Below are 72,089 nucleotides of genomic sequence, written 5' to 3' on the forward strand. Positions count from 1 at the left end.
ACCCTGTTCGTTCCATTCTAGGCCATGGGTCCCGATGTGGAGTTCTTTGGCTGATCTTCTCGGTCCTACCTTGGCATTAAAATTACTGACAATGATCTTGTAGAAGGTGTGGTCTTCTTTATAGAACTTCTCCAGCTCCATGTAGAATGTCTCAATTTCTCCTTCATCATAATTGGATGTTGGTGCGTAGACAATGAAGATAAAATGGCCGGCAGTGAGCCACATCTATTCAAGTGTAATCATCCGATTTGGGTTGTTAGGCATTCGAATGAATCAATGCTCATGGCCACGTTCATTTTGACAAGGACACTGACACCTCTGACTCTTTTTTTGTCTCATTTCCAGGGAACAGTTCTTCTCCAGTGTCGAAAACAGCCTGATGTGATTGATGCCTTCTTCTCTTGGTCAGACCAATGATGTCATACTTGATCTTTTGCACTTGTACCATCAATGGATGCATCCTATGCCAGCATATGTACACTGAAAGTACAGACAGTCATTTTTGTCTTTCTTTGTTTTGGCAACCTAGATCGGCCTTGGGATTTTATCAGCCTCTCCTTCCTCATCCTTCTTAATGCTGCCATATTGGTGACTCTTTCAGGGTCAAGGGAATGAGACCCATTGTGTTTACAGGTATTGACTATGCCACGAGCTTGCCAGGCTCTGCTGTTCAGGCGGGATACTCTTGTTAGCTTGCCATGCTCTCTGAGAGGAATAGAGGCTTTTAGGCGGCTTCTAGGTTGAATTTAAACATACCCCCATGACATACTACATTGCAGGGACCTTTTATATTTATAATATTGCCCTTGCAGGTATTCCCATGGTTCAAACCATATTTTAATCCTATCAAATATGGTGCAGCAGTCCTGGAAGATGGTATTAAGTGTCTTATGATGTATCCGGAAAGCGTCCTGGAGCATGATGGCAGCTGGGTAATGTAGGTAGTGGAGGTAGTGGAGGCCTGCTGGTTAAGGTATTTATCTGGTACCAGTAGGGTGGTTCTTTTTTGTGTAATCCTTGGGTCACTGGCAGTTGTGGAAGCAGACAGCGCAGGGTAGCTTGGGCCTCCTGGTTTTAATCCCTTGGTCACCTGTGGTTGGTGGGAGCAGGCGGAGGATCCCTGTTCCTGGGTCCATTAGGCCTGGAGTTCAAGGTCTCAGAATTCAGCTTACCTGGTTCTGTGGGGCTTCACTTGTGCGTGACTCTTGGCCCAATCTTCCAGAAAGCATCCTGGAGCATGGTGGCAGCTGGGTAGTGGAGGTAGTGAAGCAGTTGATAAGGTACATTTTGTGTTATTTTTATTTATTTTATTTTTTAAAAAATTTTTATTAGTGAATCACCATGGGGTACAGCTACAGGCTTACAACCTTATGTGTTTGCATTTCAGTCATGCAATTATCAATTACACATCCCTCCATCAGTGACCATTTTCCAACACCAATGGTCTCAGAATTCCTCTCACCACCCCCACCCAGACCCCTCCACCTTACCCCCACCTCTGTGGCAGGACATTCTGTTTTGTTCCCTCTCTCTTTTTTGGTCTTGTGGTTTGCAATAGAGGTATTAAGTTGCCATCATGTTCAGTCTATAGTCTACCTTCAGCCCGCATCTCCCATCTCGATCGGGTCCTCCTAACACCCTTTATTTGGTGGTTCCTTCTCTATCTGAGCTGTCTTTCCCCCCCCAGCATGTGAAGTTGGCTTCTAAGCTGTGGATTAATCCTTCTGGTACTTATCTCTACTATTTTTGGGTGTTAGTCTCCCATCCTGTTATGATAAAGTACATTTTAGAGAAAGATGGAGGTTATGGCTTTGGCTAGAATAATCCAGATGTACATGAGTGGGCATTCTGCTACTACATTTCAATATATCAAATTACTTATTGTTGCTAAATACCTTTCCAGTGAGTATCTTCCCAAATACCCTACAATACCTCACCAATTCGTGCCATCTGAAGCTCTTCATCTAACATTTGCCTAGAATTTTCTATACCTAAGTAAGCTTCCTTGAAATTTGAAACTCTAGTCAAACATATTTTATGTGAACTTTTCTATGTGTGCCCAGAGTACTTTCACCCATATCTTTACTATGAAATATATCTTTACTATTGCATTTAATTTCCATACCTATTAATTTCTTTTTCCATACATATGATAATTTGAGTTGTAAAAAGCCAGAAATTTATGCTCTTTATTTTTATCTGCTTTTAAATCTAAAATATTATTTGGAATTTAAGTTACCCAATGTTTTGTTGAATAAATCACTTACTGATTGGTGTAATTTATGTAGCAGTCTTGCTTTTCATATATTCAGTGTCTCTTAGTCTGGACAATCTTTCTGGCTCCATGGCAACAAAGTGCTAAGTAATTTCAAAGACTATTATTCACTGGCATAGCGTTCACTGGAGAAAGGGTCCCCAAAAGCTTGCAGAGAAAACGCAGTGGGAAATGGCTTACTAAATTCCATGTTGCTTATTTTAATAAAAAGCTCAAAGAAATTTTTCTAGAAAGAAACTATCAGACCTAAAACAATCATCTATTGAGTTCACATGAACTTTCTTCTACTGAATTTTAACTATTTGTAAGATTAAAACTTTCACAATCAAGTAAGGTTGAATTTAAACATACTCCCATGACATACTACATTGCAGGGACCTTGGGAAAGTTCCCCAACTTCTCCAAGTTTCACTTATCTCATCTATGAATCACAATTATAAATATCTATTACAAAAAATTCCATTTTACATTTATAAAATTATAGTATTGGTCATTAACCACAGGTATTATTGTTACAGCATATTGCTCAAACAATAATTCATATAGTCACAGTATATACTTGTAAAGAGAGATTGTTATAAACCATGGAAGCATTGCTAAAGTGCACATCCTATTATTTAGATACATAAATACATCCATTTCTTAATTCTGTGTGAAAATTACATGGTGAGATGGGTAATACAAAGTCAAAGGGAAATGTATTTATCATTTATTGAATTCATGATTAGAAATTATCCATCCTCTGAGGACAAAGCCATATTGTTTCATTAATTCTTGTAATAGTGTTGATTGGTTAGTGGTTAGTCTTATGTTTTTTCTCTACTAATGCATTTACATACAATATTTCATAGTCATTTACTTTAAATATCAGACACCAAAAAGCAAAGGCTATAGGGCTGGCTGGCTGAGGAAATAGTGTAAATGACTGGCACCCATGATTTGCAGTGCAATAGTTTGATCACTCATTACCACATGCCCCCTCCCCATCACCACCTGGTGTATCCTTAGAGACCTTCCTGCATCACTCAGCATCTTCATGACTTAGCACTGAATCAGTTGCTTAACTGGCTAGGTATCTTGGGGATTGGCCACCAAACTTTGACAAATGTATTTTCAACATCAGAAATGTAGGAGAAATAGACCAGGCAATCTTTTCCCTATTGTGAAGTTTTCGGTCTATTATTTATTTATTATCACCTTATTATTATCACATTATCACATTATTATTTATTATCACATTATTATTTATTTATTATCACCTCATTTGTGGTGACACGTAAGGACTACAAGAATATTTCCATCTCCACAACATCTGAGCTGAGAGTTATCATGCCATGGTTAGAAACAGTTGTATGAGCTAACTTAATTATGGTTTAAGGTATCTATCTTTTCCTTCTCCCCAAACTAAGTAATTTTAAAGCACACACACTGAAATTAATTACAACAGAAACATAAAGACATCCTCCTTCCGAAGAGCGAATAATAAAATTTTCTCACAAAGAAAAAATTTTATGTAAAACTTAAGTAGCTTAAAAAAATCATAAATCAAGTAACTGCCATATGAAGGACTAATGACACTTTTGTTTTTCTACACATAAGTCATTAGCCTAAAACCTTTCTCCTGTGAAAATTGATTGGCATGTTTTGTCCTCCTAATATTTTTTCCAGCTTTCTTTAATCTGAAGCTGGGTTGTAAAATATATTTGCCAATGAGCAAATATTCTGAAGATTTTTTTATTTAATACCTATTTGTAGGGTAAGTTGCAAAATTTTAATAATGGCAGAGCTAGTATTTAAGGTTAAATAGGCCTTGTTTTAGGTTTTAAACCTCAAATTTATGCTGCATAAATTTAATAAACCTATTGTACCCAGGTCTTAATGCTGAGAATTATATTTGAATCTGAGAAATAAAAAGTATCCAAAAATGTAAGGTAAAGAAAAATCATATTTTATGCCTTTCATTTAGAAGAATCTAAATGTTTGCTGATTAGGGTATAAGAACACAAAAAAGAACAATAAAATCCCCATATGTGATTAACATCTACCTTTTGCCATTTATGTTAAATACTACTTGTCTTTCTTTGAATATTTATCATTCTTCAAGCAAAAACAATTATCTACAATGCAGTACAAATGGTCTAATTTGACCATTATCATTGGATAAATAAATACAGTACAGGCTGAATATTGTGCTAAGTTATGAAAACACACTGATGAAAAAAATATGATTCAGTCCTCAAAGAGTTTACTGTTCAGAATAGGAGACTGATCATAACAAAACTAATTAAAAATTATTATTACAGTTAGTTTAAGAAAAGAGTTGCATGGTGCTAAGGAGGCATTGGATTATATGCTCATGGGTGATCAAGCCAAAATTTGAAAGAAAAAAAGCTGACTGGTTGACAAGAGAATGGAGGAGTAGTTGAGGCAGCAAAAAATTGCAAAGAGGCAGGATAAGAGAAGCTATTTGCTAAGTGTGAGGTGCTGAAATGTGGTGTAGAGAAAACAGGGAACCTTGGATCATTAATGGAGAAACAGAGACACTGATTTGGAGTTGGAATATTGCTGAAACCCTTTCATCACAGTTTTCAAATATGTGTCAATATTTTTTTCAACCAATCTTCCAACCTCCCTCCCTTCCTTCCTTTTTTCTTTCTTTCTCTCCTTCCTTCTCTCTCTTCCTCTCTTTCTCTCTTTCTCCTCTCTGTAAAGGGATAGAACCCAAGTTTCATACATTCAAAACATGTGCTAAACAAATGAGCCATATTCCATCTAATCCAGTTTTTATTTCAAAAAGAGAATTGTAACTACAGTATACTCGAGGAATTGGAAAAGGTCAACACTAAAGCAGGTAGCTAGCAAAATGTCCATTTTAGCAATCTCTCCTAGGCATTAGGTCATGCTTTCTGGTACTAACATCTTGGTGGGAGTAGAGGGATACTATATTTAAAAGGTATTATTATTATGTATTTAGGAGGTGCTGGATTGCATGTGAAGAAAGTAAAGTATCAAAGTTAACTCATAGATTTGTGGCCTCAAAATTGAGTGACAATGTCCCTACAGGATAAAAAACAATAGATGAGTGCTGTTTAGGAATAAAGCCATTTATTTTGGTGTTAAGATCAAGACACAGAAGAGAGGTCAAGTGATCTAGACATTAGTTTCATGTCACAGTATTTCTTGAGGAAATGATACAATGCTCAGAATTAATGTTTTTACTTTTAAAAAATATTTGCATCATAAAATTATTCAATCATGTCATTTGATATAAAATGAAAACTAACATTTCTGAGCTGTTTTGATGACATTTGGGGGTGAATTTGATTCAAATCCCCATAGTTTTTTATGAAATCACTTAGTTGCCTTAAAGTAAAATTCTCTCCTTGGTGGTACACATTAAGTTTGGTTTATAAATAGCTTAACTGGTTTTGTTTAAATCATTTACCTAGGCAATGAATCGGCACTAACCAAGAGATGAAATATTTTTTATAAATTAAAAATATATTCAAATCGTGCTGAGACCACTCTCCACACACATGAAGGTACCGGCAGAGGAACAAAGGCATGAGGGTCCCAGGGCTGAGATCTCCAAGCCTGCTCGGATTGGGGCTGAGCATCCTCCACCCAGATTTTCCATCTTTCAGTAGGCAGGGATCACACCCACCATCCGACCCGCAGAATCATGTAATCCCATCAACGGCCAAGACCCAGAGACTATAAAACCCAGCTCACGCATTCTAGGCCGTGCAACATCTTATTATCTCATTATTACTTTGGACAACCTGGCAGGTTACCAAATGTTACCTGCCCACATGGTAGAGTCTGGCAAACTCCCCGTGGCGTACCCAATATGCCAAATACCAGTAACAATGATGGGTCTCATTCTCCTAATCCTGAAAGAGCCTTGAATATGGCATTTTTTAAAATATAAGGGCTGGGACGAATAGATGTTACTGGGGCCTGCTCGAGGCAATCAACGAACAACAGGATGAACGTGATCGTGAAAAATATATTATTCAAGTTGTTATTAAAGGATATTTTCTAATTTAGGAACCAATCATCAAACTTTGTATTCACTCTCACATATCAGAGAATTTTGGCAATTAAAGACTTAACACATAGTTACTATCAATATAAAACATTCACTGTATCACTGTACCACTATCATCCCGTTGTTCATCAATTTACTTGAGCAGGTGCCAGTAATGTCTCTATTTCTCCCAGCCCTGAGATTTTAGTAGTCTCTTCTTTCTCATCTTCTCCCAAAGATTGGAGGCTCTTTCACAGTCAGGGGAATAAGACCTCTTGTCGTTATTGGTTTTGGGAAATTGAATACACCACAGGGAGCTAGCCAGGCTTTGCCCAAGAAGGCGGAATACACTTGGTAGCTTGCCAGCCTCTCTGAGAGGCATAAATTTATATATTTCTCTCTATGATTAGTTGCCTACTGTCTGAACCCCATCAAATATGGTATGGTAACTATGAAAAATGGGTTGGAAGTGTTTTATAATGTGTTTCACTGCCGCAAAGTGACCCCATGGTCTGGAAAGTGGCCTGGAGTATGGCGGTGGTTGGCTAGGGCTAGTGGAGGTCAGCTTCCGGGCTGGGTCTCTTGGGGCAGGAAGGGCTCTCACCCGCCACACTCTGAGTGAAAACAGCCTGGCACGGAGTCCAGTGGCATGGTTATGGGGTCCTCATTTTATACTCCCATCTGAGAGGAGCAGCTGTGAGTTCTGGAGGATGACTGATGAGATTATCTGGTACTGGCAGGGTGTGGTTTATGGGTGTGACCCCTGTGTCACTGGAGACTGGGGGAAGCAGGCAGAGAATCTCTGTTCCCAGGATCCGGGAATATAAAACATTAGCCATATTTAATTAGTGATATTTTGTTTGTTTGTTTATTTATTTATTTATTGAATCGCCATGAGAACAGTCACAAAGCCTTTCAGTTCAAGTCTCAGTCAGTCATACAATGATCAAACTCCAGTCCCTTCACGAGTGCACATTTTCCACCACCAAGAACGCCAGTATACCCATCCTCCCACCCACCCCCACCTGTGTGGCAGATTTCCACCTCTCTCTCTCTCTCTCTCTCTCCCCATAGATCACATTCAATATTATGACAAAAGACCCAACATTGTTATTTGGAATTTTCCCCAACATTCAGACCTGCCACAAAGACATCTTTAGAAAATTTGTTTTCTATTGCTAATTATGAAGAGCATATGATGTCGTGTGGCCACAATAGCTGCCACACGAATTTGGATTTCTGATATTTTAGTAATAAACATAGAGGGATTGCTGTCAGAAGCCCCTGGGTTCCAAGATTGGTATGTGTGCCTTCTGGTACGTCAGAAGCTGGAGGAGGCGTTTGAGGGTGGCAACCCGGAGCATTGTCATGACGGGGAGCAGGGCCGATTCCACCCCCATCCCATCAAGCCCCACGTGCCTCGTCAATGCAGTCTCATACCTGGCTGTTCATTAGGCTCTAAAAGATGCAGGCCACCATGTCGCCGCCTTAAAGGGGGACAGGTGGAGGGACAGACACCCTTCCCCTCTCAGGGCGGCATAGCACCATAGTTAAATACACAGTCCAGATGTATTTCGGTTGGGCATTATCTTTTGCTCAGATTTTCCCACCAGCACTCAAGCCTGATTTTCAGGACAAATGCTAGATCATTTACTTTCCATTGATTACTTTGCATATAAAGTTCGGAATATAGTCCTGGTACCTGCATGCCAGAGCCATGCTTGTAGAAGCTCATGGTCACTGGGATTCCCTCTGAAGAAGGCAGGGAGACAGCACCTACCTCATCTGGGATCTTTGGTGATATCGGCTCTGGATGGGGCCCAGAGAATTCTCCGGGAGCTGTGGGACCCTCCAGCCAGTTTTTTTTCTTCGCTGCTGTGTGCTGTCAATGATATTTTATTTTAGTTGTTGTTCATGTTATTTGTGAGGGTCCATATGAAACACTGCTCATGAGCTCCTAGAGCCCTACTAGCAATTCTTGGCCTAATGACCATCAATTCATCAATGGGAGGCCCAGAGGACACTGTGCTGCTCCGATCCTACAGTGTTTGGGTTACTCAAGCTACACCACCAGTGCTCAGGAACTTCTAGGACCACACTCAATACTGCCTAAAGGCCTCAAGATCTGCACTTTGCCATGTTTGGGTGTCCATATATTGCCAAATTTCTAGCCAAAGTCAGGTGCATGCTAGTCATATACTCTAACAGGTCATATGCCCTAATAGGTATATGACTAACAATCTGCCAGTGTCTATTAGTGACTTTTTCAAGTGACTGAACTTAATTTTACCATTTCAGGCAGTAATTTTTCAATAAGTACCACATAAAAGAGGGATGAGACAAGAGAAAGACCAATGCTTGGGGTCATCAGGGTTATATCCAGTGATGCTTGGCAGAGCCATGTGGTGCTGAGGATCAAATTCAGAACCCTCTGGGCACCTAACCAATAATGTGGGAATATCTATTATGATACTTCCAGTCTCCTTTAAGCATAAAATTATAAATGTAGATACTATATCACATTGATTGCTTAAGGCATTCATTATTATATTTAGTTGACATTAACTTGGAATTTGAAAATTCTGTCTCTCTTTGATATACTATTTTAGATTATGCTCTACCATTTTCTCTATCATTTAAATGGAACACAATTTGGCTAGGAAAAAAAGTGGCAGGGAAAAGTCTCTTAGACGTTACTGTTAACAAAAGAAAGAATAATTTAGAAAGATCTATAAAATATTGTTGAATAATTTGGATTATCTGTATTTTTGCTATGCTTAAGAAACTCAAAGTCTAGTTTCAGACTTTTAGATTGACTGTAGAAAATTATGTCCTTTTAAAATTCTAATTATTATTCATGTAATAGAATGACCTTTCACAAAGTTCTAGAGTGAAAAAGAATTTGTACTCTGAAATTATACAGGGGCTAAAGACACTCTTTTACTCTACTAACTTTAAGTCAGTCTATGGCAACCCATGTGATCCCTTGACCACCATTAGGAGTGATCCCTGAGTACAGAGCCAGGATTATGCACTGAGCACAGAGCCAAGAGTAAGCACAACCAAGCATAGCACAAACATAGAAAAAATACTCCCACCATTTTATCTATTAATTACACATTTTCTTAGGTCTCATTCTGTATACTTTTTATTTATCAGTACAGAAATCTTTATAGACTTGTAGGCTGACAGATCCCCACTGCAAATTCAAATAACCTTCAAGAAGTATTGGTAGGTAAGAAAAATAAGAGAAAGTAAGAAAATGTGTAAGAGGCCATAAACCACGTGTTATTTTAAGGAAACTCCAACTATTTTCACTAATCATCATCAAATGCTATAAAAGGCAATTCAGTGTGCTTCATCTGCAATTCTGTCAATCTTCTAGCAGAATGTTACAGCTCTCAATCATTTATTTAATATTTAATTATTTATTTAATATTTTATTAAATCAGTTCACATTTTCAGCTAATGTTTCTTCACACATAGGATGAGACAGCTGTGCATGAGATTCAGATGCTAAGATGGTGAAAAAGACATGGATTCTTAACTCAAACAGGAACAGGCAAAGAATAAAGACTCAGTAATACTGCGGGTGGATTGCAGGCAAAAGGTGCAGCCAAAAGAGCTTTCCTGTTGTGGAGAGTAGAGCAGGGCCTGAGTTACAAAAGAGAAGTTTACTTCACACACATTTTAAACTGGGGATAATGTGATGAGATTCTCATTTATAACAGATTAGTCAGGCAGCCATGTGGAAAAGGACAGAAGCTGAGAAAGAGGAAGGGAGCAAAGCCAGGAGAAAAATAACCTAGTGGAATCACAACTCGCGTAATGAGAAGGGAAATACTAATTTTTGCTGGAAACATCTCAACAGAATAAGCCATTTAATATGTTAATCTAGTCTAAGGAAGAGACAGGATCTGTATCTTAAGGTGTTGGCAGGTGCGGACATTCATTTCTCCTTATAAGCCCAACCTCATGGAGGCCTATGCAGGGAATGAAGAGCAAAATAGAGAAATACAGAGGCTGATATAAGTGACAAAGCATTTGTGCATCATCATATCTTTACAACTGCAAGGTCATTTCCTGGATAAATGAGCTTAGTCACCCTGGCAGAAGCTGCCCCAGGCAGGCAACAAAGAGAGCTCACCAAACACACGTATGGAATTTACCATCAAAATCAATGGGAAACACCTGTAACATAATAAGCTACCTGAATTCCAAATCAATCCTTTCTAAGGGAGGAAGTAGCTCTTTGGGATAAATACTTTTGTGTGGATTCACATGCTGAAGAAAATAAGCTTTTCTGCCAGCTCAAGAGATGTGCTCTTTCCAGACAGCTGTGGGCTACAATAAGGAAATATCAAGGCTTTCAAAACAACAAATCTCTATATTCATTTTGTACTAACAGTCTCGAAAGATATGCTGAATAGGGCAGTACAGCCTAGAAAGTTTTCACGCACACATCTCATTTCCCTTTATTTGTTTTTATCTTCAAATATGCTGAGCTATTAGTGATGGTAATGGTGGCAGTGGTAATAATCTGTGTGACAAACATCCCAGTATTGTAATACAAAATTCACTTAGGGATTTCAGAAAGCATGGGGCATAAAAAAAGAATGCAAACTTGAAGTTGAATAAAACTTCAAGAAAAGTCAAGTATTGCTCCTGTGCTTTTGTTGGATAACACTGCTCCTGCAGGGATCTTAGGGTTTATTGAGCCACTCCCACAACAGTGCGACTGAGGTACGCCTAATACCATCAGGCACTAATAATCCTAAATTGCTTTTCTGTTTTCTGGAACTAGACTCTAGGAAGGAGATGAAGACTAGATGCCAAGGACTACATGTTGAGGACAGAAGGTCCTCATTCTAGAAGCCAGTGTAATTTTTACAGGTTCCTTTGCCTCTTGAGTAAATTGAGTCATTAACTGCTTAAAGTTGGCTTAAAAGTTAAATGCAACACTAGCAATAAGGGCAAGGACAAGAAACTCATTAGATGCTACTTCCTGCAACATTTTTTAGATTTTATTTTGTACTTATTCCCAGCTCTATAAGTAGGAGACCGTATTCAGTGCCAGGGATCAAACTCAGGCAGGCTATGTGCAAGACAATCTCTTTATCCACTGAAATATCTCCCTGACCCTTGTAGATTTTAAATAACAGAACTAATATACCTTTTTACAGAATTGCAACTTTCACATGTCATGTCATTTTTAACCTTTATAGGGCTGGAGCGTTAGCACAGTGGGTAGGGCTTTTGCCTTGCACGCGGCCAACCTGGGTTTGATCCTCCTCCACTCTAGGAGAGTCCGGCAAGCTATCAAGAGTGTCTTGCCCGCTCAACAGAGCCTGACAAGATTCCTGTGGCATATTCAAAATGCCAAAAACAGTAACAAGTCTCACAATGGAGATGTTACTGGTGCCCACTCGAGCAAATCCAGGAACGATAGGAGGACAGTGCTAAAGTACTACAGCTAAATTTTTACATACTTATCACTACCAATATACACACATCTACACATGTAAATAATCAATGTTCCAAGGAAAAATCTCACTTTTTTCTTTCACTCTCACTTTTCTACCTGAAAGCTCTTTAATCGATCGTCACTAGTAACTCTTACTCATTCTTTAAAGAAAAACTCAGATTTCACTTTTTCTTCCAGTGAAACTTCCCACACCTGGCTGAATTCCTCCTCACTGCAGACTCTAAGCTCCCCAAAATTCATTAAATTGATATTACTCTTACAACATCATTAATAGAACACACCTAGGTAACATAGTGAGATAAACCACATCAGGGAAAAAACCTTAACCCAATCAGAAACCAACTTATATCTCATGCAATGCCTATCAGTTAGCTACCAGAAGGGATTTACTCAATCCGCACAACTCATTCATGAAAGTGGGTGGCCCAAAACCCATGGGGTTGGCAGAATTGTGACAGCCAATTCCAAGTGTTTTGGTAAGTCACAAATCAGTGGTGTGAGGTCTGAGATGCTACCACAGTCACAGAGAAGTAAAGAATTACAGAGGCATTAACCACAGACCAAGCAGGAAAAGGACCAGGACTTTGGGAAGCCAAAGTCTTCCCAAAGACTTGTCCAAGCCAGTCTCTAGGACCCTTGGGGACGCCTTCAAAGGAGAGAAAGATTCAAAGTCTACTTATCAAAGCAGGGTGCAAAAGGACCAGACACTGAACCCAAGGGTTTTTTTTTTTCCAGGCAAAACATTCAGACTGAATCATCTGTCCCCACTCCTTAGAAACCGAGGAAAGTTTGTCTTTGGAACAAGCTGCTACGGTTTGCAAATATCTGTCACTGACCTTGGAATAGGCTGTTGGGGGTAATGAAGTTACATGTATGTGGGAAATGGGCCAAGTTAGAAGGGGAGGGGGAATTTCTCACCAGGCTGTCCCTGCACACCAAGGACCATGAGTGAAAGGACCCCCTCACAGACTGGCCTCTCTTTACCCAAATTCGGGCAGTCCTAAAAAACAAAACAGAACATCAGGACTAGAGCCACTGAGCTGTCTACTGGGGAAAAAAACAAAAAACTAAACAAATGTAAAATGAATCTCTCCGGAGGGGTCTGGCCTACAGGCAACTCATGGAAGTCAATATTCACCACAACACAAAGAAGGCCAGTAGGTGCAGCACAAAGGACTTCAGAACCAAGACCCCCCCCCCCCCCCCCCCGACCTGCGGCTGTGGGTCAAGCTTGACCTGTTTCTGGCCAGAAGCCACACCAAACCCTCTATGCCCTCTGAGCGCACCAGAGGCAGAAGGACCAGCTGCAGCTTCAAAACTAACCTGGGTCCTGCTTCAAAAGGCGATTGTCAAAAATTTTGACCTCTTGCAATTTAATTTGTAAGATAATGGCAATAATACTCCTAACACCGCTCAACACTAGCCAGAGTTATTAGGCAAGATATGAAAGGAGTTCATATTGGAAAAGAATAAGTAAAACTATAGATATTTATAGATGACATGGATAATATAAACTCTAAAGATCACCAAAAATTATTCTGAGTATAGTAAAGAGGAGGATACAGAATCAATACACATAAAACAATATGTTTTATTTCTATGCACATTGAATTAGAAGAAAGACTTTAAGAAACAATTTTTATAATCCAATTAAAATATTTTTTATTTTAGATGTAATAACAGAATTTTATTTTTAAGAAAGGTAATTAGAAGAAGAAATTTTTTCAAAGAGGACATCAAAATGAACAATGGGCACATAAAAATATGCTCAACATTGCAAATCATCAGAAAATACAAAATCACAATGTACTATCACTTTATAAAAAAAAAATAAATCTCTTGGAGTAGCACTGTAGCACTGTCCTCCTGTTGTTCATTGATTTGCTTGAACGGGCACCAGTAACGTCTCCATTGTGAGACTTGTTGCTGTTTTTGGCATATCGAACATGCCATGGGGAGCTTGCCAAGCCCTGCCATGCAGGCGGGATACTCTCGGTAGCTTGCCGGGTTCTCCGAGAGGGACGGAGGAATTAAACCCAGGTCAGCCACAAGCAAGGCAAATGCCCTACCTGCTGTGATATCACCCCAGCCCATCTTGGAGTAAACTAAGAAAAAGATGAAAGGCCTGTACATTTAAAAATATAAGACATTGGAAAATAGAGAAAAGGTAAAAAAAGAAATGAAAGGATATATATGTTCATAGACTAGAACAAATATTTTAAATGATTATATTCCCTAAAGAAATTTATATATTCAACACAACAACTATCAAAATTTTAATGGGATTTTGAAGAAAGAAGAGAAAAAAATCCTAAAATTCATACAGAACCATAGAATACCCCAAATATTATATATTCTGAGAAAAAGAAAATAGAGGCATTTTATTCTTAACTTATAATTATATTATAAAGTAACTTTAATTAAAACAATATGATATTTGAACAAAAATAAACACAAAAACAAACTAAATATAACTGAGACCTCAGGAATAAGCCCACTGATATATGAACATTTAAATTCATGTATCACATTCCATATGGAATATAATATTGAGAATCCTTGTAAAGCAAAGCAAAATATGTGACTAGGTCAAGACCATATGATCCAGTATGACCACCTTTTATATAATTATCAAAATTATGAAAATACTAATTTAAAAACATATATGCACCCCTCTATGCAAGACATGGGAAAAATAAATACCCATCCAAAAATGAGTAGATAGTTTGCAGTTTATATATTCAATGAAATATTGCTCATCTATTTAAAAAAATGAAAACCTGCCTTTTGTAAAAACATGGATAGAATTAGATTTTTATGTTGTGAAATAAGTAATGAACTAATACAATACATCAAAAATAACTCAACTCTGGGGTCTGTAGAGATAGTACAGTGGATAGGGAATTTGCCTTGCACTCACCCAACCTGAGTTCAATCTCCAATGGCCATCTGGTTCCCTGAATATACTAGGAGTGATCCCTAATTGCAGAATGAGAAGAAAACCCTGAGAATAGCCCCAAAACCAATAAAATAAAATAACTCAATTCTTTAAAAAAGAATGTTGGTGCTGAAAGTAGATTACAGACTGAACATGATTGCCACTCAATGCCTCTTTTGCAAACCTTAGCACACAAAAGGGGAAAGAGAGAACAAAAGGGAATGCCCTGCCACAGAGGTGGGATGGGATGGGGATGGTGGGGGGGGGTGAGAGGGATACTAGGATCATTGGTGGTGGAGAATGGGCACTGGTGGAGGGATGGGTTCTCGATCATGTATAACTGAAACCCAAGCACAAAAACTTGTAAGTCTTCAACTGTACCTCATGGTGTTTCACTAATAAAAATTTTTTTAAAAAGAGGAATGTTGGTAGAGAAGTTTTTCTTTCCTGATAATATAAAAAGCAAAAACTTCACCTTCTTGTACTCAAAGTTGAACCCCATTACTCTTCCCCATAGCATTTGTCTGGACCCTACCTATAATACTTTTGAATGAAGTCTTGCTTTTTGAACAAGTATCAGAATAATTTTCTCTTTAACTTTGCACTATTCAGTTTGCAAAGAAACAGGAACAGGTGGAAAATATATTGTCTTTGCAGTCATGCAGAACTCAAAAGAGAACCAGAGGCAGCCAAAATGTGCAGATAGAAAAGTGTTAGAGGGCAGAGAGATGCCAATTTAACTAAATTAATTCACATTCTGCATGCACAGTGAGGCTCAGGATTTTTTTTATCCTCTTCTACCCTTATTATGCAATTGAGACAAATGGTAGAGTGCAACTTCAAATTTAAATGCCCAATATTCACTGAAGACCTACCAAATGCCTGGCACTAAGAAGAGTTTTTTGTTTGTTTGTTTTGTTTTGTTTTGTTTTGTTTTTTAATGTAAAACACAACCCTTATCATCAAGGAAACCATCAATCAACTAAATTCCACTTACTAAAAGATAATTAGTTAACCTCAAATTAGCTTGGTGAGTATTTACTCTGTGCTGAGAACCACACTTTAAGGCAATTCTTATATTAGAGAGACAGATGGGCCAGAGAGATAGTACAGCAGGCAGGGCAATTGTCTTGCATGAAGCTGACCCAACTTTGATCCCTGGCATCCCATATGGTTCCCCAAGCTCTCCAGGAGTGACTACTGAGTACAGAACCAGGAGTAAGTCTTGTGCACTGCACTGTGTGGGTGGTCCTAAAGTTAAAGAAAAGCAAGTTTGAAATGTAAGACAAGATCATGGTATAGAAGCTATTAAGATCTGCAATTTGACCATCACATGTCTAAACTTGAAATTTTGGGGAGTGATAACACCAAAGACATGGAAATAACTACATGAAGACTTCCTGTGCCTAAATTTCAATTTTGTTAATACTTCCTGGTTAGCACAGCGGGTAGGGCGTCTGCCTTGCACGCAGCCAACATGGCCAACCCAAGTTCGATTCCTCTGCCCCTCTTGGAGAGCCCGGCAAGCTACCGAGAGTATTCGATATGCCAGACACAGTAACAACAAAGTCTCCAATGGAGACGTTACTGGGCCCGCTCGAGCAAATCGATGATCAACGAGAGGGCCTTTACTTTACTTTACTTATACGTACTTTATTCTTTGTCACCAAACTAGTTCCATCACGTGATCACGTCCTGAAACTTAAATTTTCAGCGACCTATCTATCTTCCTGTATCAAATCCAAGAGCAAACTCTGTTATTCATATAGATGCACCTTTATCTTTTCAAATTACTGTTTCTGTGTTCTTGGAGTAGATGCCAAGAAGTGGTGTTGCTAGGTTTTCTATTTTGAGAAATCTCCATACAGTTCTAAAGGGAGGCTTAAACAGATATTTCCACTGAAAGTGGATGAGGGCTCCTTTTATACTACATCCCCACCAGTAGACTTTTTCTGGTCTTTTTTAAAAGAGATATTTTTTATAAAAAGAAAAACAATATATGTACAAAGACTTTAAACAGCAATCACCCATTCTTGCAGCAAGAGAACCTATTATTGCTTCCAGTAACTTGGTTTGGTGGTTTCAAATATCACTACAATTTCCAGAATTTTCAACTTTTAGACAAAACTATAGATGAAAGAAGCAGAAGAATTTCCAGCAATGACACAGAAACTAATTGAAGAAAAAGCTACATATTGGATAATATTTTCAATGGTGGTAACATATCTGCTATCAATGCCTGCCTTAAACTTACACACAAAAGACCCACCCTACTGGTACCAGATAAATACCTCACCAGCAGGCCTGCACTACCTCCACTGCCTCCACTACCCAGCCACCGCCACGCTCCAGGGCGCTTACCAGAAGCTCAGGCCAAGACTCACGCACGAGTGAAGCCCCACAAAACCAGGTAAGCGGAACTCTGAGACCTTGAACTCCAGGCTCAGACCTTGGACTCCAGGCTCAATGGACCTGGGAACAGAGATCCTCTGCCTGCTTCCACCAACCACTGGTGACCAAGGGATTAAAAGCAGGGGCCCCACCCTACCCTGCCCTATCTGCTCCACCAATCACCTGCAAGCCAGGGATTACACACAGAAGACCCACTCCACCGGTACTAGATAAATACCTCACCAGTAGACCTCCACTACCTCCACTACCCAGCCACCGCCATGCTCTAGGGCACTTTCAACCTTTTTATGAGCACTTATGATACATCATAAGAGACTTAATATCCATCTTCCAGGATTGCCACACCATATTTTATAGGATTCAAATATGGTTTGAATCATGGGGACACCTGTAAGGGCAATTAGAGGCCGCCCTAAAAGCCTCTATCCCTCTTGGAGAGCCTGGAAAGCTACCGAGAGTATCCTGCCCACACGGCAGAGCCTGGAAAGCTTTTCGTGGAGTATTCAATATGCCAAAGCCAGTAAATACAATGGGTCTCATTCCCCTGACCCTGAAAGAGGCACCAATACGGCAGCATTAAGAAGGATGAGGAAGGAGAGGCTAATACAATCTCAAGGCCAAACTAGGTTGCCAAAATGAAGAAAGACAAAAATGACTGTATGTACTTTCAATGCACGTACACTGGCATCAGATGCATCCATCAAAGACCTGATGGTACAAAGGTGAAAGATCAAGTACTAAATTATTGGTCTGACTGAGATAAGAAGGCATCAGTGACATCACACCGTTTTCGACACTGGAGAAGAACTGTTCCTTGAGACATGTGACAAAAGAGGCATTGGACATATTCAATCAATGGTCTTGCCTGACCCACCTCACTGTTGTCCCAACATTCCAAACGGGATCGGACCACCATCTCCTTCATGCAAAATTCTACTTCACAGAGCAGGGAGAAAGGGCTGCAAAGTTTAAGAAGAGAACGCCCGGAATGACCACCAACTGGGAGCTCTTTGGCACTGTTGCAGCAACATGGGAAAATGCCATCGTTGACAACACTGACAAGGAATACAATGGACTGATTCAGCACCTCCATGATTGTGCAAGGAACACCGAGATAGCCACAAAAAAAATGTCTGTCTTCAAAAACTCTTAAGCTCATTTGCCAACGTGACTTGGCACAAGCCTCAGGCAACTGCAAGCGAACGTCCAAGTTTGCAAAGCAGTGCAGAGAAGCGATCAAGGAAGACCTCAAAGAGAGAAGAGCAGCAGTACTGGGAGATACGGCAGGAGACAGAAAAAGCATTCGCAATGCCCGCCTGTCCTTCGCCAACTACAAGACCAAGATGACTGCATACTTATGCCTCAGAGACCTGGGCCCTACGAAAACAAGATGAGAACGCTATTCGAGTCTCCCAAAGAGGAATCAAAAGAGCTATGCTTGGAGTATCATGCTTCACTCAAATGAGAAAAAGAATCTGGATTTCTGACCTCCATCGACAGTCAAGAATCAGGGATGCTGTCTCATTTGCCAAGGTGTCAAAAATCAGATGGGCTGGACACATAATGAGATTTGGAGATGACTGCTGGACTAGAGCCATTACCAACTGGATTCCACGGGACGTCAAAAGATTGCATGGCCACCCACCTACGAGATGGTCAGACTTCTTTATCAAGACCCAAAACGATAGGTTTGAGGCTCTTCGTGTTCCTAGAATGAGCAGACGCCATTGGGCTACACTAGCACGTGACAAGGACAAATGAATACGTTACTGGTGCCCACTCTAGCAAATCAATGAGTAACAGAATGTCAACTGATCAAGTGACCAAATCTTAAAAGGCCTCCATCTCATAGGTGGAAATAAAAAAACAAACCACAACAAAAATCCAGGATGCAGGATTGAAGGTAATAAAAAATGGAGTGACTCTAGTGTTTAGTGCCAAAGCCCACAGGATAATAAACCAGTTACCCGCATCTGGTGTGGTCACTTTTCCACCTGGCTTCTAGTAACCCTCTTTGACTGTGCCTCAGGGACTAATAAGCAAGTGACCACTTCCACAAACATTAGGTCCTGTTTGACACAAAGTACAGTATTTACTAGAGCATTTAAACATTTTAATCACTGACTAAAAATAGAATTATTCTAACATTTTGCTAAATTTCCATGCTTTAAAAATAATGGTCAGTCAGAAGTTTTTTCAGAGTTGTGCCCTTATCATCATTTTTACCATAAACATGGTGGGTTTTTTGTAATTCTGCATATGAAGGCAATATTAAAATACATATTCAAATTCTAGCAGAACTGAGCATATCTCATGAGTACTCATTGATATTTCTAATTCAAACTCATAAATAAGAGTTTTACTTATTTAGTCTGATCCAAAGTTCATCTACAGCTCCTTTCTACTTTTGGATATACCATTCTCACTGATGTGGAGCTATTTCATTTCCATTTTGATTTGTATATCCCAGACAATACATAGACATACTTTTTCATATGCTTATTGGTCATCTGTATTGTTCCTTCAGAGAAGTGTTTGTTCATCTCATCTATTTTGTTTTTTTTCTTAATTTTTAAATTTTTTAATTGAATCACAGTGAGATACATAGTTACAAGTTGTTCATGATTAGGCTTCAATCATAGAATTTTCCAACACCTATCCCTTTACCAGAGTACATTTCCCACCACCGATGTCCTCAGTTTCCCTCACTTCCCTCCTCCTCCTCTGTGTCAGGTACTTCTTTTCTTCTCTCTCAGTCTCTCTGTCTCTGGCTGTCTGTCTGTCTCTCTCTCTCTCTCCCCTCTCTCTTTCTCTTTCTCTCTCTCTCTCTCTTTTGGAGGCTTCATACCCCACTGTGCTTAGGGCTTGAAGTAATTCTCTGCTTCATTGTATAAAATTATGCAATCAGATGTTTATACATTTATGCCTTTTATTGCATTTATATTTCTAAAATTTATTTAAAAGTTTATAAAATTAATGTGACTTATGATAAAATTTGATAAAACTGGGAAAAGGGGAAAATGGAGTATAAAATTCAATCAAGATACCCAGGAGACAATTGAACAAACAAATTATGTATTTGCACAGTCTGTGTATTGGCTACAAATGAGAGAAAAATGTGTCTCTAAATTTTCCAACTCTACAGAGAGAAGATTACCACCTCTTAAGTATGTTATATTCATAAAAGAAAATACTTTGGAGCACAAAATTGTGAGAAAAAATCCTCCTTTAAAATTTTACAAGTGACATGTTCAACACTTTCAGTAAGACAAAAATGTTTTATTAATGTAGTAAAAGGGTACCTGCCAATGTGCAACTAAAATAAAAAATTGTCCACTTTTTTATTGATATGTCTTAATGGAGGGATATATCCTGGAATATTCCCAAAATACTCGTAATTTTTATAACTGAATTTTTCATAGACTCACTCATATTACTTCGTTTAGAAGAATTTTATATATTTCATAGATATATGTTTATATGTATAAGAATATGGTACATATTCAGAAATTAACAGATAACAGATCATGTAGTTTTTTCATACTTAAAAATAGCAATGTTTGCCCCTTTTCTAACATGTTTTTTTTTCTAACATGTTTTGACTCCTCACAACAATTGTCTTTAATTGCTTTCATCTCCAAGAACTTATATGTAGCTATTTCTTTGGCAGCAGGGGAATTTGCCACTCTTAAGGGAGCTCAGGGGCTACTCCTGGCACTGTGGTCAAGGCCAGTCCTGGTGCTGCTTCAGGGACTCCAACAGGGTTCGCTGCGTGCAAGATGAGCACCTTAACTGCTGTTGTATCTCTCCAGACACAACATCTAGTTTAAGTTACTCTGTTTCTCAATAGATAATTATATTGACTTTGTCTAAAAAATAGATTTGGTACCTTTTTTGTTTTAATATTTAGTGTTCATTTAATATGGAAAATTATTCATGCAGAAACCATGCATTTTCTTTCTTACACTACTTTTGTTGTCCATGAAATACATTGATTCTTAATATGTTTTGTTTTGTTTTTGAGTCACACCCAGCAGTGTTTAAGTCTTACTCCTGACTCTGTGCTCAGGGACCACTCCTGCAGCGTCCAGGCACATATGGTGCCTGAGATCAAACCCTGGTAGACCACATGGAGGCAAGCACCCTGACATTCTCTGTCCCATAACATTGATTCTTTTTCCTTTATTTTAAATTGAATCACTATGAGTTACAAAGATGATCATAATTGAATTTCAGGCACATACTGTCCCAACATCAATCATTTTATTGGTGCCCACTACCCCCACCTCAGTAGCAACTTCCTACTGCAGACCCATTCTCCTGCTCATCATTTCTATTGCTACTGGGCATATAATATTTCCCTATAAATTTTCTTTATGTCTCACATATAAGAAAGATTATTCTGAGTCTTTAACAAACAGTACAGCGGGTAAGGCACTTGTCTTGCACACACTGATCTGAGTTTGATCATTGGCACCACATATGGTCCCCTGAGGCCAACAGGAATAATACCTGGGGACTGGAGAGATAGTACAGCAGGTAGGGCGTTTGCCTTGCACGCGGCTGACGCGGGTTCGATTTCCAGCATCCCATATGGTCCCCTGAGCACTGCCAGGGGTAATTCCTGAGTGCAGAGCCAGAAGTAAGCCCTGTGCATCGCCGGGTGTGACCCAAAAAGAATAAAAAAGGAATAATACCTGAATGCAAAGTCATGAAGGATTTGTGTGTGCCCCTCCCCCCCCCAAAAAAATGAATTAATTCACAAATAACTTTTGGATCCCAGCACAATTCTTGGGGATAAGGCAAGTCAATAAAACATTCTACTAGTAAAATACAAAATTGACTTCATAACTGATATTAACATAGACTGAGTCTATGTTCTCACTCTTGGGGCTCTCTCTTATAGAATACACTTTACCTTCATGTTTCAAATATCCACAATTATGTGAGACATCTTGGTCACAGTGGAGCTACAGTACTCTCTGAGGAAGGGTTTTCTAATATCAATACAGCCAAAAATCAAGCTGAAGGGCAGTCTCATTTTCTCACTTTTCTCATTTTCTGAAGGACAGAAACCAGGTACAAACCACCAATCTGTACATTTTTAAAATCAGTGCTGGTGAAGTTGGTTTCTGCCTGTGTTTTACAGACTCTGGCGTCCATCTATATCAATCTCTATTTAGTACATTTCTTTTCGGTTTAGCCCCAGTTCAGCACCGTGTCCTGTTCTTTCAAACATAAGCACCTGGTGGAAACAGAGAAACTATTAGAGTAGGTACATGATCCAATCCCTGACCTTCAGTCAGACATTCAGAACTACATGCCACATTATTTCCACCACTTTGTCTGCATCATTCAACATTTATAACAAAGAATACACAAAACAAAGTATTAATTACTTGCATCTTCTAACAAGGGACTTTAAAGTAAATTTTCAATTTCCAACTATTCCAAAACAGACTTATTCATTACAGTATCACTTGACATATTTTTCTACACTGAACTTTATGAAAAAGATGGATAGACTGATTCAATAAAACAATTATATGATTATTAACAAAATATCTAGCTTTCATCAGTACAGATCATGTATAGGGGTTGATTTATTCTCCCATTAATTTATCATACAATCAATATACAATGCAATCAAATTTTTTATTAATTATATAAGCATTTATATTGAGTTAATAAAATGCTTGCAAAATAAATTCAAAAGATGAGACTTGTTTTAACTTCAACAAACTCAGTCCTTGAATATATGTTATCATGGGTTGGAATATGATTAAATAGTCAAGTTTAATTTTATTCAGATTTTCAAGTCTCTTGTGGACAGCACTATAGACCTTATTTTATATTAAACAGTATATGAGCACAGTTTCTAAAAGGTTTTATAATTGTATAATGCCTAGCTTTCCATACTGGGTCTTGAGGAACTCAAATATAAATATTGATATGTCCATGAAAGCATCTCCAGATAGGATTAAAACTTGACTGTGCATGAGTAAAACTGATTGTCCCCAAAATGTGGAAGGATATTGTCTAATGAGTTGAAGGCCTCCATAGAACAAAAAGGTTGATCCTCTACTTAATGAGAACTTCTTTCACCTAAATTCACTCAAACCGGTACGTTAGTTGTTTTCTGCCTGTGGATTAAAATACAGCATCTCCCTAATGATATTGAGACTGAAGCTACGCCTTTGGGTCTCCTGAGTCATATCATATTTTGTCACTGTTAACTACAGGCACCTTTTCAACAGATTATCACTTAGGGTAACAGTTACAGAGTGACCTGTTGCTCTGTTGTAGAATCAAGTCTTTTGCATAACTTCTGGAGGAAACAATTCATACAACCACCCTTCTAAAGAAAACCCTACATAAAATACTTACCTAAAAGATTGAAAATTAAAAAAGAATTAATCTAAGTACTCATTCAGTAATTTGATTCAGTGCTTACATATTATTGGCATGATTGGTACTCATTCAGTACACATATTATTGATCACTTGATCACTTGACTTCCTGTTAATTGTCGATTTGCTCGAGCAGGGCGCCACTAACGTCTCCATTTGTCCCTGTTGTGTGCTAGTGTAGCCCAATGGCGTCTGTTTGCTCTAGGAACATGAAGAGTCTCAAACCGATCGTTCATGATCTTGAAGAAGAAGTCTGACCATCTGGTAGGTGGGCGGCCACAGGGTCTTTGACATCCCGTGGAATCCAGTCGGTAACAGCTCTAGTCCAGCGGTCGTCTCTAAATCTCATTACGTGACCAGCCCATCTGATTTTTGATACCTTGGCAAACGAGACAGCGTCCCTGATTCTTGATCATCGACAGAGGTTGGAACTCCGGATTCTTTCTCTCATTTGAGTGAAACGTGATATTCCAAGCATAGCTCTTTCAATTCCTCTTTGGGAGGCCCAAATAGTGTTCTCATCCTGTTTGCATAGAGCCCAGGTCTCTGAGGCATATGTTAATGCAGGAAGAACAGTGGAATCAAACAGATGTGCACAGAGCCGGAAGTTCTTAGTCCTCTTAGCTATTTCTTCGATGCTCTTGAAGGCGTTCCAAGCCGCTCTCTTCCTCCTGCACAGCTCAGGTGCCAGGTCATTTGTCATGTTGACTTCTCGACCTAGCTACACATAGCTGTTGCATTTGGAGATGGTCATTCCATTGAGAGCGAATGGGCCGTCAGCAACAAGGCTAAACATTGTCTTCGTAATATTCAGCTGGAGTCCTACCTTTCCATACTCACAGTCAAAGTTGGCCAGCATTTGTGCTGCTTGGCTAATGTTTGGTATTATTAAAACAATGCCATCAGCAAAGCAGAGGTGGTGTAGTTGCCGACCATCTATCTTCACTCCCATTCCTTCCCATTCCAGGTGTCGCATGATGTTCTAGAGTGTGGCACTGAAGAGGTTCGGTGAAATGGTATCACCCTGACGAACCCCTTCTTGACATCAGTGATTACTTCTTTGTAGAATGGTGAGATCCTGGTAGTGAATCCTCAATACAGCTCACGGAGGATCTTGATGTATTGAGCTTGAATGCCCTGATTGGCTAGGGCTTCAATGACCGCTTCCGTCTCAACCAGAATCAAAGGGCTTCTTTAAATCAATGAATGTTAGACAGAGCGGCATCTTGAACTCCCGAGAATTCTCAATGAGCTTGGTTATCGTGTGGATATGGTCGATGGTGCTGAATCCTTTGCAGAACCTGGCTTGCTCACATGGTTGTCCTTCACCTAGTGTTCTGCCAATCCTATTTAGGATGACTCGAGTGAACAACTTGTAGATGACAGACAATAAGCAGATCAGGTGATAGTTGCCAATGTCATGGATGTCTCCCTTCTTGTACAGTAGTACAGTCCTGCTGGTTTTCCATTGGGACGGAAACTTGCATTCAGACAGGTAGTGTGTGAAGAGCTGAGCCAGCATATTGATGAGTACTGATGGCAGGTTCTTCAGGTGTTCAGGTCTGACCTTGTCTGGGCCGGGTGCTGTTCGTTTCTTTACTGATGAAATGGCGTGTCAGATTTCGGAAGGGAGAACATTGGGAATGACATATCCATTCTGTGGAATTTATTATGTCGGCAAGTGGACATGGCTATCGAAGAGATTTGAGTAGAAGTCATGGATAATCATCTCCGTTGCCCTTCTGGAAGATGTGATGGATCCATCAGGACGTCAAAGGGCAGTCATCTTGGTCTTGTAGTTGGCAAAGAACAGGCGGACATTATGAATACTTTTCCCGGCTTCTGCCGCATCTACCAGCACTTCTGCTCTTCTCTCTTTGAGGTCTTCCTTGATCGCATCTCTGCACTGCTTTGTGAGCTCGGACATTCACTTGTGGTTGCCTGAGGCATGCGCCAAACCACGTTGGTGAATAAGCTCAAGAGTTTTCCAAGACAGGCATTTTCTTTTGTGGTTATCTCTCTCTCTCTCTTGGCATTCCTCGCACAATCATGGAGGTGCTGAACTAGTCGATCGACTGTATTCCTCGTCAATGTTGTCAACAATGGCATCTTCCCATGTTGCCGCAATAGTGCCAAAGAGCTCCCAGTTGGTGGTTATTCTGGGAGTTCTCTTTTTAAACTTTGCAGCCCTTTCTTTTCACTCTGTGAAGTACAATTTTGCATGAAGGAGATGGTGATCCGATCCCGTTTGGAATTTTGGGACAACAGTGACATTGGTCAGGCAAAACCATCGATTGAATATGATGTGGTCTATTTTGTTGTGAAATCATCCACCGGGAGACTCCCATGTCCAAAGTTTAGATTCGGCCTTCTGGAACTGTGAGTTACCATGTATGGTCTTGGTCGACATGATTAACTCAGACAGTCTCTCACCCTGTTCATTCCATTCTAGGCCATGGGTCCCGATGTGAAGTTCTTCAGCTGATCTTCTCGGTCCTATCTTGGCATTAAAATCACCCACAATGATCTTGTAGTAGGTGTTGTCTTCTTCTCCAGCTCCATGTAGAACTTCTCAATTTCTCCTTCATCATAATTAGATGTTGGTGCATAGACAAGGAAGACAGAAACTGCCAGCAGTGAGCCACATCTATTCAAATGTAAACGTCCGATTCGGGTTGTTAGGCATTCGAATGAATCAATGCTCATGGCCAAGTTTGTGTTGACAAGGACACGGACGCCTCCAACACCTCTTTTATCACATGTTCCGAGGAACAATTCTTCTCCAGTGTCGAAAATGGCATGATGAGATTGGTGCCTTCTTGTCTCAGTCAGACCAATGATGTCGTACTTGATCTTTCGCGCTTGTACCTTCAGGTCCTTGATGGATGCATCTGATACTAGCGTACGTGTATTGAAAGTACAGATGATCATTTTTGTATTCCTTCGTTGTGGCAGCCTAGTTTTTGCCTTGAGATTTTATCGGTCTCTCCTTTCTCATCCTTCTCAATGCTGCTATGTTGGTGAAGCCTTCAGGGGAATGAGACCCATTGTAATTACTGGTTTTGGCATATCGAATACACAACGGATAGCTTGCAAGGCACTGCCATGCGGGCAGAATACTCTTGGTAGCTTGCCAGGCTTTCCAAGAGGGATAGACGCTTTTGGGGTGACCTCTAATCACCCTTGTAGGTATTACCATATTTGAACCCTATCAAATATGGTATGGCAATTCCAGAAGATGTGTATTTAACACATATTATTAGTACTCATTTTTTACTTCAGACCTTAATATAAATTATTGGGGTGCATCAAATTCCTTACTTCATATTAATCTTTTTAAATCTGCAAGAAACATCCCAGGTCTTCATTTTAAATAAAATAGATCACATAACCATTCATATGCTTGTCTGGTTTATGGCTAATCCTAGTTTAATCCCAAGAACTGTCTTCCAAGCACCCAGTAGTGACTGCTGAGCACTTCAAGGAATAGGTCAAAGACAAAGACAAAATAGTTTGTTTTAGCAGTCAAATAGCTCCACTTTTACTGGACTTAGGGTCAGCTTTATGAATTAATAACTCATGCATTTTTATAAGGCCCTGGGCTGAGAAGGGACACACATTTGGTTTGCTGATCAAATTCCTAATTAATTTTTAACAAGAAACTCTGCTTTCAATTTGCTCCAGGCACTGAAAGTTTTATAATATGTCTTGCATATATATGTAAATGCAGCTAATATATAATATCTCTTGCTCTTAGAAGGTAGAATGGTTAGTTTTTCATTTTAGCTTTATCTGTTTATTCTTTTTTTCAATAATTATTCCTCGTTTATCCTTTTGCCAATGATTTTTTGGGGGGTTTTTGGGTCACATCCAGCAATGCTCAGGGATTACTCCTGGTTCTGCACTCAGGAATCACTCATGGCGGTACTCAGGGGACCATATGTGATGCCAGGATCCACTGCGTGCAAGGCAAATTCCCGACCCGCTCTCCTATCTCTCCATCCCCCCTTTGCCAATGATTTTATTTTGATTCAGGCACTGTGGTTTTCAAAACTGTTATTAGTAAGGTTCCATACATTTCAGTACCACAATTTCTTGAGTGTCCACTTAGCTCTACCATTGTCTACCATCCTTTTCCTGTTTAAGCTTCCTACTTTAGACCAATTCTCAGTTTTGTTGCATTTGGGAATTTTTAATTCCCACACTATTATTATTTATATCATACATATGAGAGATCTGTCACTGATTTTTAACTGGGCCCCGCTGCTGTGTGTAGAACCATCACGTGCAGCAAGAAGAATGACTCATATCACTGGAAGTCATTCAAGGTTAGCAGAGACTTTATTTTCTCCCATTTCACCTCTTATATAACAAAATGTAAATGTTCATGAATACTTTAATGAATCTTAATTTGGGTGAAAAGGAAGCCCTCATCCCACCACTGTTCTTCAGATTTGAACAGCTTTATTTAGTAATCTTATCATTGTATCTTTGCTGATGACATCGTTCTAATAACACCAAACATCAGCCAAGCGGCACAAATGCTGAACGACTTTGACCATGAATGTGGAAAGGTCGGACTACAGCTGAATCTTAGGAAGACAATGTTTATGAGAAACAGCCTTGTTCCTGACGCTCCATTCGCTCTCAACGGAACCACCATCTCCGAATGCAAACAGTTATATATACCTAGGTCGAGAAATCAACATGATGAATGACCTGGCACCTGAGTTGCGCAGGAGGAAGAGAGCGGCTTGGAATGCCTTCAAGAGCATTGAAGAAATTACTAAAAGGACAAAGAACCTCCAGCTACGAGCACATCTCTTTGATTCCACTATTCTTCCTGCATTAACATAATGCCTCAGAGACCTGGACCCTACGAAAACAAGATGAGAACGCTATTTGGGTCTCTCAAAGAGGAATCGAAAGAGCTATGCTTGGAATATCACGATTCACTCAAATGAGAGATAGAATCCGGAGTTCTGATCTTCGTCAACGCTCAAGAATCAGGGACGCTGTCTCATTTGCCAAGACATCAAAAATCAGATGGGCTGGACACGTAATGAGGTTTACAGACAACCGCTGGACTAGAGCCATTACTGATTGGATTCCACAGGACATCAAAAGATCACGTGGACGCCCACCTATAAGATGGTCAGACTTCTTCGTCAAGACCCTAAATGATCGGTTTGAGCCTCTGCATGTTCCTAGAATGAACAGATACCATTGGGCTACGCTAGCACGCAACCGGGATGAATGGAGACGTTACTGGCACCCGCTCGAATAAATCGATGAATAACGGGGATTAAGTGATTAAGTGATTAAGTGATCATTGTATCATAGTTAGCACTGCCCTTCCCCAGGACTTTGTAATGCAGTGTAGATCCCAGCACTATATGATCAAGCAGAGAGAAAGAAAAAATCAAAATTTCACTCAAGCTCTTATATTAGCTCCCACCTTCTCTCCAAAATAATCCAACCTCCAAAATAATTCAATGTTATCAATAGTGATGCCTCTTTATATTATATATGTTGAATAAATGAACACTATTCATTTAATCTTGAGATCTAGCTATTCACTTATTCACAATACCTTGATGTAATAAACAGATATTTGATTATTCATTTCTGTCCACAGTCCATTTTTGGATGGTAGATGGTAGATGATCCACTTTTGAATGGTAAGGTAGATGGTCATTTTACTGTCTGTTATACTTGTTACCATAGTATTGTATTATTTCTGCAGCAAACTTATTGTCACTAAATTTAAAAGTTAAGACTATGTTACTTAAATTTAAAAGTTAAGACTATGTATTTCTCTGTTATTTAATTCTGAGCAAGGTGTCAGGACACCAGATATAAAAAGTCAAAATCACTGATTTCCAAAAGATTGTTTCTAAGCCAAAACTATTACATAAAGAAATAAATTCAATGCAAAGTTTCATCATCTCAAAAAATAGAATAACAAAATAGAATAACAATTTTTTTCAGAAACCAATACTCAGTCTATTAAAGTCAAAAATCACATATTCTGTTAAATGACGTACTAGTCCCCAGACCAATAATGTTTATGATTTTATTTAAGTATGTTGAAATCAAAATGAAAGCACCACTTAGATAAATGTTAGGTCATTAATTCCAAACACACGAGCTTTTTGATGTAGTCACATTGACAAGTACTGGAAGGACACAGAATCTTTTATCTCCAAGTCTTTATCATTTTCACTTCAAAATACTTTATATAGATTACTACAAATAATTAGAATGAGATAAGACAAATATCCAGGTATCACAAATCACAAATCATCCTGTTAATCGTCGATTGCCTCAAGCAGGCCCCAGTAACGTCTCCTTCATCCTAACCCTGAGATTATATTCAAGGCTCTTTAGAAGAATGAGACCCATCATTGTTACTGGTATTTGGCATATTGGGTACGCCGCAGGGAGTTTGCCAGACACTGCCATGTGGGCAGGCTACATTTGATAGCCTGCCAGTTTGTCCAAAGTAGGAATGAGATAATAAGATGTCATAATAGGATGTCCCGCGGCCGCAAATGCGGCCTTGCAGTTCCGGGAGCTGGTTTTTATAGTCTCTGAATCTTGGCCGTTGATGGGATTACATGGCGCCAGGGGGCCAGTTGGTGGGTGTGACCCCCGCCTACTGGAATTTGGAGGATCTGGGTGGAGGATGCTCGGCCCAAATCCGAGTAGGCTTGGAGATCTCGGCCCCAGAACCCGCGTGACTTTGTCCCTCTGCCAGTACCTTCATGTGTGCAGAGAGTGGTCTCAGCCTGGTGGTGGCTGGTCCTGGAGGTCTTTGGCTGCCGGAGCCCTGGTCGGGGCGGGGAGGAAAGCTCAACCCGCTCCCCTCGCCACCGGGGCCCCTTGGAGGGGAGTGGGTTGAGCTTTCCTCCCCGCCCCGACCAGGGCTCCGGCAGCCAAAGACCTCCAGGACCAGTCACCACCATCCAGGTATACATATACATATTTATACAGCTTTAAAAGAAGACTTACTGATTAATCAAAAAGAAAATGTGAAAGTTCAATGACAAATTTCCAGTTCGCTTGAAGAAATGCAATATGCACTTATTCTCTGCGAATAACTATTTATAAATTTTCCCTGCAAGTGTTTGGAAGGAATTCTAAGCTTCCCACTCTATAAAAGTGCTGACTGCACACCTTTAAGTTTCAAAAAATGCTTATAGTTGCTGTGCCACTAAGGAATACAGAGTAGAAAAATCTAGTTGGTGCACTGAAGTCCAGGATCTGTCTGGAGTAAAGGCAATTTTAATACACTCTCACAAAAACTAACATGCCCTTTCTGGGAGAGATGGATAACCTAAGTTGGACCTATCGACAAAGTTCACCTATACAAATTGGCACATCACTGATCCACACTGCATTAGGAGAGACCAAATTTAAACTAAGATGGCACAACAGATAACCTAACTTTTTTCCTTTGGTATTTGATTCTATTCAAATGTTGCAAAAATGCATTTTTCCTGTGTGTGCCTCTCAAGTTATATTTTAGAAATGAAAGAAAGACAAAATATTGTGTGATGAAAACCTGAAAAAAAATCAACCAAAATATTTTTATGTAGTTCTAAATAAAATGATCCATTTTAAAAATAACAAAAGTGAAAGTACACATTGAAGAATTCGTCTGGGAGATGCCGCCTACAGACAGCCCCTCTGACTGCTTCTTATGCTCCTTAATGGTCATGATCCCAGAGTCACACAAACAAATATCGGAACCCAGCAGCTTTTGGCAGATATGCCTCCGGACTTTGTATTAGGCCACTGGCGATGAGCCACCCCGTGTGGGAAAAGGTGCCGTCCCTCCACCTACTCCCCCTGGCAGCCCAATGGCCACCATCTTTCAGAGCCCAGAAGACAGTCAGGTCGGGTCAGTAGTGTCGAGACACATAGGGCCTCACAGAATAACAGTGGAGCTGTTCCTTCTCCTCGCCCGCCCCGATGATACCTGAGATGCTGCCTATAGACAGCCCCTCTGGCTGCTTCTTAAGTTCCTTAACAGTCCTGATCCCAGAGACACACAAAAGAATCTCAGAACCAGCAGCTTTTGGCAGAGATCTCTCCATACTTAGTTATTAAAATTTCAGAATTCCAAGATCATGCAACCGTGACATCATATGCTATTCATAATCAGCAATACTGCACTGCACTGTCCTCCCATTGTTCATTGATTTGCCTAACCAGGTACCGGTAATATTTCTATTATGAGACTTGTTGTTACTGTTTTGGGCATATTGAACATGCCACGAGGAGCTTGCCTGGCTCTGCCATGGGGACGAGATACTCTCGGTAGCTTTCTAGGCTCTCTGAGAGGGACCAAGGGATCAAAACCGGGTCAGCCAGGTGCAAGGCAAATTCCCTACCCACTGTGCTATTCTGATCAGCCATAGAAAAGAAATTGTCTAGTGTTTCCTTTTCAGCAGATATGGGCATTGGGGGAAAATTCCAAATAATAATGGTATGACTAGTGTTGAAATATTGAATGTAATCAAAGGAGGGGCTCCTGCCCTGGCTCCTGGCTATCCTCACTGGGCACCTTGGAGGGGGACAGGTTGAGCTTTCCTCCCCACCCCAAGCATAACCCCAGCAGCTGAAGACCTCTGGAACCAGCCACAGCCATACTTAAGACCACTCTCCACATGCTCCAATAAGCCTCAGTCATGAAGGAACCAGCAGAGGAACCTAGGTGTGTGGGACCCGAGGCTGAGATCTCCAAGCCTGCTTGGATCAGGACTGGGCCTCCTCCACCAAGATCCCCCATCTTCTAGTAGGTAGATGTTACACCAACCAACTGCCCCCAGTGCCATGTAATCCCATCAATAGCCAAGACCCAGAGACTATAAAACCAAGTCTGGAAGCGTGCGGCCACATTAGCAACCGTGCAACTTCTTACTGTCTAGTTCTCACTCTCATACAACCCAGCAAGCTGCTGAAAGTAGCCTGCCTGCACAGCAGAGTCTGGCAAGCTCCCCGTGGCATATTCAATATGCCAAAACCCAGTAATATTGATGGGTCTTATTCCCCTGACCCTGAAAGAGCCTCCAATGTGGCACTTGATAAAATCTCAGGGCTAAGATGAATGGAAACATTACCAGTGCCTGATCAAGGAAATTGATAAACAACGAGATGACAGTGATACAGTGAATCAAAGTAAAGAGAGAGCAATGTGGAAATTATCTGCGACACAGGTGGCGTAGTGGGATGGGGGATATATCGGGGTTTTTTGATGGTGGAAAATGTGCATTGGTGAAGGGATAGGTGTCTGATCATTGTATGACCGAGACTTAAACCCGAATGTAATCAAAATGGAAAGAGAGTAATGTGGAAATTATCTGCCATACAGGTAGGGGTTGGGGGTGGGTTGAGAGGTTTTTGGTGGTGGAAAATGTGCACTGGTGAAGGGATGGGTGTTTGATCATTGTATGATCGAGACTTAAACCCAAAAGCTTTGTAACTGTATAATCAGTTGGTATAATGGTATAATCATTGATTATGCCATTATATATGTATCATTTAATCACAACTTCCCGTTAATCGTCGATTTAATTGAGCGGGCGCCAGTAATGTCTCCATTTGTCCCTGTCGTGTGCTAGTGTGGCCCAATGGTGTCTGTTCGCTCTAGGAACATGAAGAGCCTCAAACCGATCGTTCATGATCTTGATGAAGAAGTCTGACCATCTGGTAGGTGGGCGGTCACGCGGTCTTTTGACATCCCATGGAATCCAGTTGGTAACAGCTCTAGTCCAGCGGTCATCTTTAAATCTCATTATGTGACCAGCCCATCTGATTTTTGATACCTTGGCAAACGAGACAGCATCCCTGATTCTTGATCATGATACTCCAAGCATAGCTCTTTCAATTCCTCTTTGGGAGACCTGAATAGCGTTCTCATGCTGTTTGCATAGGGCCCGGGTCTCTGAGGCATATGTTAATGCAGGAAAAACAGTGGAATCGAAGAGATGTGCCCACAGCCGGAGTTCTTCGTCCTCTTAGCTATTTTTTCGACGCTCTTGAAGGCGATCCAAGCCGCTCTCTTCCTCCTGCGCAGCTCGGGTGCCAGGTCATTTGTCATGCTGACTTCTCGACCTAGGTACACATAGCTGTTGCATTCGGAAATGGTTGTTCCGTTGAGAGTGAATGGGGCATCAGGAACGAGGCTGTTTCTCATGAACATTGTCTTCGTAAGATTCAGCTGTAGTCCGACCTTTCCACATTCACAGTCAAAGTCAGCCAGCATTTGTGCCACTTGGCTGATGTTTGGTGTTATTGAAACAATGTCATCAGCAAAGCGGAGGTGGTGTAGTTGCCGGCCATCTATCTTCATTCCCATTCCTTCCCATTCCAGTCATGGCATGATGTTCTCGAGGGTGGCACTGAAGAGTTTCGGTGAAATGGTATCACCCTGCCAAATCCCTCTCTTGACATCGATGATTACTTCTTTGTAGAGTGGTCAGATCCTGGTAGTGAATCCGCAATACAGCTCATGGAGGATCTTGATGTATTGAGCTTGATTGCCCTGATTGGCTAGGCTTCAATGACTGCTTCCGTCTCAACAGAAGCAAAGGCCTTCTTTAAATCAATGAACGTTAGACAGAGCGGCATCTTGAACTCCCGAGAAACCTCAATGAGCTTGGTTATCGTGTGGATATGGTCGATGGTGCTGAATCCTTTGCGGCATGATCGCATGGTTGTCCTTCATCTAGTGTTCTGCCAATCCTATTTAGGATATCTCGAGTGAACAACTTGTAGATGACAGACAATAGGCAAATCGGGTGATAGTTGCCAATGTTATGGATTTCTCCCTTCTTGAACAGTAGTACAGTCCTACTGGTTTTCCACTGGGACAGAACCTTGCATTCAGACAGGTGTGAAGAGCCGAGCCAGTTTATTGATGAGTACTGACGGTAGGTTCTTCAGGTGTTCAGGTCTGACCTTGTCTGGGCCGGGTGCTGTTCGTTTCTTTACTGACGAAATGGCATGTGAGATTTCAGAAGGGAGAACGTTGGGAATGACATATCCATCCTGTGGAATTTGGTATGTTGGCAATTGGACATGGCTGTCGAAGAGATTTGAGTAGAAGTCATGGATAATCTTCTCCTTTGCCGTTCTGGAGGATATGATAGATCCATCAGGAGGTCGAAGGGCAGTCTTCTTGGTCTTGTAGTTGGCAAAGTACAGGCAGGCGTTACAAATACTTTTCCCAGCTTCTGCCGCATCTACTAGCAGTTCTGCTCTTCTCTCTTTGAGGTCTTCTTTGATCGCATCTCTGCTCTGCTTTGCAAGTATATATATATATATGTATATCATCAGTGTAATGGTAAAGTCAGTGATTCAATAAACAAATTTATATAAAAAAATAATTCATCTGGATTGTTTACTTTTTTAACTAGTGGAAGTTGAAAGATTGCTTACTCATTTATGGAGAAATTAGTTGTATTTATGATTTGATAGCCAAGACCCTTGAAAATGGGAAATGTACAGATGTGAAAAAAAAAACCACTATTCCTCCTTTGAATAAAAATAAATGCCAAAATTCAGCACAAGAGGAGTGTTTCAGATACAAATGATATTAACAATGTCAATAAGGTGTTATTGAAGCACCTATAGAGTATATACGCTGGGCTTATCCTAGAAATTTTTACACCTTTTATAAGAGGCAGCTCAGCATCCCTCTCACCTGTGGGTTTTATTTAGATTATTTAGATTAGAGTATTTACAATTGAAGTAGGAAAATGTCTGAATTTTGGTACAGAAACAGAGGCACACTTGCTATTTTTCAATAAAGCATGGTTTGTAATTAGTAAACTGCCCTAACACCTAAAAATCCACACTGATGGGCCACGCAAACATCTAATACATTTTGATTCCCCCCACAAAACTTAGATTAGTTATGATTACACTGAACCATGAATAAAAGAAACAATCACTATGGACTCACGCTCTAAATTGCAATTCACTTCAACACATTTGGGAATGTACATGCATCAGAGAAGATTCTGAGTGGGAATTCTGGAGTTGATTCAACTCGACAAGTCCTCTGGCAAACCAGGTTCATTCAGGCCTTCCATTTCACAATGCCCATGTTTGTTTTTTGTGAGTATGGTGATCTCATAATAAAATGGCTACATGACATGCAGCATTTAAGTGACTGGAGAAATGAAAGGGTGAAATTTGATGATAAATGTCAAGTGCAAGCTAAATTCTTCTTAGAACAAGGTTCTTCATAGAACAAGATTCTTAGAAACTTCACACCCCAAATTGTAATTTTTCTTATTGTCCATCCCTGGCTGTAGAAAGTTGAGAAGTATAGTACTTTTGTTTAGAAAATGGATGTTAAGTTATTTGAATAAGATTGGGACTAAAGAGGAGAAATGGTATGAGTGCCAAATGATGTCATGACAGGCTGCAGCTAACATTAAGTCTCAACTAGGCCTCAGTTTCTGTTTCCTCGGAACAGAATCTGCAGTTTCTGGTAAACTCCCAGTTGAGTAATTCACCTAGATAAGAAACTGGGCAGCTGGATCTGGCCAGTCATGAGGGGCCACTGCATCCTTCTTGAAAAGAACCCTAAACCATTACTGGTACCTGCTGTGTAATTGCTGACCTCTGTTGTAATAGGGAAATGCTAAAAATAGACTAGCATATAAGCCGCTTCTTAACTGAACCCTATATAAACTGCTAGTGAGTTGGAGTTGGGGTCCTTTTCAAGACTCCACTGTGTTGAACGAGACTCAGATCCTAGCTCAGGCAAGCACTGGCTCGAGCTAGTGATAAAGTTCTTTTGCTTTTGCATTATCATGTGTGGAACTGGATGTCTCTGCAATTGGGGATCTGAAACTTCGGCATAACAATGGTATAATCAGTACAGAAAAATAATTTTCAGTTTTGCAACAGGTATATGCAGAAATGAAGACCAGAATTGGTGTAGTTCAAAGTTCACCTTGAGAGTTAGACTTCAGACATCTTCACTTTACTTCATCAACTTATAGGACTTTATTACCTTTGTTTTATTTATATCCTTTGTACTTTCAGGCCTTAACATAGGATGATTTCTGCTTCATAAAGTTGGTTTTTAAATCAACTACCATTTATTAAGACTATCATATATCATATAAATCATATAATCAACTACCATTTATTAGATTTATAACTTAATAAACATAACCAATATATAATTTATAATTACTGTGATTCAGTTATATATCTAAACATCTTATCTGATATTTAAATATCATCTCTCATCCAATGATTAAAACTTCCATTAATTAAATATTAATTTATTGTATGTATTTTGTTGCCTTTTGTCTCCCAGAGTATCTATGCAATATTTGAATAAATCACTACTTTTAAATTGGACACTCAAGGACTATAAAAGTACAAATATAGTTTAGCATATAAATTTAGAAAACTTCAGGCTCAGAATATAAACACACATGCTTGACTTTAGAACCCATGACCTTACTATGTGGCAGCTGATATAAAATAAAAAATAAAATTCTAATGGTAGAGATTCTGATTTACTTGACATTTAAAATCCTCAACTACTTTCAGAGAGCCCAGAAGTATCCTAGGTATCAATACAATAGGTACTTTCAATGAATTAATGATATAAAAAGTAAAAGATAATGACTAAGAGACCTACAAATCCCGACTTAATTACATTCTACAACAATATAAGAAGGTTGGTAACACAAGAAAATATTTTAAACATGCAATCAATTTAATCTCAGAATATAACTCAGTCTTTTTATAAGTTCCCCTTGCTATAGTTCGAGATCTCAGTTTCAGAATTAAAAAGAACAATTTCATGAAATATTTTAAATGATTAAAAGAATAAGAAATATTTTAGCTAAAAAACATTTAATATAAAGCCTTTTCTATTTCAAACCTTGACATTTGCTGTTTGACATGCCTAAAATTTTCTCCTACAAGATGTATCTTTAACTTTTTCTCTTGCTCCAGTTACCATATTTAACCTTGTAATCATTGCAGACTTGGGGAGGAGGAGGGTTGGCCACACTGGCAATGCTCAGGGCTTGCTCCTGGTTTTGTGCTCAGAGATCGGTAATGGCAGTGCTGGGGGAAACATATGCAGTGCCAGGTAGCAGCACACAAAGCAAATGCAGTTTTGTATTATCTCTTCAGCCCCCATTGAAGATTTTAAGCCTTAAAAAACGGATACAATATTTATTTTTTCAAAGGTTATACACCATTTCTGGAGCTAAGAAAACCAGAGTGTGCCAATTACATAGTGAAATCTGGTAGAGTTCAATTCAGACAGCATCCCTTATCTTGGAATTATTTTCCTTCACATTGCAGAGTAGAATTAGAGCACTTTACATTCATTTTGGGTTGTCATGTCTCCAATAAAAATTCTAAGGAGCAGAATCCTTATGTCATAATGATCATTACATCCCAGAACTTGGTGCTTAATATACTGTAGTACCACATTGATGATAAATACATGAATAAATGAAATTATTAAATAAATCCAAGAATGGAAGGAAGAAAACTGGAGAGAGCAGTGCAATATGCTTTACGTGACTCAGACATCATTCAAAGGTAACTAAGACAAACTGACTTTTATACTGATGTTAATATCAGTTTCAGCAACTAAACCTAATACACTTTTGATTTTTATCCTAAAATAAATTTCTTGTTTGTGCACTTTCTTCCTGTATAGAAAGAGGTTTATGTTGCTCTGAATTTTATCTTGTGGGTACCATGGAAACACACCGTTTTGTGTAATCAGTTACCCAGTTTAAGAAAATTTCTAAGATTGCCTAGAAGAAACAATCTCTATGGACTTCAATTGGTGCTACTGACATAGATATAATCCTGAATATTATTAACTTTAATATCAATAAACACAATGAGAATAACAAGTAATATGGCCATTCTGCCTTTGAGAAATAAAATTTTAATAATATACCAATTGTTCATTTTCTCACTGTGCAGAAAAGAATATAAGTGTTAAATTGAGTTTAGATTCACAAACTGGCATGAGAAAGAATTTGTTAATTCTAAAAAAATAAATTGGTACCAGCAATGTTACAGAATCATTAGCTGGAGGAATGTTTACAGAAGGCTTTTGCTCACCTTCGTTAGGAAAAATGTAGATATATCTTATTTAAAGATTGAAACATGTGACATATTCAGACACTAAGATGTTCTGAATTGGATTTCCCTTAATATTGAAAGCCTTATTTTCCTTTATGATCCAGTTTTATGCACATGGCAATAGCATAGTATATGATTTCAAGAGCAAAGGCAGAACCTTTGCCCAAATACCGCCCTGAGGAGAAAACAAATTCAGAAAAGGAACACTCATTTCCGTCACATACTACTGGTCAGTACACATCACAAGTCTAATCCAGATTCATGGAGTAGGGTAAAAGGTTTATCCCTTGATAGAAGGTCACACAAGAAAGAACTGGAATACAAGATCTTTAGTGGTGACTCTCAAATCACCCCATTAAAATTTTTGGACTTCCTGGAGCAACATCTCAAACTCTACAACACTGATAAACCTGGAGTAGCACATCAGATTGGATGGAATGTAATGCAGAAGGCAAACAATCTCAATTAACAAAATATAAACACAGAAGGTTTAATCTGTAACAGTATCTTAGAAATCTCTTATACAAGGGTTTAATATCTCCATGGGGAGATATAACAATCTTTACTAACTTTCTTCTAAGGAAACATTTTTTGATCATCCTTTTGCAAATTATAACAAACAATATAAAATACGTTATTGAGAGTCTGCTATGGAAGCAGGCTACAGGTACAGTTGGGAAAATTGGAAATAATAGTAGTGATAAGGTGTAATGGTAGTGGGATTAGTATTGAAACATTTAATGTTTGTAATTAAATTGAAAACTTAAAAAAGTTATGAAATCAAAAAAATTTAAAAAATCCCAAACAATGGATCCAACTGACCCATTTCCAATTAGAAATAAATCTTTGGACAGATCACTGTTATCAGCACAGCAGAATATATCTTAAATTTCATTCTGTCAGACTATGGGAGAACTCAGAGAATAAATACGTCTTGGAAAAAAGTGGAAAACACAATTTGGGGCTGACAGCAATACTTTTTTGCCCTCTCTTGAGGGGAAATTAATGTGAGACATTCAGAGGGCTAAGTATTGGTAGTCATTAAACAGGAAAACATAAATCTTTTTATTTTTTTTGCATTTTTATGTGTAGATATTAACTAGTTGGTCAAACTGTTCGATAATTTGACACTAGGCACAGTCATCATAGCTGCAAGAAACTCCTACAGGATTGAGATACAAAATTATCTTATGTTAAATCTTATGTTAATTATCTTACGTTAAATATTAATTCTTATATGTGTCAGAGCCTCCTGCCCCCGAGTCTGGCTGTCCTCACTGGGGCTCCTTGGAGGGGGGTGGATTGAGTTTCCCTCCCCGCCCCGAGCAGAGTCCCAGGAGTCGAAGACCTCCAGAACCAGACACAGCCAAGCTGAGACCACTCTCCACACGTCCGGACAAGCCTCATGCATGAGGAACTGGCAGAGGAACCCAGGCATGCAGGTCCCAGGTCTGAGATCTCCAAGATTGCTTGGATCGGGACTGGGCCTTCTCCACCCAGATCCCCCATCTTCCAGTAGGTAGGCATTATACCCATCAGCTGCTTCCGGCGCCAGGTGGTCCCATCAACGGCCAAGACCCAGAGACTATAAAACCCAGCTCCCGGAAGCGATATCTTATTACCTTGTTTTTACTTTGGAGAACCCGGCAGGCTACCGAAAGTATCCTGCCTGCATGGCAGAGTCTGGCAAACTTCCCGTGTTGTACTCAATATGCCAAATACCACAATGATAGGTCTCATTCTTCTAGCCCTGAAAGAGCATTGAATATGGCTCTTTTAAAATCTCAGGGCTAGGAAGAAGGAGACATTACTGGTGCCTGCTCGAGGCAATTGACGCACAACAGGATGATCGTGATCGTGATGTGCCAGACTATTGCATGGCTGTATTTTTCAGATAAAATAAGTGCCAACCAGTGCTCTGGAACACCTCAGACTTGGCAACCTCCAGCAATGATACATTATTCTAGGTCAACTAGCTCATCAAAGAAAACTCTGCTGCTTCTGGCTGACATATCCTTAAAATGAACAAACTAATGAAAAGCCATAGAGTCAGTGCTTATAATTAAACTAAGTTCAATACTTTTGGGGTGATTCTTTAACAGGATCTCACAAAGACTGCTCAAATGTGTTCCCTGAAATATCTTCAAACTTAGTTTAATAATAGCCACTCATCTCTTTAAAGAGTTCATTGTCCGATTTCTAATAGTTCACAAAAGCAGTTTCAAAAACTTTCTTCATTAAAGATGGGAACATACTGCCCTTGAGTCCTGAAATGAGAAAATTCCCTCCATTGTAATTGCTTCAAGTGAAATACCATATAATATTAACCTAGTTGGACTACCCTGAGAACATTTCAAGTGCTAATTACCTTTGAAGAGAGTCAATGAACTTCCTAATGTTTTCAAAACTTACATGTACAAAACAGGAAATGAAAGTGGAGAAGCACGACTCTAAAATAATCATAATATTTCTAGTCTCAACAGAATCTCAACATTTAATAAGCACTGAGTAAGCAAAAGGTACCAGAAACAATTAAAAGTCTTCATGATTCATTTAATTCCCACGGATGTTGTTTTTCAGATTTACCACAAAGAAAACTGAGGCCCAAGGAGAGATGATTATATGTCTGGTATCATATAGTAAGGAGAGCAAAATAACAAAACAGAGTACAGATATCCATATTGTAAGATTTTATATCATTCTCCTCTTTAAAACAATTCTGGCTTTCTGAAAATGACTCATACTAGCTTTCACAGCACTGTCTACTCTGTTAAATTGTACCCCTTCTGTAGGAAGAAGAGAGAAGGGCCCAGAACTGCTAATGGTGATTCTGTATCCAGAAAAGGAAGCATGCTAGAAACTGTGTCTCGACCACACAATTTCTCATTATGTAATACATGCTATAGGTGCTAAATACATTTCTACTTTATGCAGGAAAGTGTCTTTGACCTCTGTGATTCAAGGTGTGTCTTGAAGGTCCCTGGTGTTTAAGAAACATACACAATATGTAGAAAAAGCAAATTGGGGTCGTTCCTTTTGAGTTATGAAACGAATCCTCAGGTAAAGGACTCTATTCAGTTTGTTAAAATATTTATATTTTATTGATAGTCTATGCTGTAATACTATTAGTCATTTCATATGCATTATTTTGTTTAATTACCATGATAACACTACAAGGTTGTTATTATCTACATTGCATAGATGGTAACAAGTAAAATTTTATAGTGTCTGTTCTCATTCCAAGACAGTATTCCTTAGTTTCCCATAGAATTGAGCCTACATCTTTTCCTGCACTAACATAATTATCACTTTTTTTGGCATGGCAAAAGAAACTCAGATTAAAATAAAAGACACCTTGATTTAATTAATACATCCATACAAGACTTTATAACATACAAATTCCAAAAGTATTAGCAAAGCTCAGCAACAAAAAGCAAAAAATAACTCCAAAAAAATAGGAGAAGATATGAATGAACACTTCTACCCAGAGGATATATTGATGGCAAATAAGCACATGCAAAAGGTGTTCATTGTCACTTAGTATCAAGTAAACTTCAGTTCCACCCTCGAAATGTTAAGTGATGACTGGAATGGGAGGGAATGGGAGTGAAGATAGACAGTCGGCAACTACACAACCTCCGCTTCGCTGATGACATCATTCTAATAACACCAAACATCAACCAAGCGGTATGAATGCTGGCTGACTTCATTCGTGAGTGTGAAAAGGTCAGACTGCAGCTAAGTCTCACCAAGACAAAGTTCATGAGAAACGGACTAGTTCCTGATGTTCCATTTGCCCTCAATGAAATGAACATCTCCGAATGTAGCAGTTATGTATACTTCGGTCGAGAACTCAACATGACAAATGAACTGCGCAAGAGGGAGAGAGCAGTGTGGAACTTTAAGAGCGTCAAGGAAGTAATTAAGAGGACAAAGAAACTCCAGGTCCTGGCACATCTTTTTGACTCCACTGTTCTTCCTGCAATAACATATGCCTCAGAGACGTGGACCATAAGAAAATAGAATGAGAACATTATTCAGGTCTCCCAAAGAGAAATCAAAAGAGCTATGCTTGGAATATCACACTTCACTCAATGAGAGAAGGAATCCAGAGATCTGCCCTCCATTGACAATTGAGAATCAGGGACGCTGTCTTGTTTGCCAAGGCATCAAAAATCAGATGGGCTGGACACGTAATGTGATTTAGAGACTACCCCTGGACTGGATCTGTTCTGTTACCAACGGGATTCCACGGGACGTCAAAAGAACATCTGGCCACCCACCTATGAGATGTTCAGACTTCTTCGTCAAAACCCTGAACAAACGGTCTGAGGCTCTTCATGTTCCTGGAGTGAGCAGATGCCACTGGGCTACACTAGCACGTGATAGAGATGAATGGAGACATTACTGGCATCTGCTCAAGCAAATCGATGATCAATGAGATGACAAGTGATACAAGTGATCAAGTAAAGACAAAAAAAACAAGAATGAGATTTCTATCAATGATCTACCAGTGAGAATGACATATACAAAAAAAAAAACTAAAACAATTAAAACCAAAAAACTAGAAACTGAAAAAAAGTAATATTCAGTTACTGTTGATGGAAATGTCACTTGGACCAGCTGAGAAATGAAATAGAAATATCTAAAAAAGAAAACCCTATAATGAAGCTTCCATTTGAACCAGTTACCCCTATCGATGTATTTGCCTCAAAATCACAAAAACATTAATGCAAAAATATATAGGTATATAGAGAGGTATACACAGATAGAAAGATAGATAGATAAATAGATGATAGATAGAGAGATAGATAGATAGATAGATTTATGTATTGTAGTTTGTAGTACATTATCCAAGATATGGAAATAATCCGAATTTCCAACAACATATGAATAGTTAATAAGTCAAATACAGAATGATCTCATTCATTTGTGGTATGTGGAGAAACAGATCAAGGGCATGGAAAGCCTAATTAATACAAACCTTAGAGTGCAGGTTTTTGGGGAGGGAAGAAATTGGAAGTAACATGGGAACATAGAGAGTCTTCAACACTCGAGGTGGTACTAAGGGACAATTGTGCACCGGGAACATAGAGAGTCTTCAACACTCAAGGTGGTACTAAGGGACAATTGTGCACCAAAAGCATAGTTGTCAATCATAAAAATAAACGGGATCATGGGAGAGGGGAAGAAATGTCAGACCAGTGTGATATAGGAATGGGAGAGGAATGCTGTAGGCAGTACAGTAAATAGTGTAAAGTAACTTAATACATCAATACTAAAAACTAATCACAATTTTAACCCTACAACCTGAACTATAATTTAAAAATTTTATTTTACCCAACGACTATTGTGTGTTGGGCAGAGATGCAAAATACCACAGTTGCAAACATAGCTTGGTTGTCAGAGTAGTGTCAAGAGTGATAAAGCATTCAGACATAAGATAATGTGGTACAGAGATGGGAATCAGGGAAGGAGAAGCATCACAGGAGATGATACTTCAGAAAGTGCCCAAAATCGGATATCACAACAGAAACCAAAGAAATTCAAAAGATCATCAGAGGCTACTTTGAAAGTCTGTATGCCACGAAACAAGAGAACCTAGAAGAAATGGATAAATTCCTGAACTCCTATAATCTCCCAAAGCTGAATCAAGAAGATATAGAGTACCTGAATAGACCTATTAATATCAAGGAAATTGAAACTATAATCAAAAGTCTTCCCAAAAACAAAAGCCCAGGTCCAAATGGATTCACTAGCGAATTTTTCCAAACATTTAAAGAAGACCTATTACCAGTTCTTATCAAGCTTTTCCAGGAAATTGAAAAAACAGAAATCCTCCCAAACAGTTTCTATGAAGCCCATATCTCCCTAATACCAAAAGGAAACAAAGACACCACAAAAAAGAAAACTACAGGCCTATATCCCTGATGACCACGGATGTGAAGATTCTCAACAAAATACTAACAAATAGAATTCAGCAACTCATCAAAAAGATCATACACCATGACCAAGTGGTATTCATCCCGGGGATGCAAGGATGGTTTAACATGCGGAAATCAATCAACATAATTCATCATATCAACAAAAGAAAAGATAAAAATCATATGATCATATCAATAGATGCAGAGAAAGCATTTGAGAAGATCCACCACCCATTTATGATGAAAATCCTCGCCAAAATGGGGATAAAGGGGACTTACCTCAAAATAGTTAAAGCAAGCATCATCCTCAATGGGGAAAAAATGAGAGCATTACCCCTAAGATCAGAGACGAGACAGGGATGCCCACTCGCTCCACTACTGTTCAATATAGTACTGGAATTACTTGCAATAGCGATTAGACAAGAAAAAGATATTAAGGGCACCCAAGTAGGAAAGGAAGAAATCAAGCTCTCACTATTCGCAGATGATATGATTCTATACTTAGAGAACCCTAAAACCTCTACCAAGAAACTCCTAGAAACAATAGATCTGTATAGTAACGTTGCAGGCTATAAAATTTATACCAAAAAGTCCATGGCTTTCCTATACTCAAATAGTGAGAGAGAAGAAAATGACATGAAGAAAACAATCCCATTCACAACTGTGCCCCAGAAATTCAACTACCTAGGAATTAGTTTAGCTAAAGAAGTAAAGGACCTGTACAAACAAAACTACAAAACACTGCTTCAGGAAATAAAAGAGGACACAAGGAAATGGAAAAATATCCCCTGTTCATGGATCGGGAGGATTAACATTGTCAAAATGGCAATACTTCCCAAAGCACTGTACAAATTTAACACGATCCCTGTTAGGATACCCATGACATTCTTCGAAGAACTGGAGTAAACACTCCTGAAATTTATATGAAACAATAAGCCCCCACGAATAGCTAAAGCAATTTTTGGGAAAAAGAAAATTGGAGGAATCAACGTCCCTAACTTCAAACTCTACTACAAAGCAGTAATAATTAAAACAGCATGGTACTGGAACAAAAGCAGAACAGCAGACCAATGGAACAGAGTTGAATACACTGACATCTCCCCCCAAAAATATGATCACATTTGAAAGGAGCAATAAATGTGAAATGGAGTAAGGAAAGCCTTTTTAACAAATGGTGCTGACAAAACTGGATGGCTACATGCAAAAAAATGGGCTCAGATCTCTGCCTAACACCATGTACAAAAAAAAGATCAAAATGGATTAAAGACCTCAACATCAGACCAGAATCCATAAGGTACACTGAAGACAAAGTCGGCAAAACCCTCCATAACATTGAAGCTAATGGTGTCTTCAAAGATGCCAAGCAACTGGCTAAGCAAGTGAGAACAGAGATAGACAAACGGGACTATCTTAAATAAGAAGCTTCTGCACCTCAAAAGAAACAGTGACCAAAATACAAAGACAGTCCACAGAATGGGAAAGGATATTCGCCAAATACACATCCGACAAGGGGTTGATATCAAGGATATACAAAGTACTGGTTGAACTCCACAAGAAGAAAACATCCAACCCTATCAGAAAATGGGGTTACAAAATGAACAGACACTTCATCAAAGATGAAATTCGAATGGCTAAAAGACACATGAGAAAATGCTCTACATCATTAATCATCAGAGAGTTGCAGATCAAAACCACAATGAGATATCATTTCACACCACAGAGACTGGCCCACATCCAAAAGAACAAAAGCAACTGGTGCTGGCGCAGATGTGGTGAGAAAGGGACACTCCTTCACTGCTGGTGGGAATGCCTGCTGGTTCAGCCCTTCTGGAAAACAGTATGGATGATTCTCAAAAAACTAGAAATTGAGCTCCCATTTGACCCAGCAATTCCACTCCTGGGAATATACCCCAGAGAGGCAAAAAAGTAGAGTCAAAGCAACACTGCAGTTGTCTGTTCATTGCAGCACTGTTTACAATAGCTAGAATCTGGAAAAAACCTGAGTGCCCAAGAACAGATGACTGGTTAAAGAAGCTTTGGTACATCTACACAATGGAATACTATGTAGCTGTCAGAAATGATGAAGTCATGAAATTTACATACAAGTGGTACTACATGGAAAGTATCATGCTAAGTGAAATGAGTAAGAAAGAGAGGGATAGACATAGAAAGATTGCATTCATCTGGGTAACATAAAGTAACAAAATAGGAGACTAACACCCAAGAATAGCAGAGATAAGTACCAGGAGGATTACTCCATGGCTTTGAGGACAGCCACACACGCTAGGGGAAAAGGTAGCTCAGATAGAGAGGGGAGCACCAAATAAAGGGTGTTGTGAGGTTCCTCACAGGATGGTAAATGCGTGATGAGAGTACACTATAGTCCGAACAAGATTGCCACTCAATGTCTCTTTTGCAAACCACAACACTCAAAAGGAGAGAGATAACAAAAGAGAATTCCCTGCCACAGTGGTAGGGTGAGATGGAGGGAAGGGGAGTGGGAGGGATAGTGGGACTGGTGGTAGTGGAGAATGGGCACTGGTGGAGGGATGGGTATTCGATCATTGTATAACTAAAACCCAAGCACAAAAATTTGTAAGGCTACAACTGTACCTCATGGTGTTTCACTAATAAAAATCTAAGGAAAAAAAATAAAGTGCCCAAAATGGAAGTAATCCAGGATGTGCCAAGACCAGTTTACAGCTCCATGTTGTTACAATGTCCAATAACTTCCTTCTAGACTCAACCTGAATTCAGTCTTCAAGTTAGAGCTAATTTCTTCAAGTTCTTTCTTGTCACATCTACATATTGTTTCTAATAAAACATCCTTAAACAATTCTAAATTCAGAACAAAGCTCTTCAATAGCCTTCTCTTAGCAGAAAACTAAGAGAAGTTTAAGTAGTGCTTCTAAGAGATTGCTTAGTCTATCCCCTTATTAATGTTTCTTTAATCAATGAAACTTTACATTTCTATCAAAGAATGTCAAAATAATGGAAGATATGCCAATCTGAAAACTAGTATAAGCATCCCACCTTGTTTCAATATGGTAAACTAAAGCACAAAGTTTACGGTTTCAAATATAAATTTATATCATGTAGTAGATATATAATTACTGGATTCCATTGAAATTTATATTGAAATAGACACTAAATCATTATTGCTAAATAATGAAGGCATTCACTGGGGTTCTTCATTGAAAAAATAGAAAAATGAAACACAATATTAAATATAAAGGGAAAAATATTTTATTTACATATAGTTTCTTATAAGAACAGATACTACACTTGATCTTAGCCAAAAGGCCGAGAAGCGAGGGCTGGAGCGATAGCACAGGGCTGGAGCGATAGCACAGCAGTAGGGCGTTCGCCTTACAAGCGGCCAACATGGCTGACCCAAGTTCGATTCCTCCACCCCTCTCAGCCAGCCTGGCAAGCTACCGAGAGTATCTCGCCCACATGGCAGAGCCTGGCAAGCTCCCCGTGACGTATTCGATATGCCAGACACAGTAACAACAAAGTCTCCAGTGGAGACGTTACTGGGCCCCGCTCGAGCAAATAGTTTCTTATGGCTGGAGCGACAGCAGAGTGGTAGGGCATTAGCCTTGCACGCAGCCAACATGGCCGACCCGAGTTCGATTCCTCCGCCCCTCTCGGAGAGCCCGGCACGCTACTGAGAGTATCTCGCCCTCATGGCAGAGCCTGGCAAGCTACCCGTGACATATTCGATATGCCAAACACAGTAACAACAAAGTCTCCAATGGAGACCTTACTGGGCCCGCTTGAGCAAATCAATGAACAACGGGAGGACAGTGACAATAGTTTCTTAAACAAAAGTAATGTAAATAATGGCTACATCAAATTCTAGTTTCTAATTATCTCCTCCACTACCCAACCACTGCCACACTCCAGGCCACTTTCCATAGACTCAGGCCGAGCTTCACGCAGGAGCGAAGTCCCACAGAACCCACATAATGCGGAGCTTTATGACCTTGGACTCTGGGCTCAACGGGATCTGTGAGCTTAGATCCTCTCTCTGCTCCCCCCAGTCTCTGGTGACCCAGGGGTCACACCCATAAGCCACACCCTGATGGCACCAGATAATCTCCTCATCGACCACCCTCCAGAACTCATGGCTGCTCCTCCCAGATGGGAGTATAAAAGGAGGCCCTCATAACCATGCCACTGGACTCCATGCCGGGCTGTTTCTACTTGGCGAGCCCCAGAGAGGGGTGAGTGAGAGCCCTTCCTGCCCCAAGGGACCCAGCCCTGGTGCCGACCTCCACTACAACTGCCACCTCATTCCAGGTCACTTTTGACATATCATGGGACACTTTCTACCCATTTTTCATAATTATCACACCATGTTTGATGGAGTTCAGACAGTAGGCAACAGATCATGTAGAGAAATATATATATATATATATATATATATAACTGTCCTCCCATTGTTCATATATATATACATCATATATATACATCATATATATATATATATATATATATATATATATATATGCCTCTTGGTGTGTCTGGAAAGCTACCAAGAGTATCCTGCCCACACAGGCAGAGCCTGCCAAGCTACCCATGTCATATTCGATATGCCAAAACCAGTAACTATAATAGGTCTCATTACCCTGACCCTGAAAGATCCTCCAATTGTTGAGAAAGACAAGTAAGGACAGGCTGCTAAAATCTCAGGGCTGGGACGAATAGAGACGTTACTGGTGCCCGCTGGAGTAAATTGACAAACAATGGGATGACAGTGACAGTGACAGTAAAGTATCTATATATGTTGTTCTCCTCCCCCCTTCTTTCAGGTATCTTCTTCATATAATTGTACAGCTAAAAAGATGATGTAGTACATATGTCTACAAGAAAAATATTCAAGATTTCCTCTTCCTGCCTTATAAAATTTCCAGAAAAGTATATGGTTTGACCTAGTTGATTCATAAACATAAACTTCTTTGGACAAATGATGATTAATATAAGATTATTCTCTTTAAACCATTTCTTTTTCATAAAGAAGGGTATTTATATAGGAATTTTCCTTTTCAATTTCATTTTTCTGTTTACTGCATTTAGCATTCTGAAAAATATGAAGCATAAAAATTAAAGAGGAAAATAATCCTTCTATTATCTCATATACTGTAGTTTATACAAGCATTGTTATACTATCCTTTCAGAATAACAAGAAAAAAATATAATTTAACCGAATTATGAATATTTTATAATGAAATGAAAAGTTCTTCTGGGAAAAGAAAGGCAGCTCTAAAATTGTTCTCACATTGGTAGTGATATTCTGGACAAGGCTTTAATTTACAAAATTACATTGTAGAACCTCAAAACAGCAATTTACATGTAAATATATGATGTTAAAATAGTTTGCTTTATTTATTTCAGAATAGTTTTAGAAGTTCCCCATGAACAATAACTTTCTGGAAAATTTGTTATAAGACATATGTTTAAAAATTATGTGGTGGTTCACTCGAATGGAAATTCAACTGCAATTTAAAGCTCTACAATCTTAAGAATACTGGTAATTTTTGAAAACAGATGTTCTTCCTGGAATCTACAGTAATATTTTGCATATATAAAAGTTAGGAATATATTAGGATGATCAAATGATAGGATTTACTGCCCTTGAGGTCTACTTAAAGCTTGGAGAAAGTAAAAAAGAAGAAGTAATTTAGTATCAAGACTTACCAGAAACTAGAGAAAATCAATTTATTGTCCTTTATGCTTTGGAATGATGGCGATTCCTAGCCAGCATTTGTACATGGATCCCCAACTCATTTGTTGTAATTGCTCCCCGGTGCTCTTGTCAGGAAGACCTGGGATTTGTGGGATGCTGCGGGCGGCTCCTGGGGGATGAGAGGTGGATTCCATTCCTCTGTGGTGGCAGAAAAACCTGCTGGTGCTCCTCATTTGATTTCTTGGGCATAAATGTGAAATAAATGTGAAATCAGGGGCGGGAGTGGGGGAGAATGGAGTCACACCTGGTAGTGGTCAGGGCTTGCTTCCTCCTGACTCTGTGCTCAAGGATCATTCCTGGGGCTTCCCAGGGTACCATATGGAATGCCAGGTGTTGAACCAGGGCAGAGGCATGCAAAGTAAGCACCTGAACCTCTGTACTGCCTCTCGGACCTTATTTTATTTCATTTTATTTTATTTTATTTTATTTTTGCTTTTGATGGGCAGGTTAACAACTTTAAATGGTGTAGAAGGTGTCTTAACCAGATGTTAATGGTCTTTTATCATCACAGCAGAGCCTGGGAAGCTCCCTGTGGCATATTTGATATGCCAAAAATAGTAACAAATCTCACAATGGAGATGTTACTGGTGCCCGCTCGAGCAAATCGATGAACAATAGGAGGACAGTGCAGTGCAGTGCTATGCTTAGAATTCCACTTCAGCCATCATTTCAGAGTAACTCTAAAATTGAGAGTCATCACAAAAGATTTTTCCTGAACATATTTCTTTGAGGATTTTCTAGGTATGCTTTATGAAGACTCAAGAAACTTAGGTGATTACTTTTGCATGTCTATATTTTTTAATATTTTTTGTTTTGTTTGGGGTTCCATGTCCAGCTCACTCAGAACTAACTTCTGGCTTCAAATAATTTAAGGATTACTCCTAGCAGGACTTGGGGGAACATACATATGTGGTATCCAAGATCAAACCTGGGTCAGCCAAGTAAGGAAAGCACCCTACTATCTTTACATGTATTTTGTTGCACTATTCTTAATATCCTTATAATGTACCCTCTTGTACTGTCACTCCAATCCCTAAATGCCATGAAGGAGGAACAAAGGGTACGATATTTTACCTATGTGCAAGAATGACATTATGTTGTTCATGAGACAAATTCAAAGTATTATGATATACCTCCATCATAGCAAATTAAGTATGTTCTTTATGCTTTAGCATTTCAAAAACAAACCTATTCATCTATACAAATGAAAAATTTCAAATTTGTAAAGAGATATATCTTTGTTTGGGGAACAGATGCAGAAAATACAATGCAGGGAGATTTCCATATATTTAGAATAGTCATGCAACATCTAGTTCCTGAATATCTTTTATAAAAATATGTCATGCACTGCTTTAGGGCATGGGTGAAAGCATAGAAAATAGTACCAAAAGCATAGTTAATAGAACAATGTTCCCTGTAAACTCATCATTCAAATGGCATTGACCTTCTTTGTCAAGTGGCTTTTCCAATGACTAATTTTAGTGCTATTATCAAAGAACCTTGTTGGTGGAGTATGAAGGGTATTATTGTGTATAAAAAAATTTTTTGGTATTTAAGCAAAAACATGTCAGAGGTAAAAATAGCAATGCAGATTTAATAATGATACTGGCACAATAAAAACACTAATTGTCAATTTTGATGTGCTTCTTTTAGATTTATCATCCTTTGGTTATGGTTTTTTGAAGTTTTAAATAAAATTTATATGAGAAAACTCACTCATTCTTTTAGTATCTTTTCATGTTCTTTAGTAAAGGATATATGGTCCTATTCTCTGTAAATATCCCAATAAACCATCAGATTCACTGATTTAGATCAATTCACACAAACCTACACATCAAGAAATCAGGGACTGTTTCCTTGTGTTGTATTTAAAAGGCAATTATACCCCTGACTTTGCTTTCATCAGACTTTAGATCCATGGTGGTGGAAAATGGGCACTGGTGGAGGAATGGGTAATTGATCATTGTATAATCAAAACCCAAGCAAAAAAAAATTTGTAAGTCTACACCTGTACCTCGTGGTGTTTTACTAATAAAAATTAATTTTAAAAAATTATAATAAAAAGACTTTAGGTAAGATTGATGCATATTTGGCAAATGGGAGATACTATGAGGGTCTCTGAGGTTCTCATTTTAGTGATTATATACTGAGGTGACAATGGGTGCTGACCACTAAGTCTCCTAGAGTTCTCCTGGGTTTTAGTGAATAATTCTTTTGCTAATATCTCAGAGGGCCTGAAAGAAGGGAAGCTATCATTTCCATGATTCAAAAAATTTTTCCTAGTAGTATGACACACACAGCCTGCCTTTTATTTCTCCAATGTTTCTTCAATTAATTCATCTGTGCCAGCTCAGCAACAACATCTCATTCTGTTGCAAAGAGTGTATAAGGACTAATGAGCGATGCCAACTCAAACTTCTTCCTGCATCCCAGTTCTTCTAAAAAACCATATGCAGAGCAGGAATTAATAAAGTTATTAGACCAGACTAGAACTTTTTATTTATTTTTTTTCAATGACCTGTCTGGGATAACTCCCTTAAAAGTGAAGATGTGGTAGAAAAAATGTTTTTAACACATCTGGAAACCACACAAATCAAGGGGATACTACTCATGGTGTTCTCTGTGATGAAAACCTCGGCATAAGGCAATGATGTAATATATTTACCAGCATTCATATTTTAGATCCACAGAATCAGGAAGAGTACCCATTCAAATAATATTATTTTTATCATCTTTGTGCATTAGAAATAATAATAGGAATGAAGCAATTATCCACTAAAGCTACCAATCTCTGGCAACATACCTACATAGCGTGAAGTGTCTGTTTTAAGACATTATGGTGAATATTAAATCAAGTGATGCGTTGTGCTGCTACATCAGACCCCTATGCAACTATGCTCTGTGATCCCATTTTAGATAATTCTTCCAATCTCTTCAAATTCTCTTTGAAATCATGTCATGCCACCAATAACAGTTATTCATCAGCTAATAATATACATTTAGTTAATATTTTCAGGATGTTTTGATGTTTATTATGTCTTTTAGAATGTGATCTTTAATTGCCTATGATATTTATCCCTTATTACTTTACTATTTTTTTCTAAATGGACTATATACACAATAAAGATAGGGTTTCTTATATACTTCACAGGTCAAATCCATTCAATAATAAAAAATATATACTATTAGAGAATCATTAAACTCAGTTTGGCTTATCAAAATGTTCACCTCTAGAAATTCTACTAGAAGTCTGCCATACTAATACTCACAGAATGGAAAATTACATGAATTAACTGGTACTGACTGTGAGCAGGAATGTAAATTAATCAAATGCTGTGCAGTTAAATTTGACAACATCTACTAAAATTGAATTTAAATGAACCAAACACTCCAGCAAATCCACCTTTATACATCTTGGAGAAACTAGTCCATGTTCAAATGATAAATAAATTAGAGTATATGTTTCAGTATTACTTTTATCAGTAAAACCTGGGAAGAACCTAACTACTGTCAAGTAATAATGATAAATTGGTGTATAGTTATAGCTATTGGAAAAAAAGAGAATTACTATTTACTGCGATAGGGAAAGCAAAGTATATAGATTTGGAAACATAGTAATACAAATAAAGCACCTTTAAGGATGTTCGCATCCTGGGGCTGGAGAGATAGCACAGTGGGTAGGGCATTTGCCTTGCATGCAGCCAACCCCGGTTTGATTCCCAGCATCCCATATGGTTCTCTGAGCACTGCCAGGAATAACTCCTGAGTGCAGTGCCAGGAGTAACCCCTGTGCATTGCTGGGTGTGACCCAAAAAGCAAAAAAAGGGATGCTGACATCCTAATAACTAATAACTACAAGGTATAAATATGTTACCCTAGGGTAACATATCTTGAATGGAAAAGAAGGTTCAATGTGACTAAGGAAGTTGACATGGGGAGGTCATATATTTTCCTGGGGAATCCAATAAAATATCAAGATCTTTTCATGTGAAAGCTAAGGTCAAAACTCAGAGTAGATATAGTAAAGAAAAGCAGAGGTCATAGTTAAGCTCTGATGATTGGAAGAGGACCAAGAAGTTCAGAAGACCTCTAAAATATTGAAAAGGCGAAGAATAGATACTGAGAGTTTTCTGGAGCAATGAAGCCTTATTTAAACATTTTTAATTTTTTTTCCAGTTAAAGAAATTTTTTTATTTTTTTTTTTTTAGTGAATCACATGAAGTACAGTTACAGACTTACAAACTTTTGCGCTTACATTTCAGTCCTATAATGATCAAGTACCCATCCTTCCACCAGTGCCCATTCTTCACCATCAATGTTCCCAGTATCCCTCCCACCACACCCACCCCCACCTCCTCACCCACCCACCTTTACCTCTGTGGCAGGCATATTCCCTTTTACTCTCTCTCCCCTTTGGGGTGTTGTGATTTGCAATACAGGTATTAAGTGGCCATCATTCTCGGTCTATAGTTTACTTTCAGCACATATCTCCCATCCCAAGTTGGCCCTCCAAGCATACTTTACTTGGTGGTCCCTGCTCTATCTGAACTGCCTTTTCCCCCAGCATGTGAAGCTAGCTTCCAAGATGTGAAGCAATCCTCCTGGTCCTTATCTCTACTATCTTTAGGTGTTAGTCTCCCATTCTATTGCTTTATATTCCACAAATGAGTGCAGTCCTTCTATGTCTATCCCTCTCTTTCTGACACATTTCACTTAGCATGCATGATACTCTCCATGTTGATGCACTTATACACAAATTTCATGACTTCATCTTTTCTAACACCATTTTTGAATTTTGACCTCCAGAGCTGCATTGATAATAACTTATCATTTTTAAGTCACTAAGTCTATGAAAAAATTTTACTAATAAAGGGGAATCAAGGGTTTTGTGTTGGATCTATGATAACAGCTGGGCAAAGATTACCAAAAAAAGTTGCCTATATAGAGACAAAAATGACAACTAAGCTTTGAATCATTGGCCTGGAGGTGATAGTCAACATATCCAAATTGGCAGAGACCATATAGGTCTGAATTCAGAAGCTATGTCCCAGGTCCAGACTTCTACATTTCTTAAATAGCAAAACTAGAACGCAAACTTAGATCACCCAGATTCTAAGTTCCAGTTGTTTAATGTTTATGGTTTATGCCAGGAAAAACTATAAACAACTAAAATATTTAATGAGAGATATGGTTAAATGCATTTTGCCACATTAAGTCTGTGGAGTAATATAGAACAATTAAAATATTAATTAAGCACAGGAGAGGTCGTGCTCTGCAAGGTGTGGCCCAAAACTAACAAGTAAAATTTAGGGCTGGAGTGACAGCATAGCAGGTAGAGCATTTGCCTTGCATGAAGCTGACCTGAGTTCAATTCTCAGCATCCCATATGACTCCCGGAGCACTTCCAGGAGTAATTCCTGAGTGCATGAGCCAGGAGTCGCCCCTGTGCATCATCAGGTGGGACCCAAAAAGCAAAATAATAATAATAATAATTAATTAATTAAATTTAATTTAATAAGATTATTCTAGTCTAGTAGTTTATTCTTTTCCTACAATGACTCAATGTTTCTACATTTTTAATGTATTTTTTGGCTTTTGGGGGCACACTTGGTGATGCTCAAGAATTACTCCTGGCTCTGTACTCAGAAATCATTGCTGGAGGTGCTTGGGGACCATATGGGATGCTGGGGATTGAACTCAGGTCAGCTGCACTCAAGGCAAATGCCTTACCCACTATACTATCACTCCAGCCCCTGTTTCTACATTTTTTTTCCTTTTTTATTAGTGAAACGACATGAGGTACAGTTGTAGATTTACAAATTTTTGTGCTTGGATCTCGGTCATACCCCGATCAAATACCCATCCCTCCACCAGTGCCCATTTTCCACCACCAGGATAATATCCCTCCCCCCCCATCCTCCCATCTCCCCATCCCCCCCTGCCACTGTGGCAGGGCATTCCCCCCTGTTCTCTCTCTCCTCCTGGGCGCTGTGATCAGCCAAAGAGGCATTGAGTGGCGAACATGTTCAGTCCAGTCTACTTTCAACCTGCATCTCCCCTCCTGTGTTCTACATTTTTAATGTAAGTATTATAAATGATAGCGTCACTTTACAATAAAAATATCTGAGATACATGCATATGGGTAACCCCAGTTCTGGTTAATCCCAGGTTCTACATACCACCAAATGTGATTCCTGAGCACAGAGCCTGGAATAATTCCTGAGTACTGCCAGGAGTGGTCCTATCAAAAAAAATATATACATATGAAGTATTAATTAAGAAAACAAAACATATGAGAGATCCTCATACATTAATGGTAATTTTTAAAGTTCTATTTCTGCTTTGATTACAATTATGTAAAAAGGATATATACATATTAATAAGAACTGTGAGGGAGCAAAATATTAAGCAATTTATTTTGTAGTGGGATAGGTAAATAATTAATTTCCATTATTGTTATTTAAAATTCTTATAAAAATTACATTAAAATGAGAAAAATAGTAGCATAGATAAGCTTATGCTACTCTGAGACCACATTTTAACCAGTGAGTATGCATAAAAACACAACTGCAACTGTTCTCATTTTTAAATGAATGTAATATGTTAGTGCTAAACAAGAAAGAATTAAGTTAAAATCCTGGCAGGTGGTTAATGCGGAGTGTTGAGTAAAACAGGAGAATCATAATATACCTAAGGCAGCAAAAAAGGGAAAGTTAGTAAGCCTTTCTTGCCTCCCTAAGAAGCATTTTAATAAGTGTCTTTTATATGTCTGCATCAGGTCTAGTCTAAAAATATTATTTTCTACAATCCCTTTTGTGGAGGGGCAGCGGTGGCAGGGGATCATACCCAACAATCCAACAATGCTCAGGAATTATTTTTGGCAGTGCTCAGGGCTTACCCATGATTGTGCTCAGGTATCACTCCTGATGCTGCTTGGGTGACCATAGCAACACTGGGGATTTAACCCAGGTCAGCTGAGTGAAAGGCAAGAACTTTAGTCCCTGTGCTATCTCTCCAGCCTTAAAAGTCTTTTTATGACACAAAATTCTAGGAACCATTCCCTTTATATCCACATCTTCTTCAGCAAGTGTAAATCAATAAAATGTGGCCTTCGTTTATAATTTTCAGGGAAAGGCATTCAGCATTGAACGGGTCATTACTATGCATTTCAATATCTGTCTTCATCCTCAACTTGAGTCTTTATTCTCAGTTAACACAAGTTTACATCATGGTATTCTCCCAAAGAAAACATCACTAGTAATAGATATTATCTGGGTATATATGTGGTGACAGCATTCTGTTTAGAGCAATTGAATCTGTTTCTCTATTTACTTGGAATAAGACATTATTTTGCTATCTTAAACTTTAGGTTGCAATAAGAAAACCATAATTGATCCAGTTTATGGATTATAGAAATGATTAAGAAAGTTATGATTGATCTGGAGATAAGGCTCAGGGAGCTGGAGTACATAGTTTGCATATGATAGCTCCTGGTTCAATTCCTGGAAACAAATGGTTATTTGAGCACCAAGCACTCGTCCAAAAAGGAAAAGGAAAAATCCTATCCCTTATATCACCTAGTGTTAATTAATATTAACTATTACTGCAATAATAAGTTCCTTATCGATGACCCTACAGCAAGATCTAGATACTTATTAAAGTCTTCTCGTCGGCTTTTCAAGCCCCTTACCATCTCATATTCTTTGGGAGACCTGAATAGCGTTCTCATCCTGTTTGCGTAGGGCCCAGGTCTCTGAGGCATATGTTAATGGAGGAAGAACAGTGGAATCAAAGAGATGTGCCTGGGGCCGGAGGTTCTTCGTCCTCTTAGCTATTTCTTCGACGTTCTTGAAGGCGTTCCAAGCCGCTCTCTTCCTCCTGCGCAGCTCGGGTGCCAGGTCATTTGTCATGTTGACTTTTTGACCTAGGTACACATAGCTGTTGCATTCGGAGATGGTGGTTCCCTTGAGAGCGAATGGGGAGTCAGGAACAAGGCTGTTTCTCATAAACATTGTCTTCGTAAGATTCAGCTGTAGTCCTACCTTTCCACACTCACGGTCAAAGTCGGCCAGCATTTGTGCCGCTTGGCTGATGTTTGGTGTTATTAAAACAATGTCATCAGCAAAGCGGAGATGGTGTAGTTGCCAAATTGAAAGAGCTATGCTTGGAATATCATGTTTCACTCAAATGAGAGAAAGAATCCGGAGTTCCGACATCTGTCGACGATTAAGAATAAGGGACGCTGTCTCATTTGCCAAGCTGTCAAAAATCAGATGGGCTGGTCACATAATGAGATTTAGAGACAACCGCTGGACTAGAGCTGTTACTGACTGGATTCCATGGGATGTCAAAAGACCACATGGCCGCCCACCTACCAGATGGTCAGACTTCTTCATCAAGATCATAAATGATCGGTTTGAGGCTCTTCATGTTCCCAGAGCGAACAGATGCCATTGGGCTACACTAGCACGCGACAGGGACAAATGGAGACGTTACTGGCGCCCGTTCAAGCAAATCGACTACTAACAGGAAGTTAAGTGATTAAGTGATTACCATCTCATCACCATATTATCATTTGTCTAATCTCTATTTCTACCCTCCTACCTATGTACTTTTAGATTACTATTTGCTTTTATACCCAATTAGTATTCACACTTGAAAAAGTCTTCATGAACTCTTAATAAATATAAAATTTATTTATATTTTTAATGGATGGATAAATTTGCCATCTTCTGTTTGATTGTTAAATTTTAAATTAAGATTTGATGTTTCCATTAAAATACAGAGCTTTTCTGAGTATTTTAAATTAGAATCCATTACAATGAGCTCAGGAGTAAAAATATATCATCTTTCATTGGGGATAACAGATTGTTGCCACAGTCATACTTACCAGATGTAGGAGTTATTGATTACTAGGTATGTCCACTTACCTGGCCTGTGCTAAATCCAATAAATCCTGGGAAATGAAAGTGGATTTACACAAGCATAATCAACGTTAGCACCAACACAGCTATGTTCTACATCAGATGTCCTTATTAAAGACATAATTCAGGCCCACTTGACTCTTAGATCAAGTCAGTGGGCATTAAATTACATCCTCTTGAACAGGAGACATGCTTATAAACTTATCTCATGAGTGTGAGACACTACTATCTTGTGATAGATACTACTGTGCTGGTCCCACCACCAACCTCCAAAATTGCTATAATCCAGCAGTCCTAGGGTTCTCTGAATACCTGTCTCTTGACATTGGTCTGATTCTTCATGACGCCCCTGGGATTGATGGCCCAAGTAATGGATCTTTGATGTCAGGGACACCACTACCCAATTGTGTATATTCATAGTGAGATTCCAAGTCATGTGATACCTATGCAAGTTCAGTGACACAACTGACTTCCTTCTGACCAGGATATGTCAAAAAATGCTAGAATTTCAGTAATCCCTGATAACATGACAGTTCCTGAGCCATTAACACCAGTTCCAACCAATTTTTAAGCTAAGTATCTGTGTTTGTCAGAGAGATGTTGATTTTTAAACTGAAGTTTATATATGGAGGGGAGGCGGGGCCGGGGGGGAAGTTCACAGATGATAGTTGATATCAGTCTTTGTGCAAAGGGTCCAAAACAATATGATGAGGGTCAGGGTAGTATCTTAGTCCTCTTAAAAGTTAGCACTGTAGCACTGTCCTCCCGTTCATTGATTTGCTCGAGTAGACACCAGTAACGTCTCCATTGTGAGACTTGTTGTTACTGTTTTGGGCATATTGAATACATCACTGGTAGCTTGCCAGGCTCTGCCGTGCGGGCGGGATACTCTTAGCTTGCCGGACTCTCTGAGAGGGGCAGAGGAATTAAACCCGGGTTGGCTGGGTGCAAGGCAAATGCCCTACCCACTGGACATTGCTCCAACCCATACCTCTTGGTCTGGTCTGGCACACCTCTTTAAAGGTAATGCCTAAAAATTCTGTGCCTCAGTCCTAGGTTGGAGGGAAATAAGAGGCATGGGGATTATGGGAACTGATGGTGCTATGCTAACTGTAATGGGGTTATGATAACTGTAACTAGAGGACTCAAATCCCAATTGTAATAATTAGGGACACAAATCTGGGGCTATTTGGTGCTCACACATGTCTGTGACCTAAATCTATTCTGCACTGAGAGCAATCTAAGTGGAGAGGCAATGAGCGGAGAGGCAGGATGAGCTGCTCCCAAGTGGCTGTGCCAAGATGCTTTCCCTATAGCACTAGCCTATTTCCTCCCACTCCTGATTCTAATGGGACTAGCAAAGAGACAAAGATCTCCTCAGAGCGGCCACCAAACTCCCACCCAAGGTTGGTTGCAAGTGGGCAGAGAGGCTGCACACTTACACAGCTCCTATGAAAAGAGAAGCTTCTGTGTGTTTTTTTCTTTTTTTTTTCTTTTTGTTTGGTTTAGTCAAACAGAAATCTCGGATGATGCTGTTATGAGTAATGAAGTATTTTATGAGCTGTTTGCCAGCAAATTGATCTTCCTATAATCTGCCACATTACACAGAAAGGCATGCACTAAGCAGTATTGGTACAGATAATCATTGCAAAAGGGGAAGTTATGCATCTTATATAGCACTGTAGCACTGTCCTCCCATTGTTCATCAATTTGCTCGGGCGGGCACCAGTAATATCTCCATTGTGAGACTTGTTAGTATGTTTGGCATATAGAATACTTCATGGGTAACTTGCCAGGCTTTGCCATGCAGGCAAAATACTCTCAGTAGCTTGCTGGGCTCTCCGAGAGGGGCGGAAGAATCGAACTCGGGTCTGCTGAGTTGACTGCGTGCAAAGCAAACGCCCTACCTGCTGTGCTGCGTCTTATATAAACCTTTTTTCCTGACTTTAAAAAAGAGCTTTTTTGTGCTCTCTGACCATGACCCACACTTCCTGATCTGCCTGAGTTATTCTTGATTTAAAAGTACAACTCCCTGAAGGAACCCTTTTGTGTACAAACTGTGATGGTTGTTCACTCACATTTAAACACCTGGATTGGAGACACCCTATATGATATATTCAATGTTCACTTTTGAACAAACCAGTTGATATACTAGATCTAATGTAAGGCAACGTTAAAACTTATAAAAAAGCAACCATTGCTCTTTTAATTATATCAGAGGTTCTTGATCAATAAATAAGCAACAACACTGAGCAAAACCAACCTAAAATCGCATGCATCCCTTGCCTCTCTCACCTCTGTCTTTTAAGAACCACAGGACAAGTTTTAAAAAAACAAATTCTAGTGCTCGCTTCGGCAGCACATATACTAAAATTGGAACGATACAGAGAAGATTAGCATGGCCCCTGCGCAAGGATGACACGCAAATTCGTGAAGCGTTCCATATTTTTAAACAGAAAACTAAATCAAACACCTGGAAATTAAACAGTGCACTATTGAACAACGAGTGGATTAGACAGGAAATCAAAGAGGAAATCAAAAGATTCCTAGAAACGAATGAAAATGAGAACACGAGTTACCAAAACTTATGGGACACAGCAAAGGCTGTGTTAAGAGGAAAGTTTATAGCTCTACAAGCATTCCTCAGGAAGGAGGAGCGAGCACACATAAGTAACCTAACCTCACAGCTTAAGAGCTTGGAGAAGGACCAAAAAAAGGAGCACAACCCGAACAGGAGAAAGGAAATAATAAAACTCAGAGCAGAGATTAACGAGATGGAAACCCAAAAAACAATCCGAAAGATCAATGAAACCAAGAGCTGGTTCTTTGAGAAAATTAACAAGATCGATAAGCCTCTAGCAAAACTCACAAAGAAAGGGAGAGAGAAAACCCTAATAAACCGAATCAGAAATGAAAAGGGGGTCATTACAACAGAAACCACAGAAATTCAGAGGATCCTCAGGGAGTACTTTGAGAAGCTTTATGCCACGGAACATCAAAACCTCGAGGAAATGGATAAATTCCTAGACTCCTACAGACTCCCAAGGCTGAACCAAGAAGACCTGGAATACCTGAACAGACCTATCACCATCAAGGAAATTGAAATGGTAATAAAAAGTCTCCCCAAGCACAAAAGTCCTGGCCCGGATGGATTCACTAGTGAATTCTTCCAAATCTTTAAAGAGGACTTACTCCCAATACTCTTTAAGCTTTTCCACGAAATTGAAATATCAAAAACACTTCCAAACAGTTTCTACGAAGCAAATATCACACTGATACCAAAAGCAGACAGAGATACCACAAAGAAAGAGAATTACAGGCCGATATCCCTGATGAACACAGATGCAAAGATCCTCAACAAACTACTAGCAAATAGAATCCAACTACTCATCAAAAAGATCATACACCATGACCAAGTAGGATTCATCCCAGGGATGCAAGGATGGTTCAACATTCGGAAATCAATCAACATAATCCACCATATCAACAAAAGAAAAGATAAAAAGCATATGATCATATCAATAGATGCAGAGAAAGCATTTGATAAGATCCAGCACCCCTTTATGATGAAAACCCTAGCCAAAATGGGTATAGAGGGGACCTTCCTCAACATAATTAAAGCCATCTACCACAAGCCTACAGCAAGCATCATCCTCAATGGGGAAAAACTGAGAGCCTTCCCTCTAAGATCAGGGACGAGACAGGGATGCCCACTCTCTCCACTGCTGTTCAATATAGTACTGGAAGTACTTGCAATAGCGATTAGGCAGGAAAAAGATATTAAGGGCATTCAGGTAGGAAAGGAAGAAATCAAGCTCTCACTATTCGCAGATGATATGATACTCTACTTAGAGAACCCAATAACTTCCACCAAAAAACTCTTAGAAACAATAGACTCGTATAGTAAAGTTGCAGGTTATAAAATCAATACCCAAAAGTCCATGGCTTTCCTATACGCAAACAGTGAGAGAGAAGAAAGCAACATGAAAAAAACAATCCCATTCACAATTGTGCCCCAGAAAATCAAGTACCTAGGAATCAGCTTAACTAAGGAAGTAAAGGACCTGTACAAAGAAAACTATAAAACGCTACTTCAGGAAATAAAAGAGGACATGAGGAAATGGAAAGATATCCCCTGCTCATGGGTCGGGAGACTTAACATTGTCAAAATGGCAATACTACCGAAAGCATTGTATAAATTCAATGCAATCCCTATAAGGATACCCATGACATTCTTCAAAGAAATGGAGCAAACACTCTTGAAATTTATATGGAACAATAAGCCCCCACGAATAGCTAAAGCAATTCTTGGGAAAAAGAAAATGGGAGGAATCAACCTCCCGAACTTCAAACTGTACTACAAAGCAGTAATAATTAAAACAGCATGGTACTGGAACAAAGGCAGAACTGCAGACCAATGGAACAGGGTTGAATACACTGACATCTCTCCTCAATCATATGCTCATCTAATCTTTGATAAAGGTGCAAGTAATGTGAAGTGGAGTAAGGAAAGCCTCTTTAATAAATTGTGTTGGCATCACTGGACGGCTACATGCAAAAAAATAGGCTCAGAACTCTGCCTAACACCATGTACAAAAGTAAGATCAAAATGGATTAAAGACCTCAACATCAGACCAGAAACTATAAGGTACATTGAAGATAAAGTTGGCAAAACCCTCCATGATATTGAAGCTAATGGTATCTTCAAAGATGCCACGCCACTGGCCGAGCAAGTGAAAACAGAGATAGATAAATGGGACTATCTTAAACTAAGAAGCTTCTGCACCTCCAAAGAAACAGTGACCAAAATACAAAGACAGTCTACAGAATGGGAAAGGATATTCACCGAATACACATCTGACAAGGGGTTGATATCCAGGATATACAAAATACTGGTTAAACTCCACAAGAAGAAAACATCCAACCCCATCCAAAAATGGGGCAATGAAATGAACAGAAACTTTCTCAAAGAAGAAATCCGAATGGCAAAAAAGCACATGAGAAAATGCTCTACATCATTAATCATCAGGGAGATGCAGATCAAAACCACAATGAGATACCATCTCACACCTCAGAGACTGGCCCACATTCAAAAGAACAAAAGCAACCGATGCTGGCGTGGATGTGGCGAGAAAGGGACACTCCTTCACTGTTGGTGGGAATGTCCACTGGTTCAGCCCTTCTGGAAAACAGTATGGACGATTCTCAAAAAATTAGAAATTGAGCTCCCATTTGACCCAGCAATACCACTCCTGGGAATATATCCCAGAGAGGCAAAAATGTATAGTCGAAGTGACATCTGCACTTGTTTGTTCATTGCAGCGCTCTTTACAATAGCCAGAAACTGGAAGAAACCTGAATGCCCAAGAACAGATGACTGGTTAAAGAAACTTTGGTACATCTACACAATGGAGTACTATGTAGCTCTTAGAAAAGATGAAGTCATGAAATTTACATACAAGTGGTACAATATGGAAAGTATCATGCTAAGCGAAATGAGTCAGAAAGAGAGGGATAGACATAGAAAGATTGCATTCATCTGGGGGATATAAAGTAACAAAGTATGAGATTAATACCCAAGAATAGCTGAGATCAGCACCAGGAGGATTACTCCATAACTTAGAGGCCAGCCGGGTATCCTAGAGGAAAGGGCAGTTCAGATAGAGAAGGGAGCACCAAATAAAGGATGTTTGGAGGATCCTCCCAGGAGGGAAGATGCATGTCGAAAGTAGACTATGGACTGAACATGTTTGCCACTCAATGCCTCTTTTGCAGACCACAACACCCAAAAGGAGAGAGAGAACACAGGGGATTGCCCTGCCACAGAGACGGGGGGATGGGGGGATGGGGGTGGGAGGGATATTATCCATGGTGGTGGAAAATGGGCACTGGTGGAGGGATGGGTATCTGATCATTGTATAATTGAAACCAAAGCACAAAAAATTGTAAATCTACAACTTTAAAAAAAATAAAATAAAATAAAGGGGAAAAAAAAAAAAAAAAAAAAACAAATTCTAGCAATAACTGAGTTTCAGAATGCTTTCAGAATGCACTTAATATGCATTCAAGGAGTAAATACCTTCTTATTTACAAATCTATTTGCTCATCTGAGACTTCTCCTGTTCCACCACCCTCTAGACTTCTCATTTCTCTGATAGAGGGTGGGTGGAAGCTAAGAAATAGTAGATAGAACATTACTCATAAAATAGAGAAATTAGCCATACCTCCTGATGGCTAATTTTATGAGTCAATTTGTCTGACTAAGGCCCATACGACAAATAAAATATTTCAGTATGTGTCTGTCAAAGAATTTCTGGAAGGGAGGAATATATGAATCAGCAAACTTAGAAAAAAATCCACTCACCAATGTAGGTAGAAGATTAGGTTTTTCTCCCACACTTCGGTCTGAAGGAGTTCAGCATTCCAGATCATCTTTGGGAACCCAGGACCAGCAGAAACCCTTGGCTGAAAAAAAAAACACAGAGTCTTTGGTTTAATCCAAAAAGGAGGACCTTGGGAACAGGACCCAGAGAAAACAGAGACTTTTGAATAGTTGGGTAAGTGTCTGGGCTTTGTTCTGTCTAAAATAAAGTCCCCCAAAACTGGGTGATGGAAGAAGTAACTTGAAATAACAGATATTCAAGGGCTGGAGCAATAGCACAGCAGGTAGGGCATTTGCCTTGCATGCAACTGACCTGGTTTCCCTTCCCATCATCCCATATGGTCCCTCAAGCACCGCCAGGAGTAGTTTCTGAGTGCATGAGCCGAGCGTAACCCCTGACCGTCTCCGGGTCTGACCAAAAAAGAGAAAAGAAAGAAGAAAGAAAGGAAGGAAGGAAGGAAGGGAGGGAGGGAGGGAGGGAGGGAGGGAGGGAGGGAGGGAGGGAGGGAGGGAGAGAAAGAGATAAAGAAAAAAAGAATATTCGTGCAATAGATAAGGGCTGCTTTGCTGCAACTGCAGATGCTTCCCCCAGCCACATAGATGAGCCCAGAGAGTTCCGGGAAGACAGAGGAGGTGACTGCTGCCTCAGACCACTGAGAGAGCACAGAGCTGTGCTGAAAACCATAGACTGCCCCTAGAAAGCCTCAGAGGCAGAGCAGAACTGCAACCAGGCCACAGTTAGCAGAGAGATCTGCTGTGAGGAGATTCAGAACCAGAGTAGTGTGTGGGAATGTATTGGAATTTATTGGAGCAGTTGCTCCAATAAAAGTTAGATTCCTTTCCTAACGTTGATCTCCTCTTTTGCCTACTTCTCTTAGGGACCCAGAGATTCCTGGGAACTGTCAGGGTTTCCCCAAGCAGTGAAGATAAGACAGAACCCACAAACCCAAAACACTAGATCCCCACTGGATGAGGGTCTGAAATCCAACAGCATCAGATAATCTATTGACAATATGAATAGAATAAAAGGGACAGGAATATAAAAAACAGAATGGTGGTCTGTATTAAGGGAGGAAGTTGGCATAGACTAATCAGGTAAAGAAAGTCACTTATAGGGGGATGATCAGGTATTGGACTTTGGAGAATCCTAATGTAACAAAGAAAGATATCAAATTATAATGCTATATATCTGAAGTCTATTTAATGTTATAATCCATGTTACTTTAGTTAATAAAAATTCTTTTAAGATGGAACCCTGTAAGATGCCTCAGTTTAGAGAGGCAAGCATATTTTTCTACCTTTGGATATCAGAGCTCCTGGTTCTTGACTACGAGGACTTATACTATTACCTTTCCCGCCTGATTTCATCTCTAAAACCCTATTGCCAAATAAGTTCACATTCATGAAAACCAGAAATCAGAAAATAAATCTAAATTTAAAAGTCTGCAACACAATCCACAACAGATATTATATGAAAATACTTAAAAACAAACAGAACAGGTACTTTAAGTAACAGTTTAACACTAAATGATGATGCAAAAGATCTCTCTTTTTTTAATTCTTAGTCTGTTTTGGTACTAAAAACAAAGTTTCCTTTAATTTGAAAATTCTGTTCAGAAGAATAAATGATACTGTTTCAGGAACATACACAGCTGAGACAAGCTCTAAAATGTCTGTGTTTCTTTCCCACAAAAACATTTTCCAGAATTTCTGCAGACTGCAAGAGAGTTTTAAAGCAAATTTTCTCTCATGCTGCTTACATTTATATTTTAAATTATTGGTTCCAAAATATTTTTGACACAATGAGTTGATTTTTCAAGCACAAGTGGGAATAGCTTTACTGTCATTATTCTCCATTTGGATGGGCCTCATGTACAAAAAGTAGAGAAAAAGAAAATCGTCAAATCTGATGAAAATCAAAACAAATACATACTGTTGGAGAAGAACAAAGATCTTCCTCATAAAAACAGAACTGTTTGTGTTATTACAGAGTGATTTAGAAATAAATACTATTTATTTGGAGAGTGTTTGCCAAGTATTTCCCTCTGTCCCTCAAAACTCACTACTTATAAGAATAAATATATTTATGAGCCTTTCCACATTAACAGTTTAACTTTATAAGAACCCTTGGATAACAAATTCCATTCATTGTTGTCTGCTTTGCACTTCGATGTGCCCTCCACACCTCTGCCTACCCCTTTCATTGTCATGAGTGTGACTTCTACAAGGTACAGACTGCTCAATTGTTCAGGTCCAGGTGGAATTATACAGACTGCCATTATCTTATTTACTCTAACGATCGTCTCCATTAAACTTCTACTTTTATAGATGGATTTTATTTTACATTATTTTTAATGTTTAGGTTTTATCTCTCTCTCTTTCTTTTTCCAAAGCACTGTAACTTACAATACTGCTACTGGTGGGTTTCATAGTGCAATGCTCCAACACCTCACTCTCCACAGCCATTGTCCCATTGTACCCTGCCACTCCCATCTCCTCCTTAGCCTATTCCCACTGTCCTCTACCCCATAAGCTCAATTTTGTAGACCTGCTCTCAAGTTCTGCTGTCTTTGGACATTTATTGTTTCCTTTATCTGTCTCTTTCTATCTCATATATAAGAGAGATCATTCTGTAGACAGCTTTTATGTTTTCTTTTTCTCAATTGCTTAAGGAAGGCATTTTCCTGCTTCCAAATCATATACTTTCGCTGAATGTGCTGCACTCTACCTTGGATCTGTCTTCTGGTAGAGACGCACATTTGGTTTGTACGCGCTTCGGATGATGTTCTCTCTTTTACTCCTCTCACGGGAAAGACTCTTGTGCTTCTTATAGCTCTGCTACACTTAAAAATAGTAACATATATTAATTCCCTCTAAATACACTAAAGGGTTAATACCATTTCTGGAAGACACGAAGAAAAAGATTTGCAAGTAAAATATGATCTTATCCCTAAAATTAAATTTTGCTATTCTCCCTGGTTGATTGATCACCCCCCACCTTGGAGTACTACTCCAAACATTTAAGAAACAACTCAAATTGCTGAAACAAGAAATAATAATAATAATGGCTTATTTGGTGAAAATTCAAGGCAAACTGGATTTGACTTTTCATATTGGGTTTAGGAGCTTGAACAGTATCACAGAATTCCAAATCTTAGCTCTGCTTTCTTCTGTAGACTTTAGGGTCTGCTTCTGAGGAAATGAGTGACTCTTTGGGACATAAATTGTCCTATCTGTTTGAAGTTTTGGCTGAAAGACCAATTTGAGTCACCTGAAGCAAATATTGTAGCCAGAAAAACCATGTGTTTAATGATGTTTAAACGTGCATTCATCTTGAGTAGTAATAGAAGTTATAGAGCATGATATATAAATAATGTCGCTTCCTCAAAGAAATGACAGACTACTGTTGCTATTTTTTAAAGAGTGAGAGATAGAGAGAAAGAAAAAAATCAACAGCATTAGGCACCAAATCTTCAAAAGCTTTAATATTATTAGTGTTTTTGTTTGTTTTTGTAAAGTGTGGTATGTTCAGCTAACTGGTGGGGAAGGATGACAGGAGTTAGTTTGCTAAGCATCTTACCTGATGCTCACAGCTTTGCATTAGCTGTTGCTATCCTGAGTTTTGCAGATGCTAAAAAATGATGGAAATGCTTGGTAACTTGACACCAATCTTATAACTAATAAAAAACAAAGCTAACACTGCATTCACAGCTCCAACTTCAAATTCATATTTCCCCTTACCATAAGACTCAGCATTCCTAGGACCAGAGTGATTAATACAGAGAACAGGGTGTGTGCCTTATATGTAGTCAATTGGGATTCAATCCCCAACACCACATATTTTTCCTGAGTCCCATCAGGAGTGATCCCTGAACCCAGAGTCACATTAAGCCCTGAGCACTGCTGGGAGTGGACCAAAATTCAAAAAATAATTGAATAAGGTTAGCATTGGAACATTGGATAATGTCAACAGTGAAGAAAGGTTATACAGAAAAGGGGTAAAGGGGATTGGGAGAGGGGCAGCTGGATTGTGGTTGATTTCCATCACATGACACCTCCAGCCTAGGAGGTTGGTTTTCCCAACACCCTCCCCACAAAGCAAAAATATGTATTTCGTGCATTGAATTGAAGAAAAATCCCATTTATAATCCAAGATATAAACAAAAAATAGTATTATATCATAATATCTTAGTACCCTATGTAGTTCCTTTGATGTCTGGGAGCGGGGGAAGGCATTTCTGCTCTTATCAACTCACATTAGCATCATGTGAATCAAGGAAAGAAAACAGAACAACAATCTAAAATAGAAAACGTTGATGGATCACGGGTTAAAATGTGCATGTAAGACAAAACATGGTTTTATTTTAAAACATTGCTGAGCCTTCTTGCTGTGCTTCTCTGCTTATGTGTTCTAAAAACATGAGGCCTCCCTCAGTACTTTAACTCTTGCTCCATATTAAATAATTTCCATGGGAACTAAACTAAAAGAAAATTTCTTATACCTCATTAAGCATTTGCCATTAAAACATAATCTTTAATTTCCTTTGTTCTCTCCTTTGTTAATCAATAACCACCAACACATATTTCTTAATGCTGTAACTCCTAGACAAGTCTAGGATGTCTGATTAACCTGTAGAGGTTTCTCCATAGAGAGAACTCATATGTTTAAAAAGTGATTCTTTTCAGCTCAGGGGAAGCAGGAAAAGAATTCAAATGATCCGAAGTAACTCAGCTCTTTCAGTCAAAGAAAACCCTGCACTCTGATTCCAGAATTTTTCTTTGTCTTGGTAATTTTCCAGCGTATGTTTTTACTCTTCCAAATGCCACATCAGAGTCACAGATGGCAATGTGATTTGAGCAGGCTTTAGCTTCTTTGCTTGTTAATCCAAATTCTCAATTATATGGAAGTTGATATTAACCTCTCAGCCTTCCCTGGCCCTGTCTCTCCTTTCTGCTCCTGGTTGTTTTCATCCCACTGAGCTTCCAATTGTTTGACCCTATCGGGTCTTTGGCCAACACAATTAAAGTCCCAGAGTCACAATGATGTCAGTACCATTTCCCAGTACCTAAAGTGCTTTCTTTCTTCTTTCAATTTGTCCGATCAAATTTCAGCTAATTGAGGTTACCAGCAGAAGGTAGCATGCACGGCTAGTGCTGCTCATTTATAAAAGCATAAGCAATGTTGATAATAGGTTGACACTTGGAATTTAATATTAAATTATTGCACCTTAGATAGTTCTACAGATGGCAAAAACAATCCTCCAATATGGAAACATTTGGCATATTATTTACTCCCCCAGTTTTCCCCTTTTTCCAGATTCTTAAAATGGTTTAAACATGACTGAAAATTGCAAAGCTACAAATATCATGTCAGTTCTGAGATTAAAAGATGTAATGCACTAAATTTCTAACCATGAGGTATGTTAATTCCTACCAAAATACATAGAGTACATATCAGTTAAACTACATTTTAGCTACATTTTAGAATTCAGTATAAATATATTGAATATCTACTGTATAAAAGGCATTGTTGACAGGATCAGAGAGCTAGTAAAAGGATTAATATGCTTGATATTACACTAGACCAACGCTGGTTTCATCCTCAGCACCACACATGGTCCCCTGAGCACTACTAGATGTGATCCTGAAAATGGGATTAAGACATGAGCACTGCCAGATGTGGCCTAAATGCCCCCAAAGAAGGCATTGTTCTGATATTTGGGGAGACAATAATAAGTGTGAATTTATCTTTCCTTAAGGAAATGTATGTAACTGTTTAACTGATCCAAATATATTATTATAGCATAGGTTACTTTGCTGTCAAAAATATCTCTACTGATCGATATTTTGATCTGCTTGTTATTTACTACTGGTTTCCTTATGTTTGTGCACAAGAGCAGAGCACTCTCTAGACTGGTTTTAATGAATTAATTCATCCAACAAAAACATACACACCTACTGCGTTCTAGACACAATCCATAACACTGGGAATAGAGACAAAAACATCTAATTACTCAGAATACATAGTCTAGTGGATGAGGTCATGCAAATAAATCCACAAGTGTAATGAAGCATAAAATGAACCATGAAGGCATAAAAATGTTTGGGTTTTTTTAGGGACAATAGAGACGTCTTTGTATTTTTAAGTTCCAAATAGCAAATTTTCTCCTTTTCATACTTTCTTCACTCAACCCAGGTCTCCCAATTATCTAACAAACAGCCCCTTGGAAAAACCACATAATCAGATTTACTTTTAAATCTGACAAGCTGCATGTCCTTGAACAAATTTGATTTCTGGAGTATGAATTTATGTCTATGAACATAAAGATGTCAACATTTCTGTATCTAGTAGATAAGAGTAAAAGGAAATAAGCTCTATAAGTGCTTACAAAGGGCCTGGA

The 72,089-nt window shown here is 39.1% G+C and overlaps 1 non-coding gene and 1 pseudogene across 1 annotated transcript; one reads left to right on the forward strand and one right to left on the reverse strand.

Moving 5' to 3' along the window:
* Positions 1-47,835: 47,835 nt before the first annotated feature.
* LOC130015828 (uncharacterized) lies at positions 47,836-47,945 on the reverse strand (annotated as a pseudogene).
* Positions 47,946-61,649: 13,704 nt separating this feature from the next.
* LOC130015836 (U6 spliceosomal RNA) lies at positions 61,650-61,756 on the forward strand. The gene has a single exon (XR_008791157.1). It is a non-coding gene; the product is annotated as a U6 spliceosomal RNA (small nuclear RNA).
* The last annotated feature ends 10,333 nt before the right edge of the window (positions 61,757-72,089 follow it).

Source organism: Sorex fumeus, unplaced genomic scaffold (assembly GCF_029834395.1).
Source record: "Sorex fumeus unplaced genomic scaffold, SorFum_2.1 ptg000131l, whole genome shotgun sequence".
NCBI classification, from domain to species: domain Eukaryota; kingdom Metazoa; phylum Chordata; class Mammalia; order Eulipotyphla; family Soricidae; genus Sorex; species Sorex fumeus.